Source organism: Homo sapiens, chromosome 16 (genome assembly GCF_000001405.40).
Source record: "Homo sapiens chromosome 16, GRCh38.p14 Primary Assembly".
Taxonomy (NCBI): domain Eukaryota; kingdom Metazoa; phylum Chordata; class Mammalia; order Primates; family Hominidae; genus Homo; species Homo sapiens.
Genome location: NC_000016.10, coordinates 61,023,913 through 61,096,001, shown reverse-complemented (window position 1 = coordinate 61,096,001; position 72,089 = coordinate 61,023,913). Strand labels below are relative to the sequence as shown.

Genomic DNA, 72,089 nt, shown 5'->3' with positions numbered 1-72,089 from the left:
TGTAAATTTGTTTAAGTTCCTTGTAGATTCTGAATATTAGCCCTTTGTCAGAAGGATAGAATTCAAAAATTTTCTCCCATTCTGTAGGTTGCCTGTTCACTCTGATGATAGTTTATTTTGCTGTGCAGAAGCTCTTTGGTTTAATTAGATCCCATTTGTCAATTTCAGCTTTTGTTGCCATTGCTTTTGGTGTTTTAGTCACGAAGTCTTTGCCCATGCCTATGTCCTAATGGTATTGCCTCGGTTTTCTTCTAACTTTTTTATGGTTTTAGGTCTTACATTCAAGTCTTTAATCCATCTTGAGTTAATTTTTGTATAAGGTGTAAGGAAGGGGTCCAGTTTCAGTTTTCTGCATATGGCTAGCCAGTTTTCCCAACACCATTTATTAAAATGGAATCCTTTCCCATTGCTTGTTTTTGTCAGGTTGGTCAAAGAACAGGTGGTTGTAGATGTGTGGCATTATTTCTGAGGCCTCTGTTCTGTTCCATTGGTCTATATATCTGTTTTGGTACCAGTACCATGCTGTTTTCGTTACTGTAGACTTGTAGTATAGTTTGAAGTCAGGTAACATGATGCCTCTAGCTTTGTTCTTTTTGCTTAGGATTGTCTTGGTTATACAGGCTCTTTTTGGTTCCATATTAAAGTTAACGTAATTTTTTCTAATTCTTTGAAGTAAGTCAAAGGTAGCTTGATGGGGATAGCATTGAATCTATAAATTACTTTGGGCAGTATGGCCATTTTCATGATATTGTTTCTTCCTATCCATGAGCATGGAATGTTTTTTCCATTTGTTTGTGTTCTCTCACTTATTTCCTTGAGCAGTGGTTTGTAGTTATTTTTGAAGAGGTTCTTCCCATCTCTTGTGAATTGTTTTCCTAGGTATTTTATTCTCTTTGTAGCAATTGTGAATGGGAGTTCACTCATGATTTTGCTCTCTGTTTGTCTATTATTGGTGTATAGGAATGCTTGTGATTTTTCACACATTGATTTTGTATGCTGAGACTTTGCTGAAGTTGCATAGCAGCTTAAGGAGATTTTTGGCTGGGACGATGGGATTTTCTAAATATACAATCATGTCATCTGCAAACAGAGACAATTTGACTTCCTCTCTTCCTATTTGAATACCTTTATTTCTTTCTCTTGCCTGATTGCCCTGGCCAGAACTTCCAATACTATGTTGAATAGGAGTGGTTGAGAGAGGGCATCCTTGTCTCGTGCCAGTTTTCAAAGGGAATGCTTTCAGCTTTTGCTCATTTAGCACGATGCTGGCTGTGGGTTTGTCATAAATAGCTCTTTTCATTTTGAGATACGTTCCATCAATACCTAGTTTGTTGAGAGTTTTTAGCATGAAGGGGTGTTGAATTGTATCGAAGGTCTTTTCTGCATCTATTGAGATAATCATGTGGTTTTGGTCATTGGTTCTGTTTATGTGGTGAATTTTGTTTATTGATTTGCATGTGTTGAACCAGCGTTGCATCCCAGGGATGAAGCCGACTTGATCATGGTCGATAAGCTTTTTGATATGCTGCTGGATTCAGTTTTCCAGCATTTTATTGAGGATTTTCACACTGATGTTCATCAGAGATATTTGCCTGAAATTTTCTTATTTTGTTGTGTCTCTCCCAGGTTTTCCTATCAGGATGATGCTGGCCTCATAAAATAAGTTAGGGAGGAGTCCCTCTTTTTCTACTGTTTGGAACAGTTTCAGAAGGAATGGTACCAGCTCCTCTTTTTGACCTCTGGTAGAATTCAGCTGTGAATCTGTCTGGTCCTGGGCTTTTTTTGATTGGTAGGCTATTAATTACTGCTTCAATTTCAGAAATTGTTATTGGTCTATTCAGGGATTCGAATTTTTCCTGGGTGAGTCTTCGGAGGATGTATGTGTCCAGGAATTTATCCATTTCTTCTAGATTTTCTAGTTTATTTGCATAGAGGTGTTTATTGTATTCTCTGATGGTAGTTTGTATTTCTGTAAGATCAGTGGTGATATCGCCTTTATTGTGTCTATTTGATTCTTCTCTCTTTTCTTCTTTATTAGTCTGGCTAGTGGTCTATTTATTTTGTTAATCTTTAAAAAAAAAAAGACAGCTCCTAGATTCATCAATTTTTTGAAGTGTTTTTCCTGTCTCTATCTCCTTCAGTTCTGTTCTGATCTTAGTTATTTCTTGTCTTCTGCTAGATTTGAATTTGTTTCCTCTTGTTCTCTAGTTCTTTTAATTATGATGTTAGGGTGTCGATTTTAGATCTTTTCTGCTTTCTCCTGTGGGAATTTAGTGCTATAAATTTCCCTCTAAACACTGCTTTAGTTGTGTCCCAGAGATTCTTGTACATTGTGTATTTGTTCTCATTGGTTTCAAAAAAGTATTTATTTCTGCCTTAATTTCATTGCTTACCCAGTAGTCATTCAGGAGCAAGTTGTTAAGTTTCCATGTAGTTGTGCAGTTTTGAGTGAGTTTCTTAATCCTGAATTCTAATTTGATTGCACTGTGGTCTGAGAGACTGTTTGCTATGATTTCTGTTCTTTTCATTTGCTGAGGAGTGTTTTACTTCCAACTATGTGGTCAATTTTAGAATAATTGTGACGTGGTGCTGAGAAGAATGTATATTCTGTTTATTTGGTGTGGAGAGTTCAGTAGATGTCTATTAGGTTTGCTTGGTCCAGAGCTGAGTTCCAAGTCCTGAATATCCTTGTTAATTTTCTGTCTCATTGATCTGTCTAATATTGACAGTGGGGTGTTAGAGTTTCCCACTATTATTGTGTGGGAGTCTAAGTCTCTTTGTAGGTCTCTGATAAATTGTTGTATGAATCTGGGTGCTACTGTATTGCATGCATATATATTTAGGATAGTTATCTCTTCTTGTTGCATTGATCCCTTTACCATTACGTAATGCCCTTCTTTGTCTTTTTTGATGTTTGTTGCTGTTTTATTGCTTTCCATTTCCTTTCTAAATATTCCTCCATCCCCTTATTTTGAGTCTATGTGTGTCTTTGCAAGTGAGATGGGTTTCCTGAATACAGCACACTGATGGGTCTTGACTCTTTATCCAATTTGCCAGTCTGTGTCTTTTAATTGGGGCATTTAGCCTGTTTACATTTAAGGTTAATATTGTTATGTGTGAATTTAATCCTGTCATTATGATGCTAGCTGGTTATTTTGGCCATTAGTTGATGCAGTTTCTTCATAGTGTCAATGGTCTTCACAATTTTGTATGTTTTGCAGTGGGTGGTACCAGTGCTTCCTTTAGGAGCTCTTGTAAGGCAGGCCTCATGGTGACAAAATCTCTCAGCATTTGCTTGTCTGTAAAGGATTTTATTTCTCCTTCGCTTATGAAGCTTAGTTTGGCTGGATATGAAATTCTGGGTTGAGAATTCTTTTATTTAAGAATGTTGAATATTGGCCCCCACTCTCTTCTGGCTTGCAGGGTTTCTGCAGAGATCCACTGTTAGTCTGAAGGGTTTCCCTTTGTGGGTTCTCCAACCTTTCTCTCTGACTACCCTTGACATTTTTTTTTTCCTTCATTTCAACCTTGGTGTATCTGACGATTATGTGTCTTGGGGTTGCTCTTCTCGAGGAGTATCTTTGTGATGTTCTCTGTATTTCCTGAATTTGAATGTTAGCCCTTCTTGCTAGGTTGCAGAAGCTCTCCTGGATAACATCCTGAAGAGCGTTTTCCAACTTGGTTCCATTCTCCCCATCACTTTCAGGTACACCAATCAAACAGAGGCTTGGTCTCTTCACATAATCCCACATTTCTTGGAGGCTTTGTTCATTCCTTTTCATTCTTTTTTCTCTAATCTTGTCTTCATGCTTTATTTCATTAAGTTGATCTTCAATCTCTGATATCCTTTCTTCCACTTGATTGATTCAGCTTTTGATACTTGTGTATGCTTCATGAAATTCTCGTGCTGTGTTTTTTCAGCTCCTCCGGGTCATTTATGTTCCCGAAACTGGTTATTCTAGTTAGCAATTCCTCTAACCCTTTTTCAAGGTTCTTAGCTTCCTTTCATTGGGTTAGAACATGCGCCTTTATCTCGGAGGAGTTTGTTGCTACCCACCTTCTGAAGCCTACTTCTGTTCAATTCATCAAATTCCTTCTCCATCCAGTTTTGTTCCCTTGCTGGTGAGGAGTTGTGATCCTTTGGAGGAGAAGAGACATTCTGGTTTTTGGAATTTTCAGACTTTTTGCGCTCATTTTTCATCATCTTCGTGGATTTATCTACCTTTGGTCTTTGACGTTGGTGACTTTCGGATGGGGTTTTTGTGTGGACATCCTTTTTGTTGATGTTATTCCTTTCTGTTTGTTAGTTTTCCTTCTAAGAGTCAGGCCCCTCTGCTGCAGGTCTGCTGGAGTTTGCTGGAGGTCCACTCCAGACCCTGTTTGCCTGGGAATCACCAGCGGAGGCTGCAGAACCACAAAGATTGCTGCCTATTCCTTCCTCTGGAAGCTTCGTCTCAGAGGGGCTCCCGCTCCAGATGCCAGCTGGAGCTCGCCTGTATGACGTGTCACCTGCTGGGAGGTTTCTCCCAGTCAGGAGGCGCGGGGGTCAGGGACCCACTTAAGGAGGCAGTCTGTCCCTTAGTAGAGCTACAGCATTGTGCTGGGAGATCCACTGCTCTCTTCAGAGCCAGCAGGCAGGAACATTTAAGTCTGCTGAAGCTGTACCCACAGCCACCCCTTCCCTCAGGTGCTCTGTCCCAGGGAGATGGGAGTTTTATCTATAAGCCCCTGACTGGGGCTGCTGCCTTTCTTTCAGAGATGCCCTGGCCAGAGAAGAGGAATATAGATAGGCAGTCTGGCTACAGTGGCTTTGCTGAGCTGTGGTGGGCTCCACCCAGTTAGAACTTCCCAGTGGCTTTGTTTGCACCGTGAGGGGAAAAGCACCTACTCAAGCCTCAGTAATGGCGGACGCCTCTCCTCCCACCAAGCTCGAGCATCCCATGTCGATTTCAGACTGCTGTGTTGGCAGCGAGAATTTCAAGCCAGTGGGTCTTAGCTTCCTGGGCTCCATGGGGGTGGGATCCACTGAGCTAGACCACTTGGCTTGCTGGCTTCAGCCCCCTTTCCAGGGGAGTGAATGGTTCTGTCTTGCTGGCATTCCAGGCACCACTCTTTATGGAAAAAAAAGTTCCTGTACTTAGCTCCATGTTTGCTGAAACGGCTGCCCAGTATTGTGCTTGAAACCCAAGGCCCTGGTGCTGTAGGCACCTGAGGGAATCTCCTGGTTTGCGGGTTGCAAAGACCATGGGAAAAGCTTAGTGACTGGGCTGGAGCGCACTGTTCCTCAAGGCACAGTCCCTCATGGATTTCCTTGGCTAGGGGAGGGAGTTCCCTGACCCCTTGTACTTCCCAGGTGAGGTGACACCCCACCCTGCTTCTGCTCACCCTCTGTGGGCTCCACCCACTGTCTAACCAGTCCCAATGAGATGAGCCAGGTACCTCAGTTGGAAATGCAGAAATCACCCACCTTCTGCATTGATCTCGCTGGGAGCTGCAGACTAGAGCTGTTCCTATTTGACCATCTTGCCAGCCACCTTCTATGTCGAATTCAGATCTCAAAAGTACTAAAAAGCCAAGAATCTCAAGTTTTTCTTGAGGTTGCAGAGTCACTACACAAAGAAGCCCAGAGCTTCTTTCTCTCACTAAAAAAAAAAAAAAAAAAAAAAAAAAAAAAAAAAAAAAAAAAAAAATTGCTATTTGGGAGTATTCTTCTTTTTGTAATTCCTTTATCTTTATGGTATTTATTCATTCAAATGCTATTTAGCACCTGCTGGGTCCCAGGCATCAAGGCGGAGAGTGAGGATTCAGAGAACACATCTCTTAGGAGCTCTGACTGCAGTAGGTAAAACAACCCTGATACCCTGAATTTCCCTTTACTGATACATATTGACACAAGTTCTGGAAAAATACAGAAGTAAGCAATAAATGGGCTCTTTCTTAACAAACCATTGAAGCATTATCTTGTCATTGGGAATAAAACAGCAGCTGCTTGATTACAAACAGCACCATTTGGTAGACTTCTATGAACATTAAACAAAGAATAACCCATTTGATTTCTTCATATTTCTAAACAAGGTTTGAATTTCTGCCTTAAGCGGTACTTCATGCCAATAAAATAAACTGAGGGTGTCCTTTAATAAAAGGTGCACTGAAACTTTATGATTTCCTACATATCTCTCTTCAGCTTAGGAAAAATAATCACTCATTCTGATAAATTGTGCAGCAACATACATTTATTCATTCAAGAAATATTTTATTCACAAATTTTGCATCAAACATTATAAAATAGAGTAGTAAATATCATATGGCCCCTGATCTTAGAAAGCTTAAAGCCAAATCAAGCCACTTTAAATTGAAGCAAATTAATCTATCCAACATTACCTGATTTGTTCAAGGCTACCCAGCTAATAAATGATGTGTACTGTGACTTAAACTCTTCTCTTCTGATTTCCAAATGAATGCCCTTTTTAACATCCCAAGTGATCTTGTCTAATACTGAAAAAATCACAGTTTGGGAGTCAAATGACACAAAATAGCCTTTCTTTGGGAAACTTGGAAAATGAATGATAATGCTTTTGTGTGTGTGCGTGCGTGTGTGTGTTTCAACAAAAGAATATTTCCAATAGAAGCTCTAGCAATGCAAAATATCATTCTCCGCACAAATTCCTTCAGCATTATTGGGACTTACTCATGTGCATCAAGCAAAGACCACACTAGAATGGAAGCCAAGTGACAGGTGGTGTGCAATTTTTAGAGTCGTTGTCAAATCTAAATTCCCTCTAAATAAAAATGTAAAATTAAATTACAATTAGAACCACCTATTCCCTTACAGAAACTCAGACATATTAACTCTCAGAGGGTGGGTGCAGGGGTAAAGTGATGAAGTAGGAGGCACATTGTGTAGACCTAACTTGATTGATCTGATTATGAATTTTTGTAAGTAATTTATATTTTCCCATTTGATAAACATGACCTAACTTCTTTAGAAGTATTCATTTATTTACAGTATTTTCAAATGTTGGTTATTATCTTCCTTTTCTGGTTCTAAATGAAGATAAAATAACTTATTCTCATCTAGAGTAACTGCTGCTTTCAATCTTCTATATGTGCTGTAGCATAACTATTCAATATTAAGCTTGGCATTTAAAGTATTTAGGATTGACTGAAAGTGTTCAGAAAGGATAAAAGCTTAGTGAACTAATTCAGGAGAAAAATCATATTTATCGGAGCCAATTTCTGTAGCTTGACATTTTATGATTTACTTCTAAGCTGCTAAAATAGCTTAAGAATCCTTTTCCTCCTGGTCTGCCTGATTTTTCTTGTATTCTGCATAATCCTGCCTGAAATTTGTGCAATTAATATCGATGCAGGCATCAAATACACTGACAATGATCACCTAGGAATTATGCCTGATTAGGAAGAGTTTTATACTTAACATGTCTGTTAGCTTCATGATAACTGCACCAGAGAGATGCTGGAAACCAGAGATACTAGTGAATTTCTTGGATACAATCAAATTTATACAGGAGATGGTTCTCCTTCCATGGGACACCTTCCAACTCAGATTTTTATTTTAAAGGTTCTTACCTAAATGACTTTAAAAGAAAAATTCAGAAATGTTTACTATTCGGACTAGAGTTAGAAAAAAAAATGGAATTAAGAGCTTTGACGTGAAAATACTTGAATAATTTACCAGAACTATTTCTTAAAAGGGAATGAAAGCAGGTTTTCCTAAAGGAAAACTGAACCAGCTGGAGTAATTAAGGTAAAATACCACACCCCCAAATTACTTCATCCTCCAGGAGCAACACAACATTTTTTCCCAGCAATAGTGAATGTCAAGTTATCTTATGAATTTTGCAGTTTCTGTTACTCTTTAAAGATTGTACCAAATTCTGTCTAAATGTTCATTTTATATGCTCTGTGAAAAATACACTTTACAAACTAAATAAAGGAGGCAAGATTCTGATCCTCTTAGAACTAACTCTTAGAATGCATTTGTACCTACATTTATTTTCTGAATGATTTCTATGTCTGGTTCATCTTACATTTGTAGAAGTATAGATATATCACCCCAGATTTTATTACTTTCTAAGTTTATATATACAATTAATTCGATGATCTAAGGTGGTTTTATTTATTTTTAACACTACTTCTTTCTTTCTTTTTTTTTTTTTTTTTTTTTTTTTTTGAGACCGAGTCTCGCTCTGTGGCCCAGGCTGGAGTGCAGTGGCGCCATCTCAGCTCACTGCAAGCTCCGACTCCCGGGTTCATGCCATTCTCCTGCGTCAGCCTCCTGAGTAGCTGGGACTACAGGCGCCTGCCACCACGCCCGGCTAATTTTTTTGTATTTTTGGTAGAGACGGGGTTTCACCGTGTTGGCCAGGATGGTCTAGATCTCCTGACCTCGTGATCCGCCCGCCTCGGCTTCCCAAAGTGCTGGGATTACAGGCAGTGTGACAACAACTGTCATTTCTTGAGCTCATATTTTATGCCAGTAATTTTGTTGAAAAAGAATTTGTAATTAAACTTAGTTGCTTCTTGACAGCTACAAGTAAATACTTTCTGTTTTGATAGAGCGAGAAACTGAGGTTCATGAGGAATTTGGTCAATGTCACAAAACCAGTGAATGGCAAAGCTTGAATTCAGAAGCAAATCCAGTAGATTTCCAATTTTCAGACACTGTCTCTTTAAATTAAATCCCGATAGGTCTAAGATAGCAGGTTTTTGTAAAATTGCAATGTGTGTACATTTGGAGCTAGACTGTTCAAGGTTTGCAAACTTCAAATTCAGAATAGTTCCATCTGTAAAACAGGAATCATCACTACCTTAAAAGTTGCTGTGAGTGTTACATGAGGCATAACTGTGAATACACTGTGTTTAGCATGGTGCTTGGCATACTGAAAATTCCTATTAAATGTCAGGCGATAGTGTTTTTAATGGTGGTAAAATAGCATTTTGTTCTTACGGCCAAAATTGGTCTTACTAATTATTTTCTTCTGTATGTCTCTTTCATTTTTCCTGTGACCATAATGTCAAATTGCCAGAAAATTTGCAAGAAAGAGAATAACACAAAGAACAATGCCATGTCTTTCACCCATATTCACCCACCCTCAACATGTTAGCATATTTGTTCATTCTTTAGTAATCCCCCCCCTTAAATAATATTTATTACCAGAAAAATCAAAATCATTACAAATAATGTTCTTACTGGTAATACCAATAGTAACAGCAACCATATCTTATATTTAAGGCATTTTGGTAGGAACACTCCTAAATGTTTTACTTAGATTAATTAGTTATGTCTCCCACAACAGTCTGATAAAGTGAGTATTATCAATATCCCTATTTTGGAAAATAGGGACTTTGCCAAAACTCTTACAAATAGTAAGTGATAGACCCACATTTGAACCAGAGCAATCTGACTTGGGATACCATGACCTCAGCCACAGTAAGACAGTGGGCAGGGAGGATTTAACCCCCGGGCTGCTGCTGCCATTGTATGACTGATTGCCAGCTGCTATTACAAGCACTCTTGAGTTGTTACTAATTGTCCTTGAAATTGATTTTAACGAATACATCCATAAACTGTTCACGATTTTATTTCCTCTAAATTCATAGATCTGAGAGTTACGAAGTTTTTAGACAGGGAAATTTGGTATTTGTAAAGATATCAAACATCCTTCAATTTTGTGTGAATTACACCCCACCTTCCCTATACAATGCAGAGAACCTCAAAATTCTCAAATCTATTGTTTCCTATCATAGGCAAACACTCAAAAGAAATGTATTTATTAACTTAGATGTAATGATAAACTTGAGAAAGAAGATAACTTGTTAAAATTAAGGTTAAGGAATTTCCTTAAAGGAAGAAGTATAACTTATTAAAATTAAGGCTATTTTGCTTTAAAAAAAGAAAGCCACAACTCTTTACGAAAGGAAGTTTTAGAGTTAGCACAATAGATTCATAGACTACAGAAGGGATGAGCCTTAAATATCACATCCCAGGACCATGACTGGCACTTCTTCATTTCACTCTTTCTGGATGTGCCTGGATGTGGCCTCAAAATTATTCGGGCAGCCTTTGGTCACTGGATCAAATTAAGAAATCAAATTAAGAAAATAAAACTAACGAACAACAAAACACTTATTTATATCCCTGATCCAATCTAAATCTTTAATGTTACCACTGAGGTCACTGGTCTGAGGGATGTGAATCTCAGTTAAGTTTTTAATCAGCTAGCTCCTAACTAGTCTCAAGTTGTTTTTGTTTTGTTTTGTTTTGTTTTGTTTTTTTAATAGAAGGCCAGTGTTCTTAACAAACCTGCACATTGTGCACATGTACCCTAGAACTTAAAGTATAATAATAATAATAAAAAAGAATAAATTGAACTTGCTCCTCAGGTGTTGGTTCCTGTCATTTACTAATGAAGACAGATGGTATTCCCACGTAGAGGATGCCTTGGAAACTATCTTTTCCAGGTTTCATTTACAAATGTGGTGTGTTTTTATAGTGTGTTTGAAGCTCAAGGTTACGAACCAAGAGTCATTCTAGTTGACAGATATTCTCTTTTAAGTCTTTTGCTTTTATAATGCTAATGGTCCTTTTTTACATGGGAACATGTAATGCAAGTTTGACTTAATTTGTTTCCATATTTTTGGCATATAGGAGGAGGATGGGATTACAGTCATGCATTTATTTTTAAAAGTTGAAAATACTAATCTTAGAAGTCAAATAACTTCTGGAATAAAGTTGTGTTCTAAATGCTTTAATCTCTTCGAGGGTCTGAAACGTTATTCCTTTAATTGATCTTGACCTGAGCTGAGGTTGTAAATTATGCCCAGTAATTAAGAGACATTTAATAAATAAAATATGTATTCTAGTGTTTCCTTTGGAATAGCAATTCCTAAATATTCTAAGTTGGGTACTAAAAATTGACACCTATTTTCTCCTCTGCTCACATAATAGGATAAAAAAGGAAGTTGAGTAAAGACAGGATTTGACCCGAAGTCCACTGACCACAATTTAAAGAGACTAGGGAAAATACTGTTTTAAGTGCATAATATTCTTCTATCTTAGACAATTTAATAGCTGATGACAATATTGCATGGAAAACTCATCAGCAGAAGTTTCTGGCTACACAAAACATGGATGCTTGTAATTAGCTCTTATCACCTGGTTATATTTTTCCTCTTTATGTAAATTTCAATTACCATTAGAATTAAATTTAGAAATGTCTGCATGAATTTGAGAACACGAACCCAATCTTTTCCAGATATATTATTTACAAAGTGTTCAATGACTCCCTTGGGGCCACTGCAATCAATGAGATCAATAATATGAATTTTAAGCAATCTTTTAATATGTATTTATATATAAATCACAAGTCACTAAGATACTTCAGTATCTTTTAGGTCAATAATCTTCCTTCTTACAAGCCTGAAATATTTTAAAGCAATTCATGTATTTCAACATCTACAGCTATTTCTCTCCAAAATCAATCATAATACCATCACAGATTCTGTTTTCTGTCAACTTTGAGGCACTTTCTATTTTCTCTCTAAAACATTTATTTATAATGTAATTTTCTCAGCATCTATTGATAATGGATGTTTCCTGAGGTTGGCAAAAACCTAACTGGATTCCCATTAGCTTGAGTGGTCAAGGTTTATTCCTGAAATAAGTCTATTCTATTTGTTACAGTAAGCTAGATGGAAGTGCCAAGAATTTATTCACCAGGCACTTGATTATAGAGGGCTTTGGTATGCAATGTGGACTGTTAAAACGTTAATGCATTCAATTATACAGTCTTTTCAGAAGACTTAATAGAAACTTTGGAAACGTATTCTTTGGTTTTCTAGTCTCCAAATGTCATTGGTTTGCTATTGAAAATTAATTTAAATTGAAAATGAATGATGGCTAATTCCATAGTGATGCCAGACCTCAAGCCAAGGGATTTGAGTGAATTAAGTTATGACTAACTAAAAAGAGTATCACTGTTTAAACATGAGACATTCCATCTGGACACCAAATTGAATTGGTTGAGCATCTATAATGAGAACTGAATACTGCTGGGCACAGCAAGGGTGAATATGGAGATTACTAAAATTAATCTTTGCCCATGGGCATCTCATAATCTTTTATTATAGTTTTCAATCGTGGGTGCATGCACTCTAAGAGTTCTGCATAACAATCTGTTTGAGTGCAGAAAGACAATAGAACAAGCCAAAATAGTGTTGCAGACACTCTTAGGACTCTGCTCATCAAGCTCTCCCCAACCCCCAGGCCAGGTACAGCTTAGTGGACAATACCCATACACACTTATTACTTCTTACCTCATTTGCTTGCATCCCTCTGAATGCTTTCTCTGGCCACAGGAGCATGTTTTGTCTGTAAGTCAAGCAAATTACCAGTGTTAGTGAGTTAATGCTTCCAAGACAAACCCAGACCAATGAGGAATCAGAGTTGATGCATGAATAGCCCAGCTTTCAGGAAACTGTTCTGAAGTGCTTTTATGCAGTCTATCAGATGGCAGCCAGCAGGATTAAACCCAGTTATCCATCATATTATACTGCTCATTAATTTAATGCTCTTTTATTGACTTTCCTCTCTTCCTTGTCTTATTTTTCACTTCCTCACCCTGCTTCCTAGGATTACAAAATGAATAAATACTTGCATCCAAATCCTTGTAAGATATCTTATAAACATTACACACACGAATAATAATTATAAGTAATATACATTATATTTACTAAACCCATATATATACAAACATATATAATGCATATATAACAGAAAGAAGTAAGTGTATGCAAATTTTGGTATATGAGAAAAATGTTTACTGAGGGGCTACATCATAATTTTTCCTACTCTTAGTCCAGACTCTGCTATACATCAAAACAGAATGAAAGCATACGTGATTTACAATGGGCTACTTCCCAGGAAGCTTGGGATTTGGATGGGAGAAATGAAGACAGACATTCTATTCCATTCTATTTCCATTATTCTTGTTGCGCCAGATTGATATAATGCACCAAAAATGCCTTCTTTAGGAAGGAGATGTAGTTTGTTGTAGGTGATAGTTATAATTTATAAGTGATATATTGGAAGGAAACTCAGGTATAAGAATGAGTTTCACTGCATAGAACTGAGGAGTGGTCTACAAAGAAGCAAATTGGAGATAAAATAATCGAAAGTCAGAGAGATTTTCAAGATGAGTTTAGTCAATTTAAAGGAATTAACAAGAGGGATAAAAGTGAGTATGAAATTAATTAGAAAGGCATTTGTAGAACTGAGATTAGAGCTGGGAAATCTAGCGGGGAAGAGGCTTGGTAAGAAGCTATCTGAAGCTTCTTCCTAGAGGCTACACATGTTGCTGTTCTTTCTGGAAACAGAGGGAGTTGTTAATGCCACACCTTGAGCCTGATAGGCACCCTTGTAAGGGCCAGAAGCGAAGCACACAGAAAAGCAGTACAGGCTCCGGTGTAGTCTTGTGTGAAAATAAGTTCTAACCCGACTCTCTGGGATGTTCAGGATGTCCAAGGAAAAACCTCTTTGGGGTAGAAAAACAAGCTGAGTTGCAAGTCTACACGTGTCTGTCTTTTAACCATGACACATTCTTTTGTGAGTTAAGTGCAAAGGTTGGAAGATGGACAGGCTTGGATCTGGTCAAGAAAGAAGAACCACGCCAGGCGCGGTGGCTCACGCCTGTAATCTCAGCACTTAGGGAGGCCAAGGCGGGCAGATCACCTGAGGTCAGGACTTTGAGACCAGCCTGGCTAGTGTGGTGAAACCACATCTCTACTGAAAATACAAAAATTAGCTGGGTGTGGTGGCGGTTGCCTGTAATCTCAGCTACTCAGGAGGTTGAGGTAGGAGAATCACTTGAACCCGGGAGGCGGAGGTTACAGAGAGCAGAGATCTCACCACTGCACCCCAGCCTGGGCGACAGAGCAAGACTCTGTGCCAAAAAAAAAAAAAACAACACAGAAGAACCCTAACATCTGTGGTTTCTGGAAACATGGAAACCTAACAGCGAGACAACAGCTAACTTGGAGGTGAGACTAGTTTGTTTATCTATGACTATTATCACTTCTTATAATATGACTTTGATCATGCAGATACATATTTATCAGAAGTGGTAAGAAAAGAGTATTCAGAATGTGAATTCTTTCCATTGAATTTTTTCTTTGATGGGATCTTCTGCTTGATACCAAGAGTTCATATGAAAGGATAAGAAAGGCACATAAGTTGTACTCAGTTAATTTGAAATATTTCTAACATACTTGAAAAACTCTGCAGCATCAATAGGTACACAGGGACCTTGAATCACCACTTGCTCATCTTCACGATTACTCTTTTTGAACTTAGCTAAGTAAATTCTAAGATGGAACTCTGATGGAAAATGTGCACATGTATCAAGGTTGTAATACAGGTTGAACTCTACCACAGGTGGTAATACTGCAACATACTTCTTCAAGGGAGCCTATGAGATGGCCATTGCCAGGCTTTATAATTAGCAATGGCCAGCTGAATGCTCCAAAATTGGGCAATTACTTATTGGCTTTCTGCCTTAGCTTTGGGCTTTAACCCATTTTTCTATGTTATAATGGGCTGAACACAAATAGAACAAACTAATTTTTATAAATGTGATATCTGGAAAATATTAAGTAATATGCATTTATGGTATAAACTTTCCCAGTGATATTTGTATTTTGAAAAAGTCTTCTGAAATGAGGAAATCCTCATTTTCACTTTTGTTAGCTTTTTTCTATGTAGATATATGCCACTCACATATTAAGTGTTAGAATCTGATCTGTCCAGCTCCTTGATCCTAGGCAGACTTATGACTGATTTGATAAACATTATAAAGCAGAAATAATACTACGCCAATTCCAGGTTTAGCCTTTTTAAAATTTTTATTTTTATTGTAAGTTCTGGGGTACATATGCAGGATGTTCACTTTTGTTACTTAGGTAAACCTGTGCCATGGTGGTTTGCTGCACCTATCAACCTATCACCTAGGTATTAATCCCAGCATCCGTCAGCTTTTTTTCCTAATGCTCTCCCTCCCCCTACCCTACCCCTAACAGGCCCCAGTATGTGTTGTTTCCCTCCCTGTGTCCATGTGTTCTCATTGTTCAGCTGTCACTTATAAGTGAGAACATGAGGTGTTTGTTTTTCTGTTCCTGAGTTAGTTTGCTGAGGATAATGGCTTCCAGCTCCCTCCATGTCCCTGCAAAGGACATGATCTCATTCTTTTTATGGCTGCATAGTATTCCATGGTGTATAAGTACCACATTTTCTTAATCCAGTCTATGTTTGATGGGCATTTGGGTTAATTCCAAGTCTTTGCTATTGTGAAGAATGCTGCACTGGACATATGCATGTATGTATCTTTCTTATAGAATGATTTATATTCCTTTGGTATATACCCAGTAATGGGACTGCTGGGTCAAATCGTATTTCTGGTTCTAGATCTCTGAGGAATTGCCACACCATTTTCCATGATGGTTGAACTAATTTACATTCCCACAAACAGTGTAAGCCAACCCAATATAGGAAGTGTGACTACCATGAGATCACCATGTTATGAGAAGCCTAAGTCATAAGGAGAGGCCCTGGAGAATTGCTTCATATGTTGCAAGAAGAAGGTACTAGGAGAAGCACCTGGGCACCAGAAATCCAGCCCCAGTCCAGAACAGACCCCACGTGAATCCAGGTCAGTGCCCCTATTAGGCAGAAAAACTGCTCAATCAATTGTCTCCTAAATTCCCGAGCCATAAAATAGTGAGGCAAACCAAAACAGTTTCTTCAAGCCACTACATTGTGGGGTAGTTTGTTACATAGCAATAGATAACAAAAGTACTCTTTTTCCTGAAATTTTGCTGTTCAGAGTCTAAAGTCACAGAACAAGCCCTCAATAGCTTTTAGGTAAACCAACAACTTATATGATTATGTAAGCCTTAACCATATTAGGCAGAGAAACAGAAATGAATGACCAACATGGTACGTATTTACCGGCAATATGGCTAAGAACAAGGTCTTTGGATTCTGACAGGCCCAGGTTTCAGCCCCAGCTTTGCCTCTCTCTAACTTCATGACTTCGGGTGATTAATTTTACCTCTCCAACTGCCAGTTTTCTTATCTGTTGAATGGAATTGTTACTTGCATTAGTTTCTTGTGGCTGCCCTAACCAATTGATAGAAAGTTGGTAGCTTAAAACGATTGAAATCTATTTTTTTGCAGTTCTGGAGGCCAGAAGTTTAAAACCAAAATCTCAACAGAGCCTCATTCCCTCCAATGGCTCTGGAGGAGAATCCTTCTTGCCTCTTCCAGCTTCTAGTGGCTCTGATGTTAGCTCCTGGTGACTGCAGATGTTCCTTGGATTGCGGCTACAGAACTCCAATTTTGTCCTCTTTCTTCGTATGTCCTTCTTGTCTATGTCTTCTTCCCTTCTGCCTGGGTTGAATCAGTGCAGGGTAATTTCCTCATCTGAAGATCTGTAAGTTCGTTAGCCCTATGAAGACCCTTTTTTCCAAATTAAATAAGGTTCACACTTAATGCCATATAAGGTGATATTCACAGGTTCCAGGGCTTAGAATATGGGTATATTTTGGGGGTCCACCATTCAACCCACTACAATAGTCTAAGCCACCCTACAGGAATATTGTAAAAATCCCATTAAGTGAGGTATACAATGTACCTGGAAACACATGTTAATATTTCTTCCATCAATGTTATCATCAATAGACTTGTACATTACTGTCGATCTACGCAAGAACATGTTCGATACAGAATTCCTCTCAATGAATTAGAGAATAAAGTGTTCAACCTTGACTCATATATCATGGAAATATATCAGACAAAACAAATTAAATCTCAAGCTATGAGAATAGATTTTATGTGTCTGTGTGTGTGTGTGTGTGCGCGTGTGTGTGGATGACATTCAAGGCATATTAGATGTTTAATTTATCCTTCCAAATGTAACTTAAACATGTTAAAAATTGGTGTTTATAATACCTTTGAAAGCAAATACTTAGATAGATACTTTATTAATAATGAAGAAACCTCCATATGTCTGATGAGAATATTTTTCAATGTATTTTTATTCCATTTTCACTTGCAACTTTCATAGAGAAAATAAACACCTTCTTACTCTCGCAATATTCTGAAGAAAATAAACAAGTCTCATACTGACATTGTGTTCTTCATTACAAATGTATAAAAGCTACATTGGCATGTTTACATGTCATGAAAAATATATTTCTATGTTTACCAAAATAAGTTCATAGTTTCGAAAGGCTGCTAAGGTCCAAAACATATTCATGGAAAGTGGTATATTGATAGTTTTTTTAGTGCAAAGAGAAAAAGTTAGTGTTGAGTTTTATTTATACTAGAAGTTAGTACCTAGTGAAAATAATCAAAGTTGTAGGTTAAATAGTCAGCATGGTAATCACACAGTTAGAACAATGAAAAGAACAAAACTATTTAAATTTATCTAAAAATTTTTTAAACTATTTTTAAAAACCGTTGCATTATAGTATGCAAGTGTTATAAAAATAAATCCCTTTTGAAAATTAAAATAATATTCTGTGCTTTTAATACCTACAATGGTATTATGATTTGTTTGACTTAATACGAATAATTTAACTTTGGTAAATAAGTGAGAAATTCATTATTGATCTATTTTATTTTATTTTATTTTATTTTATTTTATTTTATTTTAAGGACACATTACATTCTAAAACACTTAAATATATTGACCATGATTGTGTTAACTTTGATTTGATAATAAGTGTAACATACAAGTTAGCCAATAATTTAGATCACTATACTTCCAATAGTGCAACTTACTTCAAAATACCTATCAATTTTTTAAAAATAATGAAGTAAATTCTTATGTCATTTATTTTTAGACTGGGTGGTTGGTTTTGTAAGACAGAGTTTTAGTAATTTTTTCAGAAGGTTCTAATATCTTGGTTTTCCCATTTGTAAATTGCACTACTTTTGGTTTTAAATACTTCAATAAAGTTAAAAAAAAACTCTTACAATATAAAAAATATTGACTATTACACATTATGTGTAGAAAATAAAAGAAATAGACCAATAAAAGGAAAGAAACAATGATAACCTGTTATTTTTGAGGTCTCATAATTAATATTGATTAGGAAAAGGAAAAATTTGCAGTGTACACAGGAAAGGAAAAAGGGATTTATTTTTATTTTTATGTTTATTTTCTATTCAGCATTGATAGTGATAGAGGAAACTTAGACAAATCCACACCTAGGACTTGGAATTCCTTTCCTTAGGAGGGCAGTTGGAGCAGGAAGAGAATATAAATGGGGGCTATGCTGAGCTGAGTAAGGTCAGTAGATGCTCCCCGTATTTCTTCTTTTAAGTAATCCAGTCACTTGCAGCAGGATCTGCGAATAGGACTTCATGTTCTAACATTCAAGTCTTTATATTTCCAACCTATCACATTTCTACCAAGTAGAGTAATGTGACAAAGGGTCTGACACGTGGATTGGCCAATCATTTTTCTCTTTAAGACATCCTGGCATCTTCAGGTTTTACTTGTTTATCCTGCAAGCATTGAAGTCTTGGCAGAGAACATCATGCTGAATTCAAAGTCTTCAAAAAGAATATAGATAGGGGTCCTAACAGCTGTTAGCAAAACTGCTGGTTCTTCTCAAGCAAATAAGACTCCTTTTGACTCACTTCAAATTGGGCTGATAATGGTGTGAGAAATGCTATTTGCCATCCAAGATATTAAAAAATATCACAGCTTTCTCTCTTATTTTTCTTTCCCTCTGATTTATTCCTATTTCCCCCATTAAGGTATTATTGAAACTATTGTTTGGTTCCAATGAGTCTGCAGTTTATCTCTTTTGACCAAGATTGGTATGAAGACTAATCTGGACACTTAAAGAGGAAATATTCTTTGACTTGGCCAGTGATTGTATTAGAATCACAGAGCCACTAAAAATGTAGATGCATTTATTTGATAAGTACAATGAGCTGAATGTGGAAAGGAAAAGGGGCAGCTAATTACTGGAGCTAATAGCAATAAGCTTGCTTTTGTCTGCCTCTAGGAAGCTTTTCTCTTTCTCGCTATCCTATAATATAACTATTAATTGATTAACTAAAAAATACCAGCTATAACATTTATGTGAAATATCATGTTTTTGATGTCTCAGTAACATTTTAAACAGCTTCAATTTTGAAGTTTATCCCTTACCAACTAAGTTGGGGGGAGATGGGGTTAGAGAAGGGCTTGGGTAACAATTATTTTCTCTCTCTTCCTCTCCCTTAGTTTCATAAAATATGTAATGATGATGTTACTCTGCACAAAGGGATATTTCAGGAGACAAGACGAATTCAGTATTAAGATGAAAGCACAGATAAATACTGGAAAATGAAATACACTGTAGAGAAAAATTTCTGACATGTGGATACAGTTTTAAATTTAGACATAGAAAAGCAATTACAAAGCAACATATCAACAAAAAGCTATAAAAAGTCTATTTCAAAAAAAAGCTGCTGAATGTATTTCCAGAAAATACGACAAATTGACAATGTATTTATTAATATAGAAAAGTTTTACAAATCAGTGAGAAAATATCAAGAATTTAAAAAGTAAAATTGAAAAAGACCTGAATATATCATTTGCAAAGAGGAAATACTAGACAGTTATCAAGTATATGGAGAACATTTTCTATCTCAGTAATAATGAAATAAATGAAAATATTTAAAATAAGTTACAATTTATCCCAATGACTGGAAAATATTATATAAAATATATTCTTGTATATTATATTTTTATTATATATAATATTAACCATTTATATACTGATAAAGATATACATAGGTAACGAATACTGGCAAGTATAACTGATAACTATTATTACTGGCAAGTATAAGAGAAAACCAAGATATATTTCCTAAAGAGTTATTGCCAATGGTCTCATTTCAAAGAATAAAGCCTAAATTTAAACTTCTATGTATTAAATATACTTTTTGCAGTATTATTGATTATGGCAAAAAACTGATAATTTATTTTTTCAACTGCAGAGAAATGATGAAGTAAACCAATAAGTATTATGTTGCTATCAAAATTATATTATAAATACTATATAACAAGAAAGAAAGTTGTAAGTAAATTAAATGATATAAAAATTGATAGCATTACTATTACTAGCATATTTTATCTCTAGTATCTGGATTCAAAGAGTCCTCTGTGTATGTGTGTATATGTATGTGGGTGTTTCAGGCACAAAAGCTTGGAAACCTCCTTGACTTCTTGCTTTTTTCCACAAACCCTGTCTAATCATAAAGACATCTTTTTCACTCTACCTTCAAACTATATCCAGAATTTGGCAACTTGTTTCATCTCCACAGTTACTACCAAGTCATTTACTTTAATCAGCATTTGTGGTGGCGTCTCAGTCCCCATAGGTCCAATCACATCCTACTTCTGCAGACCTCCTTGTTTCTTATCTTTCAATTCTTTACCTTCTAGGCCTCAGACTAACAATACATGCTGTTATCAACCATCCATGAGTGTGTATATATATCTCTGTCTTGGGTTACTTTTCTTTCTTCATAAAATGGATGACCAGGTACACAGTGCAAAACTCGGACATTGAAAGGATTTCTTCACACCAGAGTAGTTAATAACCATCCGTGACTAGGACTGGAGTGTAGGAACACCCATAATTTCTACATACTTTCATCATCTTTATCTAATACATTGATAACTCCCAGCAAGAGACATATGATTCCATAATAGTTGTTATTATGAGATTCTTAGAACTTCTCAGAAGACTAAGATACTGCATCTGGCAGAGTGTTTCCTTTCTCTTGTATCACATCTCAGTTTGCTATAAGTAAAAATATTCACATTTGTACCTCTATAGCATGCCAAATGATGTCAGGACACCACCTCTTATGCAGTCAACATTAACAGCTGCATAGCATGTACTCTACCACCAAAATCTTATTTAAATACATAAAGGAATCTTATAATTCAAGAACTAAAAGGCATGCACCCCAACTGAAAATGGGCAAAGGACTACAAATGGTTAAATATCACATGAAAAGATATTAACTATCATTAGTCACTAGGGAAATGCAAATGAAAACCGCAGTGAGATACCCCTTGACACCTACTAGAAAGGTCTTAATAAAAAAATACAGAAAATAACAGGTGTTGGGGAGGAGGAAAGAGAAATTAGGATCCTTACACATTGCTCATGGGAATGTGAAATGGTGCAGCCACTGTGGAGAACAGTTTGGCGGTTCCTCAGCAAGTTAAACATAGAATGACCTTATGATTCAAAGCCCACACCTAGGCATATACCTAAAAGAATTAAAACCAGGTGTTCAAACAGAAAGTTGTATATGAATGTTCATAAGAACAGTAGTCATAGTAGCTGAAAAGTAGAAACAGCCAAATGTCTATCAATAGATAAATGGGTAAACACAATGTGGTATATCCATACAATGGAATATTACTTAGCCATAAAAAGGAATGACGTACTTATAATATTAAAAAACATTATGTTAAGTCAAAGAAGCCAGACACAAAAAGTCACATATTCTACAATTCAATTTATAGTAAACCCATAGAGACAGAAAACAGATTAGTGCTGTTTCAAGGCTGGAGGGAGGGGAGAATGGGAAATCACTGCTTAATAGATATAGGGCTTCCATCTAGGGTAGTGAAAAAAATTCTAGAACTAGGTAGTGGTGATGGTTGCACAACATTGTGAAGGCAATTAATGCCACTAAACTGTACATTTTGACATGATTAAAATGGTAAGTTTTATGTTACATGTATTTTTCCACAGTAAAAATTTCATTCTAGATTTTGCTTCCTGGGACCAATGTATCATCCATAGTATTACACCATATTACCCAGAAAAGGGACTCTAAGGCACAGATACACCTTCAGAAAGTTTATCAGAGAGAGCTACTGAGAACTGTAGGAGAAATTAATCTGTAATTTGGCTATAAAGGAAGACTTAGCCAATCTTAAAAATAACTGTGGAGGTGGGAGAGCCCTTCGGTATTTCAAAATAAAGAGAAGTGCTCAGATCTTCATACTCAAACTCTACCAAACGCAGGTTGTTCCCAGGGAGAGAGCCTAGCCTTGGGAGAAGCTGCACACTACAGCCAAAAGCAATTTATTGAGAAAGGATTCAACTGTGAAACATCAGCATCCAACGTTATTAGCAGCGGAAAAAAACATGTGTCAGCCCTGAGAAGGAGGGTCTTACTGGTGCACCACTGTATTCACTCTAACACATAAGGCAGAAGTCCTTTTAAAATTCCTATGTCCTAACTTACTGGCATGAAACAAATTTGTGATTAGAATTCTATTCTGACAATTATCTCAATGATCATTCAATGCATGTCCAACATTCACTAGAATCTGTTTGTAAGGAAAATAACTACCTCTCCAAACTATTTTCTTTTTTTGCCATTTCAATAAATCAACTGCTTGAAAGGGTGATGCCTATATTACACTGAGATGATCTGCATGTCATGAATTCTCAGGATAGCCCTGAATAAAAATTACCTTTCCCACGGTCTCTATAACTTCTCTTCAACCTGTGTTTGTGTACCACTATCCAATCAAATCACTAACTAAGAGGACATAATGTCTCCTTGGACATTCTTATTTACTTATGTATCTATTGACTGTTTTTATGCTTTTCCCAGCTTCATGACACTTAAAAAAAAGTTGGCCTCTATGGTTCTCTTAGTATAGTGATCTCAAGCTATTGGAGACAGCTTATAAAGAGTTAAAAATGGTGTAGAACGTAAGTTCCTTTGCAATTCTGAGCCAATGACTGATGGGTGTTAAAAGCTTTCAAAACTCATGGTTTCGTTTAGGACATACTGAGGCGTAACTTACTCTACAGACCTCTCCCATGTGATCAGAGTGAAGCCACTCTCTGTGGGATTGGGAATAGATTGGGGAAAGCAGAAGAGGAAATGGGAGACAAATGAGAAAGGGCTTGATATCAAACCCTAGATCTTCTTTGTTGAATCAATTTCACATGGATCTCATCTCAGGTCCTGTAGCTATAAACCTACCTTAAGACACTAAATGTGGATAATTTACATCATATCTACAACTAATAATCATATCTCAACTTTTGTGACTATTTTAGCACAAATATATCCCTGGGCATGGGAACTCACACCTAAAGTTGTATTTTAAAAAAACCTGAAATCCAATTATAAACCCCCTGCAATTTGGTTAAAAGCAGTTTAATTTACTCAACTGCATAACAATAGGTGGTTTTCCTGATTTTTTTCACAAACACGAAAAGCATTTGATGTGAGTTATGATTGGCTAGATTGCTACATAATAAACAGACTGAAGCAAATTGGGGGTGCGGGTGTAGGAGGGTTTATTTTTTCAACTTAGATTGATGACTTTTATGACTCAAAACAGTCACATGGTTTATTTCTTCAAGTGCTCTAGCCAGGACTTTGATTGTCTGTCTTCCACATTGTTCTCAAGGGCACCTTTACATCAATATTCTGAGGCCAAGGTCCCCAGAGACATTGGCCAGGGGAAAACTGGCTGAATGTGATGGGTGGCTGTTGCCTTCCTCAACTTCAAGAAATAAAGAGTGAAGGTGATTGGACAGTCAATGTGCAGAGTCAAGCATCATCAGTTTATTTTGTTGAAGCCCATACAGTGGAAATTAAACTTCCGGCTGTATAAGGAAAATAAACAGAGACAATGGTATTTTCACTCTCCTAAGCAGTTTATCCAGATCAATATGGGAAAGATTGCTGCTTCACTGTGGCTGACCTGAGCCTTAATTAAGGATTTTGCTCTCTAAGGTTGACATGGCAGCCACCTTCGTGAGTATTAGAGTATTGAGTTTCTCTTTCAAAAATTTGGAGTTAAGACAAGATCAGCATGCAAAACGCAACTGAGGATGATTTTTTAAGAATCCATAAACTAGTTTTTGTTTTTTTCTAAAGTAGATTTAAGATTTCAGTAATAATATCCCTATGGTTTTATTTTGCCTTACAAAGTCCTCATATCCATAGCATAGCAAAGAAGGTCCTTTTAAATCTTGCTCCACCTTTGTTATTTTTTCCTTTTTGCCCACACTGCAAATATATATATATAAATATATATATTTTATATATTTATATATATTTGCATATATTTATAAATATGATATATTTATAAATATATGTAAATATATATTTATATATTATATAAATATATAATATATATAATATATAAATATATAAATATATATTTAAATATAAAATATATATTTATATATAAATATATAAATATATATAAATTATATAAATATATATATGTATATATATGTATGTATATATAAGTCTCCAGCTATCACAAGCAGCTTCTCCTGTATTTCTCACTTTGTGTCTCTGGACATGTTGGCCATTCCTCCTGTGGTACTTTTCCCTGTTTCTCTAACTCTGTCTTCAAACCTAGCTCAAGCATCACTTCCTCCAGGAAGCCTGCCTTCACTTTGCCCTCCTTTCACACTCACTGTGGCGGTTGTCTTCTTTAATTTTAATTTCTTTCTTTATAATATGTTAATATATGTATTACAGCAGTAACATAATATGAAATACTTCATCTCTTGAACTGCATTAAAAATTTATTGAAGAAAGAGATTGTTTTTTTCTTCTTAGGATTCCCATCCCTTAGCAAAATTTCTAAACAATGTATGTGCTAAGTAAATGTTTCTTAATTATTGAATTATTGAATGCATTTGATTATTCAAAATACTTGCCATTTTGAGCTGATACATACTTTAAAATCAAAATGATCATTCCAATGACAAATGATATATGTGATATATGCTGGTGACTTTCTCAAATACATAATATGAAATGAAAATGCTTCAATGGGTGAATCAATTGGCCTGTTTGAGAAATGTACTTCCTGGAAATATATTACTCGGAGCTAGTCTTTTGAAAATAAATGTATAAAATCATTTTCTTTTTACAGAACAGCATTTGTAGGATTAAAGAAAACCAATATTTCTAGAACCCTCTTGTACAGTTTTCATAATTATCAGTACTTGAAATTTTGTCTCAGCCTTTACAAAGATTGCATTAGCATAAAATGTTGTGTTCTTTTGATTTAATATATTCTTTGAAAAGGAAAATATTAACCAGAACTAAGAGTTGGGATAGGAAATTATTACCTGCCAGGTGACAAACAGTACTTTACACTGATGAGAAATATATTTTTTTAAAAATGCAAATTACTGAATTTGAGTTGACACTCAAACCTTTTAGAAAAAATTTGCAAAATTAAAATTTAATATCCACTATTAAAGTAATAGTTATTTAAATTGCAGCAAATTGCAAATTCAAAATTAATGTGTTCTTTTTAAAAATGTTACCTGCATTATTACATTTTGTCAAATCGTGTCTGCACATGATTCAGCACAATTAGGATTCTTTAGACTAGAAAGAGATTATTATGCTTACTGCTTATGATCATTCTTTTGGAATACTGAGCTGAGGCTATAGGTAAAAAAAAAATTTTCGTGATTATAATGTGGCACTTTTGTAAGCTACAATTCTGAAGATCTTTATCCTGAAGATTCTTAGACCCATAATACTTCATAGAAATGATTCTGTTCTTTATTTCTATGCCTTCATATCACTGAATTCCAAATAAAAACCTAACCCAAAGATGCTTATTTTTGAGGATATTAAATTCTCTAAAAATAGACAATAACAAGTTTCTGTACCAGGAATTCTTTTCCAAATGTTTGCCCAAGTTATCACCTCATAGTTCTGCACAAATATACTAAAAATAAGTAGAAATATTTTCATTTAGCAGGAACTTTCACTAAGGCATGAAGCCCTGATTGATCATGATAAATTTCCAGCCCCTTAAGATACCTGTCTTTGTTCTGATGAAGGAATGCTTCCGTGCACCCGTAGAATGAATTTGATTACAGTATTACTTCCTATGCTGAAATCCTTCTGTGGATTGCCATTGAATGGCCTAACTCCTTACTATGGCTTATGGAAGTCTTTGAAATCTAACCCTTCCTCCTGTCCTACCTTCCCTATGCATAATTGTCACTCACTCTGCTCTACATTCTTTTTTCTTCCTGCAGACATACTAAGCCCTTCCTCAGCTCAGGTATTTTGCATACATGAGTATATGTTTCCCTCAATATGTGATAAACTCGCTCCTTCTCAGCCTTCTTATCCCTATGTAAATTTCACCTCCTCAGAGAAACTGCTATGAGTATGTTTTCTGAAAACTCTTCTCAATTAACCCCCAATTTTCTTCATTTCAGCCCTATATTATTTTCTTCATGGGAATGTCTTAATTTATAATTACTGTATTATTAATCTGTTAACATTCGATAAAGTGTCCACCTTCATTAGAATATAAATTCAATAAGTCAGAACTCTATCGATCTTTTTTTTTTTGCATTAAAACCTCAAATTACCTGGCCCTCAATGTATATTTGATGTTTGAATAAATGAGTATATTTTGTTTCTGAATCAACCTTTCTTGCCATGTTATTTATCTACAGATGTTTAACAAACGACTCAAAATTTGATAGTTTAAAACAACAATAAGGATTGATTATTTATTATGATTTCTCTGGTCAGGAATTCGGGAGCTTGGCTAAGTAGTTTTTGCTGTATGGGGTTACAGTCAGATGTCAGCTGGGGCTGGTCACCTGAAGACTTTCCTGGGACTGGATATTCTGCTTCTAAGATGGTTCATTCACAGGACTGGCAAGATTGTTCTGGCTCATGGACAGAATGGCAGCATGTTTTGACAAGGAACTGCTTGAGTGTCCTCATGGCATGATGGCTGCATTCACACAGAGGGAATTATATTTAAGAGACCAGGGCAGAAGCTGCTATGTCTTTCATGACGTATCCTCGGCAGTTATACATCATCATTTCTGTCATGTTATTTGTCACCAGGCCAGTCCTTATCAAATGGGTGAGGACACTATCCAAGAGCATATATACCAGGAAATGAGAATCACTGGAGACCTATTGAACCTGGGTGCCATTCTCCTCTAGTCTCTTCTTCTTTTATCTGAATACTCAACTGCCTTCCTTATCTTTCCAACTCCACCCTTAACATCTGTTCTTTCCTCCTTGAGATAAACAATCCAGATGTATTTTCATACCTTGCATAACATTCTTTATTTTGTCAAGATATCATCAGACCAGAAGTCCATCAATTATCCCCAACATTAGGCATGACCAAAAAAGTCCCAAACTCCTACCTACCTGCTACCTTTTCCTCTTCTCTCTTCTTCTCTCTCTCTCTCTCTCTGTTTCTCTTTCTCATACACACACACAGACCCCCCTAACTGGAGAGTACCTGACTTGTTTTAGACAAACAGTTTTAGAAATAAATTTTACATTTAATTCTAAGGAAGTGAGAAAAATCGTGGGCCAGGATTTCAGAATTCCTCAACAACTTAAAAGAAAGTATTCAGGTGTGCATGGCCATTGATCAACATTTAAGAATTTGTTTTCTTTAAAAAACTGATTCCTTTCCTTCTACCTTTCCTTCATCTCTAGCTATTATTAAACACCCGGTCATAAGCTTCTTAATGGCAAATATTCTTATTTCCCATCAATTTTCTCAAATGGTGAGGCAGCTTATTTTAGCCAAGTGAAAAATTCATTTAAGATTCATGTATGCCGAGTTCTAGACAAAACACTAACCTTTTGGTGTTTGGCCTTAACTTTGTCAAACATAACTTCCTGCCTTAAAAAAAGTTTTAAATGTTAATTAAAAACACTCAAAGAGTCTTAGTCAAAAAATAGTCCTGAACTTAGACCTATTCTCGCCTACAAAATGATGAGTTACAGTAAGAAGCATATGGATTAAATGTCTCCGCAAACTTAATGTGAATTTAAAGATTAGTCAGTATTTGGAAAACATGTCTACATTTTGTTGAATTAGCTAGTAAAAACGTTTGAATGTAATCTAACATAAATTGCAGTCAGTTTTAATTCCTCAGATTAAAATTAGGAGTATGTGCTTATATTATGCTAAAAAGTTTCCAGATTGTTCACTAGGAGTTCAAAAGTTTAATGGGAACCAAAGGAAAGTTATAGTCAGGTGAGACATTTGGTGTTACTGACCATGATTTTAATGTGATTTTTAATCTTCACCACCTCAGTATATGAACACTGAATACCAACAGAAGGTCAGGAATATTAGTTCTTGGGACTGTAGAGATGATTGAAAATGTGGAACATTTGGTCTTCTATGAGAACCTTAATCCATAAATCATTATAATTTTCATTAATTTATAATTTATAATCTGCCTTCATCCAAAAGAGTTTTGAAGTGGCTCACAATAAAATATATATGCAATTGCACTCAATTAAACCAATAGAATTAGTGCAAGAACACCTGTTTTCCTATACTTGCACACAGATTTTTCAAACATTTATTAAACAAATATTGATTGTTATCTTACTTTGTGTACTAAATCCTGCTATGCACTGGAGTTGGGGGGCACTACATAAATAACAAAACTCCTGCCTTTTAAAAGCATATAATTTCCTGGGATAAACAGACAGCAGATATACAAATTATATTTGTACTGCATGTCACTACTTTATATAATAAGATGCCATACATTTTATCTAAATATAGGCGATAATAGAGTTTTAAATAACAATATTCACCCTCGCTGAGAAACAAGAGAAAATAAAACAAATACATTGCCTCAGAGCTCAGTATAATTTGACTCCACACTCATTTTTCATCTGAAGCAAATTATTAGAGTTCTGCAGTGATTGGTACCTCCTCTGTGAATAAATATCATTTTTCCAAAGGATGCTCAAGAGAGATTAGAGATCAATATGGATTCATTTTTGTCTTATAATGGGAAATACTGGCCCTACACAGCTATCACATGCCAAGACAGAATCGAGAGATCACAGACCTTGTCTTTCTATCTATCACCCTTGCTCTTTTATGCACATGTAAACTTCAAGCCTTCCTCATTTTCCTGACAGGTGCACTAAAGACAGTTGAATTATTTACACTGTTCCTAATGTAAAATAGTATGCATTTAGCAACTGAGCCAAAATCTTTTTGTAAAGAAACCTGGCTTTAAAATACCAGAGCAGTACAAGGTTAGTGAATCTCAGCAGAGGTGTAAGAATTAATCTCACTGAAGGTATTACTGCTAGCATATGTAGAAGAGGGATAAGAAATGAATTCACAACAGTTCACTCTTCCATGACTATCTTAAATTTCTTCTTTGCATAGCTACCTCCCATTCTTGCTTTCCTTCTCCTTCCTTTTAAACCATTGCTTTGTTCTTTTTTCTTTCATGGCTGCAATTAGCGTAGCAGAAATGGTAACTCCTATAAGTCACTGGCCTGACTCTACAACATCTACCAAGCACCATGTTAGCGAGTGTCCCACAGGAGACTTCATTTTTAACCTGACTCAAACCTCCGCCCTCAACTAACCCCTTCTCTTGATTCTCCCCACTCCACCTAGATTAGCTTTGTCTTAAAATTGATGCAGAAGGTACTTTTTAAAATGATTTTAAGAATACAAACCTGATTCCTTTAGAAGACAACAAATGGCTGTTTTTCCTATCCATGGGTAACTGTCTTTTTTGTTTCTTTCAGTCTAAAAGCTCTCATATTCTTATACCACTGCCATATTACAACAGACAATATCATGGAATTTTGGAGGAAAAAAAGTTCTTAGAGATGTAAGTGGAGGGAAACTGAGGAAAATATCAGATCACTTATAATTTTCTTCGCACGCAAAGAAAATAAAGCCACTTTGAATGCAATTCAAGTTTTGAATAAGGATATTTAAAAGTTCCCCATTCTGATTTAGGCTATAGTTGTGGTTTTCATAAACTACTCTTCATTAAAAAGCTAGTCTGACTCCATCTGATATTATGTCAGCAAAGGATGATCTTCTTCAGATTTACTCATTTCTTGTTTTGTATTTTAATGATGCTCAAGCCATTTTACAGTTCTAAACAAGCAAAAGGTCATGTTTAAATTACAATGTATTTGTACTTGTTATAAAGAAACAAAGCCTAGAGTCTGCTCTAGGATCATGTTTATGTCATGCTATAGATTTTTACATCAGGATTTTGGATTTTTGTGTTGTTCTTACTATTTTAGTTTTGTTTGTTTGTTTATTTGTTTATTTATTATTTGGAGACAGAGTTTTGCTCTTGTTGCCCAGGCTGGAGTGCCATGGCACAATCTCGGCTCATCACAACCTCCACCTCCCGGATTCAAGTGATTCTCCTGCCTCAGGCCCCTGAGTAGCTGGGATTATAGACATGCACCACCATGCTCAGCTAATTTTGTATTTTTAGTAGAGATGGGGTTTCTCCATGTTGGTCAGGCTAGTCTCAAACTCGAACTCCCAACCTCAGGTGATCCACCTGCCTCCGCCTCCCAAAGTGCTGGGATTATAGGAGTGAGCCACCATGACCGGCTGATTTTTTTATTTTCTTACTTGACTGGGCATTTTCCCATAATTACAAACACTTCAAAACTAAAATTATTGTAGAAAATTGTAGTTACTATTTTTTTCACATAAAAATATGCGATTTTCCTTGAAATTCCCAACAAGTTTTCCTAAAACCATTCTAGATGTGCAAATAATTATTTTTCTTTTCTTTTTTTTTTTTTTTTTTTTTTTTTACTTTAAGTTCTGGGATACACATGCGGAACATGCAGGTTTGTTACATAGGTATACATGTGCCGTGGTGCTTTGCTGCACCCATCAACTCATCATCTAGGTTTTAAGCCTCATATGCATTAGGTATTTGTCCTAATGCTCTCCCTCGCCTTGCTCCCCACCCCCTACAGGCCCCGGTGTGTGATGCTCTCCTCCCTGTGTCCATGTGTTCTCATTGTTCAACTCCCACTTATGAGTGAGAACATACGGTGTTTGGTTTTCTGTTCCTGTGTCAGTTCGCTGAGAATGATGGTTTCCAGCTTCATCCATGTCCCCGCAGAGGACACGAACTCTTTCTTTTTATGGCTGCACAGTATTCCATGATGTATATGAGCCACATTTTCTTTATCCAGTCCATCATTATGGGCATTTGGGTTGAACAACTGTTTATTAATGAACACTACTACTACCAATTCACAAAGGGAAAAACAATTTTAAAAAATCTTAGTGTTCCATATGTAATGTAAATATTTTTTGATACATATATTTCAGAGAAGTTGTCAAAAGTTGCCTATTTACTCTTGTATATTGCTACCCACATATAATGCGAGGAAGCTGATTTGTAAGTTCTTTGAAGGCAGGGACCAAATCTCCCTTCCTTCTCTGAGTGTGCTTAATAGGGGCAAGAACATATTGTCCATTTATACGCCCTCACTGCAGGAGCCAATGAATCTTGAAGTTCTTAATATAGACAATATAGTTTATTTGGATATGAATTCAATTTTATTGAGACAAGGGAGCTGCCTTCATTTCCCTGTGATCACATGGATTTTAATTTTAAGATGCCAGGGAATATCTCCCTTTCGCATTCTTGCTTGACAAGAAGTGATAGAAAACTACAGGACCAATATAATTATTACAAGCCAACTCCAGGCTTTCCTCCCTTGATTCCCAGCTTGTTCCCATTTCATGCTCATTTCCGCTTGGTGTTCAGTGACTGGCTACATAACCTACTCACTGTCCTTCAGCCTGACTTAGATTTGTTGCTTGCACTTTGCCATCTTGGTTCTAACCACACTTTCCTTGAGGCCTTTGAACTCTAATTAAATCTTTCATATTTCTGTTCCAGACTAACTTGGTAGAATATTTCATTCCATTTTTCTTCATTGGCTCCAATTGCTGTCTCTAGATTACAAATATATTTTAACCACTGGTGAAAGCAGAGATACTTGTAGGAAATCACTTAATGTTTTCCACACATCCTTGACAACTCACAGAACTCTCTCTGGTAGATCTCTATTTATTTTTTAAATAAAACTTAATATATATTTTGTTCAGACAAAAAATTTTGTCATACTTAATTTATACAGCTTAAACTTTCCTAATGACATTGTTGACTGTTGCCGGTGAAGTTGCTAGCAAACCATCATGCCCTCTTAGTCTTTTTTTTTTTTTTTTTTTTTTTTTTTTTGGCTGAGACAGTGTCTCACTCTATCACCCAGGCTGGAGTGCAGTGTCATGATCATGGCTCAGTGCAGGCCCAACCTTTGGGGCTCAACAGATCCTCCTGACTTAGCCTCCCAAGTAGCTGAGACTACAGGCATGTGCCATCATGCCTGGCAAATTTTTATATTTTTTATAGAGACCAGGGTTTTGCTATGTTGCCCAGGCTGGCCTCAAATTTCTGGGCTCAAGTGATCTGCCCACTTTGGACTCCCAAAGTGCTGGGATTATATGCTGGAGCCACCATGCCCAGTCTGTACCCCTAGTCTTAAGGATGAAAAGAATTCTATCAGGTTCTCTTATCCTTCTTCCAAAACTCTTACTTCCTCACTATAGTGAAAACAATACCATATATGTACATATCTATACATCTAGTCCAGGAACAAGTGATTATAACGGTAACCTTTTACAATTAAAATCTGACACATAGAGGAAAATTCCATTATGAGAAGGCAGCACAACACTCCAAAATCAGGTTAGGTCTCTATTTAAATGGGCCTGTCTCAAATGCATCTTGATCACTGAATAACGTTAGATACTGTATCAACTGATCTTCTGAACTTTGGTTCATCAGCAAACCAAAAAAAAAAAATTCGTACCTACTCTCCAAGGTTTCTGTGAATAACAAATGACATAACAGTATAAATCACAGAAAAATGAGTCTATCTTCTGGTCAGTGCTTAATATATATGTTAGTATTTATAACCATAAATCAGAGTGATAATAGCAGCTAAGACTCAGAAATCTGTATGGGTCAGACACTTGTAAATGTTTTAATTCATGCAGTAATCCTATATGGCAGATACCGTTTCTTGCAGGAGAAACCTGGGGCACTGACAGGTTAGACAATTTGCACAACCAATGTAACATTGTGAAAAAGGACAGAAGCAGGATTCAAAGTTAGACAGTCTGGCTCCAGAGCCCTTTGCTTATTACTATGTCTCAGCACCTCTCCTCATGCTTGGAAAGTTAGCAAACATGGGCAATGGGTAACTCCAAAGACAAGTGTTTGTAACAGGTTCTGAAACTTGGCAGCATCACGTGGAAACACCAAATCTTGCTGAATTACAATTCTTCTAACAGTTTTAGCAGTTGCAAGCCAGCAGTGATGCTTATCATTGAAGCATTGGCTTTTATGTGCACTGTACTCTGTCACACAGAATTAAATGAGATAGACTAGCTCCCATCTCAGAACAATTAAGTCAATTGAGTGTAAAGGCCACCCCCACCCCCACCCTGATACTGGGTATGTAAACAATATTGATTTTAAGTTTATAGATTGAATAAACTGGAAGCCATTTGAAATTTGTAGAAAATAATTAACCATAAGATGATTCAATCAAAAGTTTATTGAAAGTAACTAAAGTAATGGAAACTATTGATCATTACAAGGATTGATCAAATAATCAAAATAAATTTCATTTAATCGGGATTTAATTGGACAATACTGAAACTGAATAAAAGTCAATGGAAATGGATAGGATGGTGTCTGAGCATATATTTGTATTAAAAGTCTTCGTTTAAAAACAAAAACTGTTATTTCATGAGATACTCACGTCTTTCCAGATGCTTTTGCGCACGTTTCCTTTAAATTTGTATATAAGAAGAAAAGGGAGGCTTTAAACTGATATTAAGTTTTGATCAGATTCAGTAGATTCAAAGTATTTTAAGAGTTGAATTTCTATAGTACTTTGAAAAATACTCTGAACGATTCAGTTATAAAAATTTCTCTTGAATGTATTACAACCCCTTAGAAGGCAAAATTCTAAAAGTGGGACATATAATATTTTCATCTACTTCTCATTTCCTTTTTTATTCCATCATTTTTTTCCCCACAAGAGATACAATTTTACTTTAAGAATTCTAGATTTTTTCTTATCCTGTGAAATCTAAATCTCTCCCTATAGGCTTAATTAAATTAACAGATATTTGATCAAAGTAAAGGAGCATAAGATAATAATTAAATCGGATAGAGTCAGTAGCCTTATGGATTTAAAAGGGTGTAGGCTAAGATATTTCGCAGATCTTTTTTTGTATCTTAGGGTTGTTAAAAACTAGCTATGTGGCATTGGGCAGTTTACATTTTATATGCCCTTATTTATCATCTAAAATAAAGGTTTGCCTTCTCTCCAGGTCAATAGTGAAGATTTGCCTAAACACTGTGTGAAATCTAACCCAATGTCTTGCACATAAGGGGATACTTCTTGAATATTACTCCCCACTTTCTCTTCTGGAGATTTGAATAGAACCAAGTTTGACTATTTCTCTTTCTTCCAGAATGCCACTTAAATATCTATTCAAGTAAAAAGGGCATTAGGAATGCTTTATGATCATGTATGCCCTCCTGAAAAAAAAAAGCTAGGATTTTACCCTGGCTTGAATTTTGGGTGGACAATAATTCACAGTGTGCAGCAATTCTTGGAAGAAATGACATACATAGTGATGTAATGGCATGAGTATTGGTAGCAAACTGGTCCTATGATGTGAACTTTGGCTTTCACATTGTTTTCTTTTTATTTTAATTTTAAAACTTTTTTGTAGAGACAGTCTTGCTTTATTGCCCAGGTTTGTCTCAAACTCCTGTCCTCAAGCGATCCTCCCACCCAGGCTCCCAAAATGCTGAGATTCCAGGTGTGAGCCACTGAATCTGGCCAGATTACTTTCTTTTTATTAGCTTTTATCTTCGTATGAATTCCACTGAAAGCAAAGCCTAAGATAGGATTTGGGTTCAGATAATTTTTGGTTTTATTTTGTTTGTTTTTTGTTTGTTTTGTTTTTTGTTTGTTAGTTTTAGATGCAATTGTGGAAACTCAGAGTGAAGGAGCAGAGAGAGCCAGACAAGGACCAAGGCTACAAAAGTGTGTGTTTGAAGCTGGCAGCTGCTTGGAACAACTGGATGTATTCCTTCTGGGTATCCTCTGAAGAACTGCAGAGAAGCATTCAACATTTTCTTCAGATTTTCCGTCAAGGTCTGGTTAAATTTAAAGCCTGGACTCCATTGGTTGAAGAATACTGCTGGGGAGTTAAATTTCCTATACATCCAGGCTTTGCCTGATTGAGAACGGAAACAATTTCCATGGCTTCAAAGAAAGATCTAAGGCAGCAAAGCTGAGACCTGACAGGTGCTTAGGTAACATGTCATCAACGTGAACAGAGGACTGTCCACTTCAGCAGCATCAGATAACATCAGAGATTTATGACTTTTGACATGATAATGAGAATATTTTATGAAGTTAAATTGACAGCTTTGCTTGAAAAAGCAAGAGGTATGACAGTATCATGCTTAAATTAATATAATAATAGAAATGAGAATGGTGATAATAATTATAGCTAATACTTATTATGCACCTACTATGTGCCAGGTACTAGTTTAAGCCCTTGATCTGTGTTTTCTACCTAATCTTTACAAACGAATTTATTTCCCAACCTCAAAATCTGAATTTTCCAGTCTTCCCTATCTTAGTAACTATCTGCTCCTATCTGCAGTGGTCTGGACAAAAAAATCTTGGTTTCACCTTCAACTCATCCCATACCCTAGGTGGGTAAGTGATGTTGGCCCTACGTTTCAATTATATTTTGAGACTGACCATTTCTCATCTCCCTCACCATTACCACCTTGGCTCAAGCAACCATCAGTTGCAACCTGGTCTTCCTGGCTTATCAGTGCCATTCCTAATCCATTAAAGCCTATTCTCTCCAAAACAGCCACAGCCACAGTGACTAACTGAAATCTCAAGTGACATCATGTTTTTCTTCAGTTCAATACTGTCCCTTAGCTCCTCATCTTTTTCAGAGTAAAAGATTTTGATCCTTGAAATCACTTAAAAGACCCTCCATTAACTTTTAATGTCACCTGCAACTCTATCTTTCTCCATCTGTTCTAGAGGCTCCAGATTCTATGCTCTTTTCAAATACACTAAATGCATTCCAGTTTCAGAGGCTTTGCTGTGGATGTTGTCACCTATAATGCCCTTCTAGTCTGGTCTGCTCACAGCCTGATCCCTAACTTTAATCACTTATCCTCTCAAATGCCTCCTTCACAGACAGGACAGCCTGTATAAATACAGCCTATATAAAATGTAAACATTCATCCATTTCTACATTCTGTTAAGACAGTAAACCCCTACTCATATCTATGCTCTTATAGCCTTTTAAATAATGCATACTAGCTTCTGAACATTATATATGATCTTTTTTTCTTAGTTTATTGATTATATAATTCATGCTTTGAACATGCGCTGTGGAGAACCAGGACTTTGCCTTTTTGATCATTGCTGTGTCTGCAGACCTTAAAATAAAGTCCTTCACAGAGTAGGCACTTTATTCACTTTATTTGAATGAGCAAATCACCATTTTATGAGGTAGGCACTATTATTCTCAAAATTTACAAATGTGGATAATGAGACACAAATAGATAAGTATTGTGCTTTGCTTAGCCAAGGCCATATACCTGGTAAGTGGAGAGATGGGTTCGCATATAACTAGAGGTCAAGTTCTTAAACTGAATGCTAATTTTGCCCCCTTCAGATATAGCATGCACTCTCCAATTTGCCATAGCCCCCAACCAGCACACTGTATTCTTTCATGTTATCTGCTTGACCCTTGTTGAATTTAGGTTTGTAATTTCAAGCTGAAATAATAGAAGACACAAGGAAACTGTGAGAGATGAAAGACAGACTAGATTAGGACAGGAGAGAGAGAGAGAGAGAGCAAAAAAGAGAGGAAAGGTCAACCAGTTGTTTTAGAGGAAATGTAGCTCAAAGCTCTAAAATATCTATGTGTAAATGTGTATCTGTTGCTACCATTAGTAGTATTTTCAGAGTTTGGAAAAGACACTACACCTTCATATCCACATGCCCACAGACTTATACACAGAACTATTTCTTTCCCAGTGAAGCTTTACTTACTGTAGAAGACAACCACTGCATTCTTACTGGACAGAGGGTTTTGCATTTCTCAACTAGATCACAAATTCTTTCTAAATTGATGCATGACATCCTAAAGGCTGCTTAAATTCCTTTAAATTTTATTACTTGATTGAAACTTTCTCATGAGACATTTTAGCTTTCATTGCCCTCTGCCTATGAGATCATTGTTATCTTATATCTGATAGCTTGCAAAGGAGTCTAAATCTTTAGTAGGTTTTATAAGTGAAATATCTTACTTGACACTCATTATGATGTAAAACTATTTACAAATATCATCAAACCACAAATAAACTACTCTCAATTAATATATAGTTTCTAGGAGGAGGTTTTATAATTATGTAATTATATATATATGTAATATATATATTACATATATACATAATTTGGGAGCCAATTCTGTAGAATTTAAGTCATATTGGTTTATTGTGAATGAAATGCAGAGCAGTTTGTTATTTTTCTAATCAATCTCAGTATGATAGATTTCTACTAAGCCTTTGCTGTACTGTGTGGTTGCCTGGAGCCTTGCGTGTGTCATCATCACAACTTTTTTCTCTTTTTCATCTTGACTTAAGATAGTTGTAGGGTATCTGTGAGGACAAATATATAAGATGGCTTTTGTTGTTCAAGTGTTCTCCATTCTCTGGTATATGCTACTAGAGTAGAAAGAAAACTAATTACATTCATCTAGGACTGTGCTTTATAATCATATATTCAAAACTGGAAAAAAAGCTTCCTAATTCATCTATGTTTCAATTTGTGCAACATTACAGAATTAATGTGCAACATTATTATTTGAAAGTATACATCTAGCTCCTAACAGTGTGAAAGTTGAAAGTAAAGGAGAAAACAAGGCACAACAACAAATATTATAGTTAGATGTATATTTTTGAATAATAAGTTCAGTTCTGTCTGTATGTCCTCTTTATAAAATGGTTAGGTTGATGCTGCATAGAAACCATGCATTGTATTTAAACTTAGACATTTCCTACAATTTACTGTCATTGGAATCAACTTCATGAATTGAAAGACTGACATTCTATGAAGGGAGAAAATGGTTTGCTTGATTTGCCTGTGTCTTGCTCACGAACATGCTCCAGTGCTTATCAACATGTTTTGAATATGATTGGAACTCAATAAATATGTATAAAGTAAATTAATGAGTAGAGGTATGGATGTTGCCAGTGAGTACCTTGGCAGATACCTGCTTTCTATGATAGTAGAAGCCTACCCAGGGCCATCACTACTTATGAATAACCCAAATTCTAACACTAGTTGTGGTTGGTATGTGGAATAAAATTTAGACTTGAACTCTTAAAAAAAACAAGGTCTACTAATATTACCATTAGCAAAAATATAGGACTCTTCATGATATTAAAATAGTCAGCTTATAAATTTCTGTTTATATCTTAAAGCTGTAGGTGTGCTAGCTAAGTCTCCTATAACATAAATGCTCTCCCTCCTCTATATATTTCCACAATTTGAAGAAACAGCATAACTTATCTACTAGTCCAGATGCTTACCAGGACCACAGATTTTTATGATCTGTGCTAGGTACTAAGTACACTCCATATGCTACTTTGTTAAATTTCAGTTATTAAAAGGAAACCCAAATCTATAATTGTAACATAACCATTATCATTCATCAAAAAATCTAACTTAATATAGCGAAGTAAAATATATTCTTTGGAGAAAATTTCAATGATAATGTGAAAAATACCAATCTCCCAATATATCATACATAAACTCTGTCACATTGACGCATACACACCACCACCACCACCACCACCACCACCACCACCTTCGATAATCATTGTAAACATGAGTTTTCCCTCTCCAGTTTTTTTTTTTTTTTTTTTTTTTTGGTATTTAACCTGACTATGCAACCTTCGTTCTTTTGGCTACGGTAGTGAAAGCTGTATACCAAAGAGGGTAAGAGTATTTTTTTTCATAGGATTTTTATGATAATTAAATTAGCAAACTCACATAATACATTTAGCAGAGAGCACCAAAAAAATCAGATGTTGAATACATTTTAAATATGATCATGATCATTTATTATTATATAGACTTTTTATACAGAGACTGGATATTTTTTATTCATCAAATTTTTTACCAAAAATACACTGTGAAGATTTTTTTCTATCTCTTTAAATATCTCTTTAAACCTATCTCTTTAAATATCCAAAATATCATTTCAATGTTTGCTTAGTATTATGTTATATGAACAGATAATTTTAATCAAATCTTTCTTGATGGGTATTTATATTGTTTCCAAACTTTATCTGTCACAATTATTGCTGTGATTAATAATCTTAGAAATGTATGTTCATAATTTTTTAGAACATTTTGGAACTGATACATAGAGCCAATTGCAAAGAAAAATGTTGCTATTTACTACTCACCAAAAGTATAGAAACATTCTCTTCCCACCATGTACTATAATATGACACCATTTTGTTTTAAGGTGTTCAATAATTGAGTATAGTATCTTGTTTACAGAATTCATCTTTCAAAAATTTTCAGGGAGTCTTTAACGTAATCTGGGAACTTTTGTGCCTAGATGCATACAAGACAAGAGACAATGAGAGGGAGTAAGGTAATGAGGTTTACTCAGCTTCACCCTTTTGTGTGATTACAGTCTTTGTAGAAATTATGACATTAATGGCAGTAGTAGAACAGTGGTGATGCCTGATGCTGATGGTACAAGTAATAGTAGTAGGTCATATGAGCTACTATTAACTCCATTCTCAGCGTGTGTTAAGATCTTAACATCTATTACCTTATTTAATGCCCATGTAATACTTTGTGCTGGGCACTATTTTTATACCAATTAAAAGAATCTAAATTGATTCCAAAAGAAACTTATTTATCTAATTTAGGCAGTTTGACCAAGCTTTTCATATAATAAAGAGTTCTATAGATTGAGAAGCTATCTGCAGTGGAGCCGCCACCAAAATGCAGATTTTCGTGAAAACCCTTACGGGGAAGACCATCACCCTCGAGGTTGAACCCTCGGATACGATAGAAAATGTAAAGGCCAAGATCCAGGGTAAGGAAGGAATTCCTCCTGATCAGCAGAGACTGATCTTTGCTGGCAAGCAGCTGGAAGATGGACGTACTTTGTCTGACTACAATATTCAAAAGGAGTCTACTCTTCATCTTGTGTTGAGACTTCTGGTGGTGCTAAGAAAAGGAAGAAGAAGTCTTACACCACTCCCAAGAAGAATAAGCACAAGAGAAAGAAGGTTAAGCTGGCTGTCCTGAAATACTATAAGGTGGATGAGAATGGCAAAATTAGTCGCCTTCGTCGAGAGTGCCCTTCTGATGAATGTGGTGCTGGGGTGTTTATGGCAAGCCACTTTGACAGACATTATTGTGGCAAATGTTGTCTGACTTACTGCTTCAACAAACCAGAAGACAAGTAACTGTATGAGTTAATAAAAGACATGAACTAAAAAAAAAAAAAAAAAAGAAGAAGAAGCTATCAACCTCATAATTTATATGAAAATCATAGGTTTCCTAATTGTTTTTAATTAATATTTTTGTTATTTTGATATATAGAAGTGTTTTTTTATTTTATTTTTCTTATATATTTATTTATTTATTTTTTGAGATGGAGTTTCAATCTTGTTGCCTAGGCTGGAATGCAATGGCGTGGTCTCAGCTCATTGCAACCTCCACCTCCCAGGTTCAGGTGATTCTTCTGCCTCAGCCTCCCGAGCAGCTGGGATTACAAGTGTCCACCACCATGCCCGGCTAATTGTTTGTATTTTCAGTAGAGACAAGTTTTCACCATGTTGGCCAGGCTGTTCTTGAACTCCTGACCTCAGGTAATCCACCTGCCTCGGCCTCCCAAAGTACTGGGATTACAGGTTTTCTTTTTTCAAATACAAAGTGTCAGTGTCATTCTGTATTAAACAGAATGTGTTCCCTCTCTAGTAAATCCTTTCAGGAACTTTTTTTGTCTGTTACTTTACCTTTAGATTTTTTAACACTCCTGATTTTTTTCAGGGTGTAGGACAGGGAGTGGTTACTTTCTGTAGGCAATAAAGACCTTTACATTTTTGTCTTTATTTCTCAGTGGTCTACCTTATTCTATGCTTTCCTCTGCAATCCATTGAAACTGTCTTTAGATTAATCTTTACAAGATACTTCTCAAGAACTTACAGCACTCCCTTTTTACTTCTGCTTGATTAGGGGAATTGATCACAATTCAATTTTCATTTTCTGATTCTTGCTTATATTTCTCTTTGGAGTATATGCTGCTGGTGTTCACCACATGTCCTCAGAGACCATCACTCAATGCTCACTCAATGGCTTCCAGATGCAAGCACTGCTGATGGCTTTTCTTTTTCTTTCTTGTGTTTTTTTTTTTTTTTTCTTAGTCTTGCTCTGTTGCCCAGGCTGGAGTGCAATGGCACAATCTTGACTCACTGCAACCTCCACCTCGTGGGTTCAAGTGATTCTCCTGCCTCAGCCTCCTGAGTAGCTGGGATTACAGACGCCCACTACCATGCCTGGCTATTTCTTGTATTTTTCCTCTCCAGTTTTGTATTTTTAGGGGAAATGGGGTTTCACCATGTTAGCCAGGCTGGTCTCGAACTCCTGACCTCAGGTGATCCACCCGCCTTAGCCAGGAGTGAGCCACTGAACCCGGCCACTGGTAGCTTTGTCAAAACAGACTTCTGACTGTCAGTAGTTGATCAGCCCATGTTCTTGGCAAGTGGGAAGTGCAAAGGAGAAGCCCTTAGCCAAGGACAGATGAGAGCTGGTGAATAAATAACCCAGGCCCCATCTTCTGAATGAGATAATAGTTTATCTAGGGAGCCCTACGGTACAAAAGCAATAACCTGTAAACTATGCCACCCTTTATGGATTTTACTACCTTGTCTCATTTCTCCAGTCTCCCATAGTTGCCTCCTGGAACCCATCTTAACAAATTGTTTGCACCCAAATCTTTGTTTGAAAGCCTGTTTCTAGGATAACCTAACCCCGGAGAACCCCTCTTCTGGGCATGGTCTTTATCTTCTCTACTGCATTGGACATAACATATAATCCTCCTGAGAGTCTCCTGGTTCCATTTCACCAGGAGCTCGACTGATTGCTCTCCCTGGGAGTGACTCAGGCTATCGAGAAGGGGTCCTCTCCTTTTGCCACTTCTTTGCAGAAAAGCTGACTAGTCACGCATTCCTAAGTGTCTACTTTTCCTGTCACTTCAGTATTTGGGTGAAATATCACGTCGTGAAGCCCGGGATCTGTTATCTCAAGTAGTTACTGGAGCCAGATGATGCACCTTAAATTGCAGGGAGTGAACTTCCTTTGGGATGAATTTAGATAAATAAGAAATAGGAGATGGGGAAGATTCAGACACATAAATGTGTTGGGATCACTTATAATCAAAATAATTTTACAAAGGCTGGTGATGATGTTTCTCAGAGATTGACACCCTTTCCCTTGAGTTACTTATGAATCAAACAAGATAAAATGATTCTTGTACCTATTATATGCCTACCGCAATATGAAGCATTGAATGGATTACAAAAGTACTCCGAGTCAGGGGGCTGGATATTTGTTGTAGCTGACATTGACCTAACCTAGGAAACACATTATCAAAGTGAATAAGCTCTCCAAAGAGTACTTCTTACTGTTATTATTTTAACAGGGATTAAAATTCTTAAAGAAAACTAAATAAGTAAATAAATAAAGGGAAGTTGTTAAATTGTCCACAGACTGCTTGTATTACTTCTGTTAATACTTTGGTTGTTATGTTACATAGTTCCAGGAATTTTTCAATGTATATGCATATAATGATGTCTTATATAATTTCACATCTGCTTTTTTCTCACTTGACATTCTTTTCTAACATAATTAAATAATCTTTGACAATGTAACACTTACAGCCTACATATTATTCCTTCTATTGTATATGTATTAATTTTTTAAGCTAATCATGTATTGTTAAACATTTAAGATGTTCCTGATTTTTTATTAATAGAAAAAACAACACTGTGATAAATACCCTTGTGAAACACATAGATTTACACAGCTATAATTAGTTTTTCAGAGGAGTTGATCATTTTTTTTGAGAGTTAACTGTGACAGTCATTTTTAATCTTGAATTATAAAAGCAATATACCATGATAATGATGTTAAGAACATAGCAATCATTCTAACAGAGATGTTACTAATTTTGGACCTTATCAATCTTATCTTCTTAGACCCTGTAACTGCTTTTTCACATGGTTATGATTTTAAGGTAAACTATTTATAAACTCATTTAAAAAAATTCTTTAAACATATGGTTCTGGTGTTGCAGAACCGTATGTTTAAATATAGTTTAATATAAACTATATGCTTAAATACAGTTTAATATAAACTATATGCTTAAATACAGTTTAATATAAACTATGTTTAAATACTGTTTAATATAAACTATATGTTTATATACAGTTTAATATAAACTATGTTTAAATACAGTTCAATATAAACTATATGTTTAAATACAGTTTAATATAAACTATATGTTTAAATACAGTTTAATATAAACTATATGTTTAAATATAGTTTAATATAATCAAGATATACTTGATTGCCACTATTTTTAATGTATACATCACCTTCAGTCAAGTGTTTGGGCCATGATTGATAACTATTCCTCTGTTGTAAGATATTTATTTAGATGTATTCTAACATTTCATTATTATAAATAACCACAAAATGTGTATAAAACTTCCTCGAATGCTTGTTGTTCGGTGTTAATCATTGTTTGCATTTTTGTTAAAAGTCAGTCATCATGAAAAATCCAAGCTGTTCAAGGAGTAAGAGAGAATAGCCTTATAAGTGCCTATTCTTTAGATGTAGAATCAGTTTTTGTTGGCATGCTACTCAAATTCCCTCTAAAGACAGGTGACAGTGGCACTGTATTCCATCAACATGACCTGATCAGGTTGATTTCACTTTATATTGGATATTGAACTAACATTGTTTAGGAAAATCATTTGTCCTTCTCAGTAGGGCAAGACATAGACCAGTGGATGCCTTTATTTTTTATCCTGTACCATACAATAGCATATCTCTGCTCAGTTGTGGGCTCAGAACTATTTGCTATGTGCACAAGGATAGCCAATAAAGCAACCACAGTCTGTTATCATTTATCTTGATTTGAAAGAGAGATGCTATTTCTAGGATGGACCTGAAATGTCACATTTGCTGTACTCTTTGTACCATAAAGTCAAACCTTTGCCAAACTGCTTATTATGTAACAGAAAAGTTAACTAAAGGTTATTGACCACTTGCTTTCCTTCATGTTGTTAGACAAGTCATGTAAAATAAGCATAACACCAACCCTGTGAGAAATGTGAAATAAACCTCTTTTTACTGAAGATGAAGTTCTGTCTCTGAAATTTAAACTGCCAGCTACAAAGCTAGTAAGTGCAGAATTAGAATTCAAATTCATCTTAATTCACTTGATAAATATTTAGTCCAAATGTTCTGAAAAAAAGTTCTGAATACTCTAAATTACAAGCAATGAATCTAAAATTTTCTGAACACTGCAAACATCATTGGGGATACAATCAACACTTTTGTATCTTTCTTTATGATTTTATGCCGTACATATCTCCACTCCATTGTTGTTTACTTCAAAGTGCTCGATAAAAATTTCTCTGTAATTTTTTTCCAAGTCAAATCCAGTATAATGACTGAAGAGAACTGAAACTGCCTCAAATGACACCAGGTAGTGTTTACTGAGTGTGGATATGAAACACGCACTGTGTAGCTGCTGTACAAAGAACAGCACACATAATCGATTGATTACTTAATTGACAAAGGCAATTTGGTCCCCGTCTCTGCCAGTACCCAGCCCCTGAACCAACACTGCCCACTGGAGCGACACTAGACACAGATAACGGCAGACCCTCCCTGCTCCTTACACTGAGCAGTCACATCTGTCTGTGTGAACACGCACAGAAAGCAAATATAGTCCTCTGTCCACCAGCGACCTACTCTGAAGCTGACACTACCACCAGCACAGCCATGCCCACAGTAACCAGTAGAGACCCACTGCCCCCCGGAGCTGTGCTGCCTCTGCTGCTGCAAACACCTGCACCGAGGCCAGTACCCTGCCACCCACTGGCACTGTGCCGTAGCTGATGAGTGTGCACCCTGCTGTACTGCCGCCGGTGCTGCTGCTGGCATGTATGAACAAGGATGGATTCCACTAACACCGCCCTATGAAATGCTTCGGCTGGCAAAATCCACTGGAGTGCCGGGACCAGAGGTCTGGGAGCCCCTCGGCCCTTCTAGTGCAGCAGGTTCCTAATTTCAAGGAGCCAGAGAACAAAGTCCACTGATATCAGTTCCCCAGAGATAGAGCATGCAGTCCAGGAGTCCTGAGCTGAGCCTGGACCCCCTTTAATCCTCCAGAAATGAAGCCAGTTGACTGAACCCACCTATACCACAATCAAACCCTCAAGGTTAGCAAATAGGGTGAACAACAACACCAAAAAAAAAAAAAAAATCCAAATGACAGCAACATGAAAGACTGAAGGAACACCAGCCCCAAAATTTGAGAAAGAACCAGGACAAGAACTCTGACAACCCAAAAAAGCGAGAGTGCCTTCTTTCCTCCGAACAACTACACCAGTTCTCCAGCAAGGGTTCTGAACCCAGCTGAGAAGGCTGAAATGACAGAAATAGAATTCAGAATATGGATAGGAATGAAGATCATTGACATGCAGGAATATGTTAAAACCCTATCCAAGGAAGCTAAGACTCACAATAAAATGATACAGGAGCTGACAGACAAAATAGTCAGTATAGGAAAGAATGTAACCAACCTGAAAGACCTGAAAAACACACTATAAGAATTTGTTAGTGCAATCGCCAGTATCAATAGCAAATAGTCAAATAGACCAACCTGGGAAAATAACCTTAGAGCTTGAAGACTGGCTTTCTGAAATAAGACAGTCAGACAATAATAGATTAAAAAGAATGAAAAGGAATGAACAAACCCTTCAAGAAATATGGGATTATGCAGAGACCAAGGGTGTGACTCACTGATGTTCCTGAAAGAGACTGGGAGAATGAAAGCAACTTGGAAAACATATTTCAGGGTATCATTCATGAACACTTATCCAACCTAGCTAAAGAGGCCAACATTCAAATTTAGGAAATGTGGAGAACCCCAATAAGATACTTCACAAGAAGATCATCAGATTCTCCAAGGTCAAAATGAAAAAAATATGTTAAGGGAAGCTAGAGAGAAAAGTCAGGTCATCTACAAATGAAAGCCCGTCAGACTACCAGCAGACCTCTCAACAGAAACCGTACAAGCCAGAAGAGACTGGGGACCAACATTTGACATTCTTGAAGAAATTTCAGCCAAAAATTTCCTATCTTAAAGACTACATATTGAGTACAGTGTACACTGCTTGGGTGATGGGTACACCAAATTCTCAGAAATCACCACTAAAGAACTTATCCATGCAACCAAGCACCACCTTTTCCTCCAAAAACCTATTGAAATTAAAAAAAAAAAACAGGAAAAAAGTTATATCTGGCTAAACTAAGCTTCATAAACAAAGGAGAAATAAAATCCTTTTCAGATAAACAAATGCCAAGGGAATTTGTTACCACCAGACCTACCTTACAAAACCTCATGAAGAAATTGCTAAATGTGGAAAGGAAAGACTATCATCAGCCACTACAAAAACACACTTAAGTACGCAAACCAGTTACACTATAAAGCAACCACACAAATAAGTCTCCATAATAACGAGCTAACATCATGATGATGGGATCAAATCCACACCTATCCATACTAACCTTGAGTGTAAATGGGCTAAATGCCCCAATTAAAAGGCACAGAGTGGCAAGATGGATAAAGAAGCAAGACCCAATGATACACTGTCTTCAAGAGACCAATCTTGCATGCAGTGGCACACATAGGCTCAAAGTCAAGGGATGGATAAAAATCTATCAGGCAAATGGAAAACAAAAATGCAGAAGCTGCAATTATAATTTCAGACAAAATAGACTTTAAACCAACAAAGATAAATTAAGACAAAGAATATAATTACACAATGGTAAAGAGATTAATTAAACAAGAAGACCTAACTATTCTAAATATATATGCACCCAACACAGAAGCATCCAGATTCATAAAGCATATTCACAGAGAGCTTCAAGAGACTTAGTCTCTGACACAATAATAGTTGGAAGCTTCAAAATCCCACTGACAGTATGAGACAGATCATTGAGGCAGAAACTTAACAAAGATATTTAGTACCTGAACTCAGCACTGGATCAAATGAACTGAATGGACATCTACAGAACTCTCCACCCCCCCAAAATAGAAGGAACATTCTTCTCATTGCCACATGGCACATATTCTAAAATCTACCGCATGATCAGACATAAAACAATGCTCAGTAAATGCAAAAGAACTGAAATTATAACAACCACTCTTTTGGACCACAGTGCAATAAAATTAGAAATTAAGTCAAAGAAAATCGCTCAAAACTATACAATTAAATGGAAATTGAATAACCTGCTCCTGAATGACTTTTTGGTAAATAATGAAATTAATGAAGAAATCAAGAAGTTCTTTGAAACTAATGAGAAAAAAGACAAAACATGCCAGAATCTCTGGAACACAGCTAAGATAGTGTTAAGAGGCAAATTTATAGAATTAAATGCCCACATCCAAAAGTTAGAATGAGCTCAACTTAAAACCTAAGATCACAACTGAAATAACTAGAGAACCAAGAGCAAACCAATCCCAAGTTAGAAAAGAAAACAAATAAACAAAAAAAAAAAACCCAAAAACAAAAACAACAACAACAACAACAACAAAAAACAAGGAATAACCAAAATCAGTTCAGGCCCAGTGGCTCATGCCTGCAGTCCCAGCACTTTGGCCAACATGGTGAAACCACATCTCCACCAGAAAATACAAAAATTAGCTGTATGTTGTGGTCCACACCTGTAGTCCCAGCTACTTGGGAGGCTGAGGCATGAGAATTGCTTGAACCTGGGAGGTGGAGGTTGGATTAGCTGAAATCTTGCCACTGCACTCCAGCCTAGGCAACAGATTCTGTATCACAAAAAAAAAAAAAAAAGAAAGAAAAGAAAGAAAGAACCAAAATTAGAGTTGAACTAAAGGAGATTGAGACACAAAAAACCCATTCAAATGATCAACAAATCCAGGAGTTAGTTTTCTGAAAAAAATATTGAAATAGGTAGACCACTAGCTAGATTAATAAGAAGAAAAGAGAAAAGATCCAAATAAACACAATTAGAAATGACAGAGAGGTTTGTTTTTAAAGATCTAAGATTTGAAAATCTTATTGTAATTAATAAAAGATAACATTTACTTTCTATGCTAAATTGCATTTTAGCATCTATTGCTTTATATATAAAGGACAAAATGAAGGTCAGTTCACTTCAAAGACTGCAGTATATTATTTTGAGTGACCCACAGAAATACAAACAACCATTAGGGAATATTATGAACAACCTTATGTACAAAAACAAGAAAATCTAGAAGAAATGGATAAATTCCTGGACACATACACACTCCCAAGACTGAATCAGGAATACATTGAATTCCTGAATAGACCAATAATGAGCTCCGAAATTGAAACAGTAATAAATACCCTATCAATCATAAAAAAGCGCAGGACCAGACGGATTCACAGCCAAATTCTACCAGACATACAACAAAGAGCTGACAGCATTCCTGCTAAAATCATTCCAAAAAAATTGAGGAGGAGGGACTCCTTCCTAATTCATTCTATGATGCCAGCATCATCCTGATACCCAAACCTGGTGGAGACACAAAAACAATAAAACTTCAGGCCAATATTCTTGATGAACATCAATGCAATAATCCTCAACAAAATACTGGCAAACTAAATCCAGCAGCGCATAGAAAAGCTTATTCACCATAATCAAGAAGGCTTTATTTCTGGGATACAAGGTTGGTTCAACATATGCAAATTAATAAATGTGATTAATTACATAAACATAACTAAAGGAAAAAAACCCACATGATTATCTCAATAGATGCAAAAATGGCTTCCTGTAAAATCAATACTCCTTCATGTTAAAAACTCCAATAGGTGGAGGTTGCAGAGAGCCGAGATCACACCATTGCACTCCACCTTGGGCGACAGAACAAGACTCTCTCAAAAACAAAAAATAGCTCCCAATAAAATGGTATTGAATTAAAATACTTCAAAATAATTTTCCGGTTTCTGCAAGTCCTTCTCTGAATATTAACAAAGATAAATATCTTTTAAATTTTGATATGGCATAAAAAAGAGTGTACAACCTATTGGGAGAGGAAGTGACAGTGGTTCTGAATTTGAGGGATGAAGAAGTTTGAACTGGACCTGAACAAACCCTCTTAGTGTCACTGGACCCTGGGGAGCAAATTCTGCTTTGTAACTTACATAATTGAACTCAGACGTTTGTTGAAAGCCAGAATGTGAGAGATGAATTTAAAAATGAGAGTATGTGATTTCTTTCATAGAAAGTCAGAGCAAATTGGTCAAAGCTGCAGGCCAGCAAAGAAACATGATCAAAATGGATCGGATTATCTTAAATCATAGAATCCCAGGAAACATTAGGGAAAGGGCAGTGTTCCTGGAATTAATAGAAAATACCTGAGGTGCAGCATATGTAATCTGTCAATTATTTTTAAAGTGGTTTGAGGAAAGATCACGTGATAATAGTTGCTATCATTAGCTTCAGAGGCTACACGTTTTCAAATGACTCTTAATTTGTTCCAAATATTTCTAGAACTTCTCTCTGAGATGGTTTTCATTACTTTTTACTTCAAATTTGTAGGTCCCAGCTCGATCATTCATCAGTTCTACAGACACATCACAGCATGGATAGTCTTTGTTTCCAAAAGTCATGTCTTCCTCAGGGAACTAAAACTGTTTCTCCCAAAACACTCAAAGTAGTATACTGCTGTCTCTAGAGTTGGCCTACATTTTGTCCTTTACACATAAAGCAATAGATGTTAAAATACAATCTAGCATAGAAAATAAAAGTTATCTTTTATTAATCAGAATAAAATTTTCAAATATTGGATGTTTAAAAATAAGCCTCTTGAAAATAGGGATGAATAATACAATTTGAATGTGTATTATGTGTCACTCACACACTGTGCCACAACATTCACATAGATCATCATTTTTTCTTCTTAATTTTCCTATCCTTATCTAGCAAAATTATGTTATTTCACATAACATAATTACCTCCAGGTTAAATAGGTAAAACAAGTTAAATAAAGTCACATAACAATGGGTAACACATGATTAAGTCCTTCTGTTCTGCTGTAAATACTATTTTCCCTTCAATGTAGTACTTTGCCCTACAGACAATTATCATGTATATCTGATGAATATTTAATATTTGTTCAGGACTTCATTTTTCCTTAACACTATGGTAATAGTATGAGACAGAGATGTTAAAATCTCTACATTTAGTCTTAACTTTATTGAAATAGCCTTTTAGTCTATAGCTATGTTAAATTTATTTCAAAAACTACCAAAAAGAAAGATGTATAAGTTCTTAAAAAGAATATTGTGCCTGCTAGTTCTCTCATGATATTTCAAAATATGAAAAATCTAGTGTAGAAGATAAATAGCAACCTAGAAAATATCTCTTAATTCCAAACATTAAAAATATTCGAATTAGTATTTATCCAGTAGAAGCTATTTTTCTGGAACTATTTCATGGTTTATCAGTAAGGAGGCAAACCATGTGTGAATTTCACAGTATATATGAATCCCCTGAGATTGATCCCTATGCTTTGTGCATGTGTGCACATGTGCACTCATGCATTTGTGCACCTGCATTCATGCACCTGAAATGAAATGAGACAAATGCTAAAGAAAGCTGTCTTTCATCTTCACAAAATGCCCAAGAGATAGAATTTTAAATTTATCTGACAGTTTTCAGACCTTAGTTGTGCTGAGGTATACAGAGAATGGCAAAATTTGCGAACCAAATTTCTCTTTTTGAGCATAGAATGAGAAAGAATGAAGAGAATACTAAGAAAATAAATGAAGGGAGGTCAGAGAGAGAGAGAGAGAGAGAGAGAGAGATTAGAACCTGGAGGATTATGGTATTCTTTCGGTGTTCAGTGCATTTTAATATGCTATCATTTCAAGAGAATTTACCACACATATCTACATTGACCTTCAAATGTAGTCAAATTCACATTTTGTTGTTGTTGTTACCATGAGCTATTAGATTTCAGCAACTGGTAAAAGATGCATTATAATTCAGATTATAGGTTATCTCTGGGGACGTTCTCATAAGAGCCTGTGGAACACCTCATAGAAGGTACAATTAATTTAGTCCATCCTTCATATTTATCAAACAAGTATGCTGAAAGCCAGTGATTTGTCTATGGGCACATAATGTTTGCATGTTCTGTGACCCAGATTCACATTTGGCACTAACTCCTGGTTCAGTTCCGCTAATATCACAGTTCCTTTTCAATGCTCCATTGCAGATAATCAATATAAAAGCCTTGCTTTGCCAATGACACAGATGTAATTCAGTAGAGTCATAAAAGCATAATAGAGTGTTTTAGTCAGATTGGTGATGAGGCTTTTTCTTAAATTGAGGCTAGTCAATTGTCGCTCTTACACTGATTAAACTAGTCCTTTATTCTAATCATGCCCAGGATGAACCAAACAAGATTACCCTCTATATAAATGTATCAATGCTCTGTATTAACGTATCCTTGAGATGTCAAAAAGTAAATAGATAGATATATATAAAAAGTATTCAAATATGAATGTCAGATCTATGAATTGTAAGTCAGTCTCTGTTTCTATGTTTGGTCTTTATCCTTGTTCATATTCAGAGAAAGACTTACAGAGACCAGAAAATTTCAAAGATGTGGAACAATGCTTATGGAGCATTCTTAAAACTCAACACAACTCTTTGAAGAAAAATATTATATAAAAGCAATCTGCAGAAGTGTGTGTTATCAGGTCAAACTTATAGGAATGACTCTGCATTCTTATTGATATGCTTAAGTTTCATTAAATATGTTAAATAAATTTTGAAGAATTCAAACTGGAGTGAAAAACACATCTGTCTCATATGTTCTGTAATAAAAAATAAAGCCTGACAGAATACAGGAGAAGTTACATCACCTTAATTGACTGCATTTGTCAAGCATACATTTTGCTTACTATTTACAGGGTATTATAAATACAAGACACTTTTGGAGTCCCTAGAATTTCAAGAGACCAGCAGATTAATAAATATTGCAATAACTTGCAACTGCTGCAAAGGCATGTGTGCCTGTTACCATATACTTTTGTCAATCTGTGGTAGGGGGTCGTGTACAGGGGAAATGCACTCACTTTGGGTGGGTCACAGGAGGCTTAATGTTACCTCTATTAATCTAAGTCTTCAAACATATGTAATATTATTCCATTAGACACTTCAAGAAAGGTCCCTCTGGTAAAAGAGAACAACCTTTGCAAATATGTTCAGGGTTTACATGTTCAGGGAATTGTTAATAGTTTGATATTCCTAGAGGAGGATAAATGTCTATGAGAAGGCAAAAGAGATTAAACCGTTAAAGTAGACAAGTTGGAGGCAGTTGACAACCTATTATGCTATTTTGGGAGCTTTGCTATTTTTCTGCTGTAGAGTTTTAAGTTGAGGAATTCAGGCTCAGATTGTCTTGCATACATTCCTAGGAACTTTCACCATATCCCAGCTGCATCTAATCTCTTCATCTTATATTTTTAAAGTCACTCTATGAGCAAATAAGTTGGGCACAAATTGTGCTCATTTGTCTTGAAAGAGCATGTAACATTCATGCCAAAAGCCATGTAGCATCCCCTTCTCTGCCCACTTCAGCACTCTTACAGTGGACAGCTCTATACTCTCAGCCCAGGTTCCCGCTTGATAGAGGCTTTTCTGCTTTTGTTTTCTCAGAAGCTGTGAAAGCCAGCTGCTGGAGGTAGTTCGCACATAATGGGAATAGGAGCCCAAGGATATGTACTGTCATCTTCCTATCCCTTGGAAGGATTTCAACATGCATTCTATACACCTACTTTGGAAAGACTCTGATTGGATTGAGATCCGAAAGACTAGTGTAGTAACCAACAGTAATCAGTTCAATAACTCACTCTTTATTAAGTTTCTTTCTGACCCTGTCTCACTATCCCATTTCCCTTACCTGGCATTCTCAGAATTATCTCAAAATAAACTATCTACATTCCAAGTACGTGTCTCAGGTTCTGCTTTCAGGGAAACCAAAACAGAGAAAAACAGAAGCCCTCTGAGGATAGGAGCCATATTTCATGGCCAAGTATGATGAGTAATAGCTTTGTAGTGAAATACAGCAGGGATTAAATGCATGTTTGCTTATTAAGTAGGCTGCAGGGTCAGAATTAGGAACAAATAATATTATTTTCAAATCATAAAGAAAATGTTTTTACACCCCAAAAGGTATTTGTACATAAGTTAACAGTCTCTTCCTGCTATTGAGGAGTTAGTTTGTACTTCTGCCTTTAATTTAACATGCTAGGCACAGAAAATTATTAGGTATCTAAAGCATGTTCAAATCCAAATCCTTCGCTGGGTAAAATATTGTTTTTGTTTTAAAATGTTTTTTGAAGGTACTAATGATGAGGCCTCTATTAGTGATGAAATTATCCTATTTCAATTGGCTAAACAAGTAGATATTCTCCAAATTTGATTAAGCTTTTTTTTTTCAAAAATGAAGAGCCTAAGACGTGGTAGACTGGTAGGCGTTGTGAATGACACTATAGACGAAAATATACCTTATAATAGTATCAAAATTCAATGTAATCTTTATAGATTTTGAATTCATTGAGAAATCTATTAGGCTTCTCTAGAGGGACAGAGTGAATGAAATATATATACATATATTCTGAAAAAGATGTGTTTTTATAAGTATATATATAGAGGGGAGTTTATTAAGTATTAACGTGCATGATCACAAGGTCCCACAATAGTCCCTCAGCAGGCTGAGGAGCAAGGAGAGCCAGTCTGAGTTCCAAAACTGAAGAACTTGGAGTCTGATGTTCAAGGGCAGGAAGCATCCGGTGGGGAGAAAGATGTAGGCTGGGAGGCTAGACCAATCTCTCTTTTCACATTTTTCTGCCTGCTTATATTCTAGCTACGAGGGCAGCTGACTAGATTGTACCCACCCAGATTAAGGGTGGGTCTGACTTTCCCAGCCCACTGACTCAAATGTTAATCTCTTTCGGCAACACCACCACAGATACACCCAGGATCAATACTTTGTATCCTTCAATCCAATCAAGTTGACACTCAGCATTAACAATCACAAGAATAATGACAGCAATATTGACATTGGAAACATTGTTTTTCTGACAAGAAATCTTTCATCTCTATCTTCAGTCAAAACTAACATGATAATAGCTACAAAAAAGAAAAAATAAGTTTTTCTATTTCCTTCTAATGATACAGTAATAACGATGGGATTTGCATTAACAAATAAGGAATAAAGCACCATTATTTCCTTTCACCTAATTAATAGGGTATTTTGTTAGTTTATTTTGAAAAAAAATAATATGCAAGTGGATTATTTATATTTACATACTGAGAAGGAAGTTGAAACTAAGAAAAAAGAGTTTCTTAAAATCAAAGTATATCTTAGTTGGAAATGCAGATAAAGCGGGCTGTACAAATAGTTCAGCACATGATAGGAATATATATATATATATATATATGTATATATATATATATATATAGAGAGAGAGAGAGAGAGACAGACAGACAGAGAGAGAGACAGAGACAGAGACAGAGAGAGACAGAGTCTTGCTCTGTCGCCCAGGCTGGAGTGCAGTGGCATGATTTGGCTCACTGCAAACTCCATCTCCCAGGTTCAAGAGATTCTCCTCCCTCAGTCTCCCGAATAGCTGGGATTACAAACATGCACCACTATGCCTAGCTAATTTTGTATTTTTAGTAGAGATGGGTTTTGGCCATGTTGGTGAGGCTGGTCTTGAACTCCTGACCTCAGGTGATCCACCTGCCTCGGCCTCCCAAAGTGCTGGGATTACAGGCGTGAGCCACTGCGCCTGGCCAGGATTATATTTTTCAAGATAAAATGTACATGTATAAGACTGCTGAAACCTTCAAGTTCTGAAAAGTTAAGATTTGTAATAGAAAGGCCTGTAATTAATCTCTGTTGTCATAGCAACCCATTGTGCAACCATAGGTAGTGAAAATAAATGTAGCATTTGCATGTATTCCTAATGGCATGTGATAATTCTAAATATTCACATACATATATGCATGTAAATATACATATGCATTTGTATATATCCATATAAGTGTACTTATGCAAATACTTAATACCTCTCTGTGTGTATAAGTGTAATGTTTATTTTCTCTGAAAATTTTCCCGACCTCCAGGTAGACCTGATCAGGATTGCTCTGCTGCTTCCAATCATCCTTTGTTTTCAGCAGTAGAACACCAGGCATCATATTGTGTTAAGGTAGGTTGTTTACATATTTGTCTTTCATTTCTATATCATAAGCTCTTTAAGAACAGACACTGTGCCTTAATATTTTGGTGCAGTGACAAAATTTAATTAGGCTATACAATTGGAAAAAACACAGATATTGCATGATACTGAAAGCTTAGAACCATTTTTCATTAGTCCAAATCATCTGTTTTTCTTGCAGCACTGGATTATTATTATTATTTTGATTGTTATTCTTATTATTAACACCATAATATTTCAACTAGTACTATTGCTATTGCTGCTGCCACCAAGACCTACTACTAGATTTGGGGCTGGATTATAAAATGTATATATTTTGAAACAATTTAGTATTTTTAAAATTTTGATTTGAACATATAACAGGAACTCTTAACAATGTTGTACAGCAGATCTCTCAAACCTAATCATCTTGTGTAAAGGAAATTTTATACCCATTAAACAACAACTCCCTGTTAGATTCTCATAAGCAAAGTGAGGGGCTCATACTGTGAGAGGCACTTGGGGATTAGATCTGACTACAGAAACTATGGATTGAAATATTTCGTTCATTCCTTACTCTAGGATCCATGTTCTCTGAAAGCAAACAATAAGTTATACTGCATTATTAACTTTATTTTGTTGTCTTTATATACAGGGAGGTTTAATGTTGTTGTTTTAACACATGTACTATATATATATATATACACACACACACACATACATATATATTACAAATAGAAAATTCTATCAAATTCTATCATGTTACTAATAACAAAATTAATAAACATGATCAATGTAGCATGTGAAGATGTGAAGCTTGGTTACTTATTAACATTTGTTCTGATGTAAGATGGTCTGATTTTAAATTTTATGATACGTTGTTTATTGATAAAGAACCAGAGTGATGTCAACAATTTGTGTTCTTAATTCCAAGAAACAGTTATAGGATTATATTTTACTCATCCATTCCAATAGTTATTGAGGACCTTCTATGTCCATTCTAGGAGCAAAATAGTGAATAAAATAAGGCTGAGTGCCAGCTTTTGGAAACTATGGTCTGGTGGGTGAGAATGACAACCATAAATGTATGATTATATACTGAGATAAGTTTTATGAAGGAAAAAGAAACAGTGCTATATTACTTTATTTTTATAAATTTCAGCAGTAGCAAACAGATCCCAGGGAGTGGACAGGTAATTTAAAAGAGTGAAAGAGCCAGAAAGAATGTTCAGAGATACAATGGGGAAAGTAGGATGACAAATAGTCACTGAGCTATAGCCTCAGTGTCAAGAGGACAATGGTAGAACTTTGGCAAATAGAAGGTGAAAGCCATTCCTCTCAGCTCCAGTCTACTTTCACCTTACAAGAATACCAGCCTAGTGATGCTGAATCTCATGATTTCTTGAGAAGAAATTGAAAATTGTGACATTTTCTGCCTTTTAATGAATGAGAATCCTTTATTATTTTTAATCACAGTGTGACCTGAATTTTGTGACCCTAAGAACGAAAGTCTTCGCTGGCCTGCAGATCTTTCACTCTGTGGCCTCAACAATAGATCCAAGGAAATATTAAAGTAGAGCAGGGAGAAAGTGGAGTGGCTGTGACTTTTACACATTGAAGAGCTCTTTTCTCTAAGAATTACATCTTACATCTCCATAGTTGTAGAAGCATGGACTTGAGATGGGTGTGGAAGAGCACTGGTACTGCCTAAGTGCCTGAGCAGGTTGGACACTGGACACAATGACTTTAGAGAGCTTTGGTCCTTATGACCAGCCTGGCATAGAAGGATTAGAGTCAACAAGAAGTCTACACATCTTATAGCAGAGAACTTGGGAAAGGATCAAGTGTGGTGACTGACTGGGTTTCCTGATACCATATAAGGTAGGTAGAAAAAGACACAAAGTTGCTACTATTATGTTTCTTGTCAATTTTGGCAAATGGGCACTTATAGTTAAATTTCAATTTATTCCAATGAATAAGGAGATGTTGCATCAAAGGTCCTGAAACAATTACTGCCAATAACACAAATTTGAGATTATTGATACTCACAAAAAGCATATCATAGGGGTCATATATAGTCCCAATTTTATAGATGTGTAAAATTAGCTTAGAGGGTTTAATTACTGTCCAGTGTCACAAGGTCAATAAGTATCAGTTAGACTTAAATTTGAGTCCTAGATCTTATAATAATCAAGGTAGCTGCATAGCTTTGGTCTGAAATACGGGTGTTAGACTGCATAGATAGTTGATCAACATTTACTTTGGATTGAGTAATTGTTAAGACCCATATCCACCATGTAGTAGCTTGTTCATCCTTGGGTAATGCAGTCTATGGTCTCTAGATCTCAATATTGTCAAGTCTAAAACTGGTATAATATCAAAGTTCTTTGAAGAACATTTAAAAACATATTTTATTCTGCAAAGCATTAGAGAAATATTAGCTATTTTTATCATTAGTGATGCTAACAACAGTTACAAAATATAAAGGTTTTAAATGAAAACAGTACATTTGTTGGCAATGAATAAAGTATCAGAAGGCTATTTATATTGTAGATACCTTTCAGTGGCCCTGTTATGGCTAGTAGGGTGCACTCACAACAGTTCAGGAAGCTAAGTACTATTACTATTAGTATTGTATGTGTGAGGAAAAGAAAAGCCTCAGATAGTTTAGTTTCCTACACTGGCTCCATAATGATTTGCATCTAGTGAGTGTATAACCAGAAATTTAAACAGGAGTCTAATTTATTGCAAAGCTCACACTTCCATCCTATGCTAGTGGCCTCTTTTCCTTAACTTTTCCCATGATGGTAGCTCTAAATATATCCTTAGACCCCTGAGCTCTGGTGCAGTGTTTTTATAGTGTAGGGGAAAGCAGTAAATATAACTAAAGGCTCCTAGGTTCCTTTTACACTAACTTCACTCTACACTTCAAGGTGCTAGTTCTACAGCTGCCCTCTATAACAGGTTAAATCCAATACATATAAAGAAGAGTGTAGCCTAAACATTAACAAAACTGAGTATCTTGGAAATGAAATAAAAACTTCCTCTGTTAATTTTCATCCTATGTTCAGCAATGTCAGCATGCTTTATAACACAAATGTTCTCAGAATCAGCATTTTTACTGTAGTCAATATTTGAGACAGTGACATTAATTATTTCAATATCTTTACAATAGAGCAATGATGATAATTATCTAATATCATGGTTTTAAGATATCATTTATATTTTGTTATATTTATTGGAAACAATGGGTATACTTTGATGACAAGAGGGAAAAACTTTTATCTCTACCCTAAACAGGGTGAGGGAGATATATACAAAGTATTTCCTAACCTGGAACAAACTATGTGATTAAACATGAGGTCATACCTATGTAAAGGCAGTTTTTTGTTGCTGTTTTAGTTTAGTTTTGTTTTTGCTAAATTTCTCATCCCACTGTAGCATCTAGGCCTTCATTCCTTGATTTGCATTTGTATGATCGAGATTAAATTCAGCAGATGGTTTTGCTAATACTAAAGCAAAACAAAAAGTCACTTATTTTTTTTGCTCCCAACTTATTTTTCATTTGACTGGAATAATATTATATGACAGAATTTTACATTGTGGCAAACAGGTCATCTTGGGGTGAATCTTTGCTTTGATAGTTAGTACTTCCTTTCAATTTGATCCCATTCACAATTCTCTTTCAGCCACTTTTATCTGCTTTACCAACCTGATGTTATTCGTCTATTCACTGTAACTGAGAATTGCAAGAATATCTTACTAGGAAATTGTCACCCATGCCTTGGTTCATCACATCAGAATAAGCTGATAAATGAACTATCTTGTCTACATAACATATATGCATGCAAATTAGAAAGAAATACTAACAGCATAAAGATTGTCTCAAAAACCTCCCATTTATATGGTGATGATGAGTTATTAAGTTCTTATTGATTAAGGAAACTTCAAAAATATCTTTTCCATATTTATTCATTCATTTGTTCCTTAAACATTATTGAGTGCCTTCTATTTAATATTCTCCCACATGCTGCCAAAAATTGTGTGGTCTGAATTTCTTTAACTGTCCAATAGAGAAAAGCATTAAAAGGATACTTTGAACCTCTATATAGGCACATGTACTGATAATGGAACAAAGAATCTTCAAATTCACCGTTGAGCTAAACATGAAAACCAAATATTTAATTTCCAACCTCCCATTTAAGTGTCCTAAAAAATACATACTGTATTTAATATCATTTTAGCAGCAAAATATGAAATAAAAGACATATTTTATTTATATAATGACCCTCTCCAAATAGCTTCTTCTAAAAATTCACACATTTTCAAGACTTCCTGTCATAGATACATTTTCCAGATAAAAACCTTATTTTTATATCTCATACCTAAAAGTTATAGTACTATAAGTAACTTGGAAGACTTTTGAATATTAAAATTAATAGCATAATGAATGCTAACATGAAATAGTTACAATTCTGAAAGCCTAAAGAAGAAAATGCCTTCAAGAATTATTTTTTCTTACATATGATGCAGTGAAAAGTACTTAAGATTTAGGGCCAGAAAAAGCTAAAAAGTAATCCTGTCCTTGTTCCTGCTACTTAGGAGTGGTACAACTTTGGACAGGTTCCTTAATTTCTCTCAGCTTTGGTTCCCTCATTTCTTTTGTATTTTTCCTTACTTTATCAAGTCTATAATAAATTACCCCCATTTAAAGTGCACTCATTTGATGTAATCCGACAGTTCTACATGGCAATAAGACCTCCACTAAAATCATGCAGAGCATTTTCATCACTAACAAAGGTTACTCATGCCCCCTGGTAATCTATGCCTTTTTATTTCTCTGTAACAGCCATTCATCTACACTTTGTCATCATAGATTGGTTCACATTTCCTATGAATGAGATCTGTTGTGCCTGAGTTCTTTCACTCATATTGAGTGTGTGACAGTAGTTCTGATTTTCTATTTTTTCCTTGTAATGGCTGAGTAGTATTCCATTGTATGGATATACTTTATTTTGTTTATCCATTTACCTGTTGATGGATGATTTTGTTCTCCCCACTCACCCCAGGTTCTGGCTATGATGAATAAAGTTGCCATAGAAATAAATACACATACAAGTTTTCGTTTGAATGTGTTTTTCTTTCACTTGGGTAAATAACTGAGATGGGAAGATCTGGTGGCCTATACTTAATATTTTCAATTATCTTTCAGAGTTTTAAGCATTACTATAAATAATGAATGGAAATGATCTCATATGGTGCCTGACATTCTTTAGAATCTGGTCATATCAGAGGTGTAATTCTCGTAATGAGTGTTCTTTAAAAAAATTCTCAAAAATTTCAGACCAAATATGCTGTCATAGAGCAAGTCACCATATTGAATAGCTTTCAGCAATGAATCAGTTTTTTCCTTCAAAACTTTATGATCTGGGTGACATGTGCTTCGAAGTCTGTGTCTTCTACATTTTCTGGGTAAATGCCTTTATTTTAATTCTGGTTCAAAAGACTTCCTCGTGAATAATCGTGTTCGGATTCTTCTGTAACATTATGTCACTCCCATTATGAGTTAAAATGACTCTCTGGCTGGAGCAGCTGTGATCAGTTCTGGATTATCTATGCTGAACTCGTCTGTTGCTCTTCAAAAATTAGAATTCAGGCTAGTACAATATAGTGTTATTCATACCTATCCAAAAAGGTATTTTATTAGGTAAAGGTGTTGCCTTGCTCCCACAGGCAGTAATGCCAACCTCTGATTTTCTTTTGTAAGAGGATCAGGATAAAATTAATCAGTTTTGTTAAAATCAAAAGAGAAAAAAATCACTTACCTTTCTCTGTTATCTTTGTTCATTTTATTCAAAGAGAATAAAAATGATAATCAGGGAGGATTGCCTATCAAGACAATTGTGACCACCTCTCAGATACACTTTTAGTTTAATGGTTGGTGTCAGCTTTTAATTTTTCTAAGGCAAATAAAGATATTAATACCTTTTATTTCAGCCATACGTGGTCACTTTTAGCTCATAGTTAGTACCAATATATCTAAAGCTGTATTTATTCCCCTATCAATCGTAGGTTTTAGAATCTGATATGTGGCAAAATGGGAGATGGGGCATCCATGTGGGTGAAGATGGAATTATTGCTACCGAGTACCTATCAATTAAATTCAATCTGGGCCGGGTGCAGTGGCTCACACTTGTAATCCTAGCACTTTGGGAGGCTAAGGCGGGTGGATCACCTGAAGTCAGGGGTTTGAGATCAGCCTAGCCAACATGTCAAAACCCTGTCTATACTAAAAATACAAAAATTAGCTGGGCATGGTGGTGCATGCCTGTAGTCCCAGCTACTCGGGAGGCTGAGACAGGAGAATCGCTTGAACCCAGGAGGTGGAGGTTGCAGTGAGCCAAGATTGCACCACTGCACACTCCAGCCTGGGTGACAGAGTGAGACCCTGTCTCAAAAAAAAAAAAAGGAAAAAGAAAAGAAATTCAACCTGATTAGTTGGCACACAGTTTCTAGTAAACAAAAATGTCTAAGTTCACACCCAGAATCCTCGCCATCTACAGCATTCTTAGAGCCAAGCGTCTCCTACATTCTGACGTCCTTTCAAAAGTCACCACCTCCCCACTGAACTCTTCCTTCTCCATTCTAAATTAGCCCTATCACCAGCTGCTCTCACAACACTGTTTTATTTTTTTCAGAGACTTTATAACCTTCTAACATTATTTGTTCATTCATTTAGTGTCTCTATCCTCTAAGAGAACACAGGCCTTGTTTGTAGCTGTTGTTTTAAAATGCATCCAGGATTTCATTTTTATTCAGTATGGTAAGACCAACAGATCAGGAGAGAATAGCCACTGAAAACACAGTTCGTTAGTCAGCGTTCCCAAGAGAAGAAGACCTGCCAAGCTGCACAGGGCTACACAAGGAAGCACCAGGGTCGGGTCAGAAGGTAGAAGGAGCAAGAAGTGTGGGAAAAAGGTTTTACTGTGGTTTTCTTAGGAAGAAATGGGCCAAGCGGGGTAAGCTGCTGAGCAGATTCAGGGTTAGACAGTTTGAATAATTTAGGCAGGCTCTATGCTGTAAGGGTGCTCTCTACCTGTCTATTGTCTAATGCTGGGGTAATCCAGGGCAGGAGGATAGTGTTCTAGACTGCAGGAGCCTGAATAAAGGAAGCAGGCTGGGCTAAGGTCTCAGAATTTTCTGGTTTGCATATCAAAGATGAGTTTACAGGTAAGTTGTTTGTTATCTCTAGAAATTAGCTAATCCCGAAGGGCACCGTCCATTTGTTTCATGAGACCTCTGGATGTCAAAGAATTATAAAATATAGAAAATAAAAATCATGATTAATACAGGCATATTCTTACTGCTTAGAATAGTCCCTGGAAAATATCAATAAATATTTGTTGAATGAATTAATTCACAATATTGTCAAAATCCATATATTTAATATAATCATTTATATTATTTTAGCAATTTATTTTAAATTTCACCAAAAGGGCACCATAAATCTCCATTTTTTTGAAAGATTCCTAAGAAAGGGAAGGTAAGGATTAGTGCCTTTTATAGCTATTTGGGTCTTGTCTAATATACCATTATCTTTTTAACTTTTATTTTAAGTTCAGGGGTACAGGTGCAGGTTTGTTATATAGGTAAGCTTGTGTCATGGGAATTTGTTGTACAGATTATTTCATTATCCAGGTATTAAGCTTAGTACCCATTAGTTATTTCTCCCGATCCTCTTTCTTCTCCCACCCTCCACCCTCCAGTAGGCCCCAGTGTGTGTTGTCCCCTCCATGTGTCCATGTGTTCTCATCATTTAGCTCCCACTTATAAGTGAGTATACCATGTTTTTAAAAAGGCTGCTTTCTCTGCATTGCTTTAGAAACACAAAACAAAATATATTTCTCTACATATGTTAATTTCTAATCATATGGAATAAATTGAAGTCATATGTGGATTCTAGGTAATTGATAAAAGAGGTTCTGTGGGTTTCCCACTTCCTTAGACCTCTCCCAGGCCTCCAAAATGTGTCCCTTTTACAGAAACATATTAAGAGTTCCCTTGGACAATAGTAGACTAGTATATTTCAGACCAATCTTTCCACTGTGAAAGTCTAGACAAAATATATCTTTAATTAACTTGAAGATATAAGAGAACTACCAAGGCAACGAGAATTTGTAGGGAAAATTTGTAGGGAATTTTCTTCCAGAAAAAGAGCAGAACAAGAAAGGTTAAACTGATGTATATCACCACACTTCCTCTCCAGGCAATTGCTAATTGTAAAGGTGGCAGGTAAGAAGCTTTAAGGTTAAGCAAAACTTTTGCTAGACTCAATACAGCCATGGAACAATGATAAGAGATTAGAGACCAAAAATAAGAAAAAGTTTTTACATTTTTTGTTGCCCATAGAAGCTTTATATATTAACTATGATCTTAATCACTAAAACTATGATTTAATCAAGGTTCTAGAATAACTTGTGTCCTGAAGCCTAGATACGTGCCAGAAGAAAAATGAAAACATATTGGAAGAAAATAGTATACAGAGATTCAACTTATCTCTACATTTTAAATAAACAGTCTCAATTCCTCAAACAAGAATAACCAGCCAGGGAGGGGCCAAGATGGTGGACTAGAAACAGTTGCGGTCAGAGGCCCTCACCAAGGACACAAACAGCGAGTGAATCCTGCTGGTGAATCCAGCGAGTGAATCCCACCTGGTAGCCACAAGGGGAATGGGGATCTCCTACCCCAAGCCAAGGGAGGCGGTGAGCGATTGTGCTACCCCTACCTGGAAAGTCACGCTTTATCCACAGATCTGTGCAACCTGTGGATAAGGAGATTCCCTCAGGAGCCCACGCCACCAGGGCGTTGAGTCCCAAGCACAGTGCTGTGCAGAATCTCAGTGGACACTCAGCTGGAGACTGCCTAAGACTACCAAATTCCTGAGGAGAGGGGCAGCTGCCATCCCTTTGGCTACCTACTGCCTCAGACAACTGAACTTTCGGAGGAAGGGGTGGCCACCATCACTGGCTGCCATCACTGCAGTTCCAGTCTGCTGTTTTCCTCTTCTGGTGCCGGAGAAAACTGGGTGGTTTGGACCCAGGAGGAATTCCTCACAGTGCAGCACAGAGACTGTGGCAGATAGTGGCCAGACTCCCTCTTTAGGCTGGACCTGGCCCCATCCCTCCTCACTGGGTGGGGCTTCCCTGCAGGAATTTCACCAACTCCAGCCAGGGGTTTATGGACAGAACTCTGTTCTCCCTGGGATGAAACCCCTGGGGGAAGGGATGGCCACGATCTCTGTGGGTCAGTGGACTTAGTCTTTTCCCCTGCTGGCTCTGAGGAATCCCAGCAGTCCAGGTGAATGTGATTCCCCTCAGCGCAATGCACCCCCTCCACCAAGAGGCAGCCAGAGTGCTTCATTAAGCTGGTCCCTGATCCCGTGCTTCCTGACTGGATAAAACCCCCAAACGCGGGTCACCAGCCACATTATACAGGAGCGTTCCCACTGGCATCAGGTCAGTGCTCCTCTGGGATGGAGCTCCCAGAGGAAGGAGCAGGCAGCCATCTTTGCTGTTTTGCAGCGTCCAGTAGTGATGCCTCCAGGGGTGGGAGGGACTCAGGAAAACAGGGTCTGGAGTGGACGCGCAACAAACTGCAGCAGCCCTAAGGAAGAGGAGCCTGACTGTTAAAAGAAAAAACAAACAAAAATAAAGCAACAACAGCATCAAAAAAAGTTCCCACAAAAAACCCATCCAAAGGTCAGTAGCCTCAAAGATTGAAGGTAGATAAACTCTTCATTCAGAAATTGTGGTACATATACACCATGGAATACTATGCAGCCATAAAAAAGAATGAGATCATGTCCTTTGCAGGGACATGGGTGGAGATGGAAGCCATTATCCTCAGCAAACTAATGCAGGAATAGGAAACCAAACACCCCATGTTTTCACTTAGAAGTGAGAGCTGAACAATGAGAATACATGGAGGGGAACACAGGGAGGGGAACAACATACACTGGGGCCTACAGGTGGGATGGGGAAAGGGAGAATATCAGGAAAAATGGCTAATGCATGCTGAATTTAATACCTAGGTGATGAGTTGATAGGCATAGCAAACCACCATGGCACATGATTACCTATGTAACAAACCTGCACATCCTGCACATGTAACTTGGAACTTTAAATTAAATTAAAATGATCACCTGACATATTCAAATATATTACCACATTCTGGAGAAAAAATAGGCAATAAGAATGAAATCACAGTTGATCAAGATAATAAAATTAAAATACTTTTAATGAATATATTCAAAAATTTTTAAACAGTGAAAAATCCTAAAAATTTAAAAATCCAAAATAAATGTCCATGAAACAAAAATTAAGATGACTTAAATAAATAATTTGAAAACACATAAGTAATCCTGCAGAAAAAATTAGTCATATTTAAAAATGCCAGAACAAGACCAAACTCAATCATAAAATGAGAATGAATAGTGGAAAATTTGGGAAAGGGCATAAGAGATAGTAGTTAATAGTTTTCCAAACCTGATAAAAGATATTCACATTTATATTCAAGTACTGTTACTAATTCTAAGTCATCTGAATGCACTCCAATATTATAGCATCTTTAGGAAAATAAAAGACAACGGGAAAATCATAAGGGTAACCTTCAAAGAACAACAGTAAAATGGATTTTTTCTTCTCATCCAAGATAAAGGGAATTAGACAGCAATGTAGTTAATATCTTCAAATGTCTAACAAACTGATATTGATTTATAAAACAAAAAATATAGGTAGTTGTGTACATATATGTGCACATGATGTTTGTATATATAAAGTATATAAGTATACATGTACTTCTCTGTATAAAGTACCTCTCTGTGTAAAGTAATATTGTATTGTATATAAAATACATAATATGGTACTTTAAACAACACTGTTAAAGAGAAGAGGAAATAATGAAGAAGGCCATAAGAAGGACTTTAGTGATGCTAATATTTTGTATTTTTTGCCTAAATGGCTATGTCAGATTTGTGATAATCCTCTAACATCTACACTTCTCACTTTTACAATTTTCTACAGATATATTTAAATAAAAGTGTTATTTTAAAAATAGTGCATCAAGGCTGGATGTGGTGGCTCATGCCTGTAATCCCAGCACTTTGGGAAGCCGAAGAGGGCAGATGGCTTGAGCTCAGCAGTTCAAGAACAGCCTGAGCAACATGATGAAACCCCATCTCTACAAAAACAAACAACAAACAAAATCTATATCTATACATAGAGATACAAATTGATAGAGATAGATAGATATAGATATAGATATAATTAAACAGGCATGGTGGCATGCACCTGTAGTCCCAACTACACAGGAGGTTGAGGTGGGAGGATTGCTTGAGCCCAGGAGGTTGAAGTTGCAGTGAGCCAAGGTCATGCCACTGCACTCCAGCCTGGGCAACACAGTGAGACCCCACCTCAAAAAAACAAGTATATTACAACTGTCATCTTCTTTTTCCAATCTTTGTGTTCCTCCCTTCCCACAAGGCTAGATTTGATATGACTTTTACTCATTTATATCAATCTTATGCATGCCAAACTTTTTATTAGTAAAATATAACATTTTAATACATATAAATGTAAATGCATGTACCATATTGTATAAAAATGTGTCACAGAGAATTTGGAGGCTCTAGGAAGACTCAGAGGAAAAAAGCCAAGGCAAGCTTCAAGATAAATTTTAGGATTAAAAAGGGGAGCTACAAGAAGTAGCGGATGGAGATGGCAGTAGAAAGATGACAAGAAAAAATGGAAACCCAGTAATATTTATGTGTGTGTGTGTGTGTGTGTGTGTGTGTGTGTGTGTGTGTGTATTTCTTAATGGAGAAGGTTTTGCATTTAATCTTTGAAACTTAAACAGCCTTCACTGGGCTTTTAACTTGAAGCCACATGAAGAGACATCTATAGTAATGTTCTGAAGGTGGGAATTAGAATTGTCCCACCATTCTCCCAGGGAACTCACACAACCTGAGCTCAGTAAAGAAATCAAGGGTATGGCTGAAGCTTTCAAAACATCTTTATTTGAGATATCCTTCATCAGCAATTTATCTGAAAGGTTGACTCATTTCATGTATCCAAAAGCTTTGTGCCCTGAATAAAGCAAGAAAGAGGAGTTGCGAGGCCTTCTGACATTGCACACCAAGTTAGCGTCTTCAGAATTTGTTTAAAGTTTTTCATATATATATATATATATATATATATATATATATATATATATATATATATATATTCAAACAAATATTGAAGAAATAATTACCACTTGTAGTTTTAAAATAAATATCACCAGTTAACAGAAAAACTAAATTAAAGAGATTTTTTCACAAAAGTATTAAGGGCATGGAATTTGTACACAGGCAGAATTTTTTCCCTGCATCTCTATTGGTAAATACCTGACACTGACTGTCCTGATCCTGTCAGTATTCTGCCTAGCTGTGTTCAGATCTCTTCACTGGTTTTGTGGTCCTCTCCTCTAGCTTATAGGTGCTTTTGCTTCTGACGGCTGTGTCTGGCTATTCAGAGGGTTTCCTTGGAATGACTGGAGGCAATTTGTCATCCTCATCCACAAAGGTAGATGTGTCTGAAACTTTGCATATCACAAAGCATCCCAGTGAGGGGTTGCTCTTAGCCAATGACTGGTTGACACAAAAGTGTTATTGACACCCAGCTCCCTTTCTTCCAGTTGGGATAATTCTGAGATGCAATTTATCCTTCAGAGCTTCCCTGAAGGATCTGGCTGCGACTGGGATTGCCTGAATTGAATCTCTTCTTGACTTTATTCCTTTCCCTGTCCTGTTTTACCTATTTACTTACTGGTTTTTCTAGGGAGCAATTTTTTTTTTTTTTTGAGTCAGAGTTTTGCTCTTGTTTTCAGGCTGGAGTGCAATGGCGTGATCTCAGCTCACTGCAACCTCTGCCTCCCGGATTCAAGCTATTCTCCTGCCTCAGCCTCCCGAGTAGCTAGGATTACAGGCATGTGCCACCACACCCAGCAAATTTTTGTATTTTTAGTAGAGACGGGGCTTCTCCATGTTGGTCAGGCTGGTCTCGAACTCCCGACCTCAGGCGATCCGCCAGTCTCAGGCTCCCAGAGTGTTGGGATTACAGTCGTAAGCCACTGCACCCAGCCAGGGGCATTTTCTTAACACGTCCTTTGAACACTAATTCTCATCTCAGTGTCTTCTTCTAGGAAACCCTACCTAAGACCTATTGAAAGGGTATTCAGTAAAAAGAAAAATGCAATTTTTTCCAAGTAGCAATTTTGATGTAAGAAATAAAGTGTTGTTTTTTTTAAGTCTTTTCCCTTTTCCTTCACTATCTCCATTTTTAGGGTTTGAGTTTGGGATATTACTGTCAAATGAGTCAGAAGAGAGCATAATATGAGTTTATTGGGGCAGATATCATTTCAAAAAGAAAAAATATATAAGAGTAAACCATATAAGTCTATGTAATAAAAACTGAATATATATATATATAATAAAATGTTATATAAAATACTTGTAAAAATAAAATTAGGGGTAGCTGCAGGATGCACATTGAGCAGCAAAAGTAAATTGCAAAACAAAGGCTAACCACAACACTGGTTTTCTATATGAATAAAAACAAATAAATTACATCTCTGAACCTAAGTACCCTATTGGCATGTATCTCCTTTTCAGCCCCACATCAAAGAAGCTTCTAGATTTCTGATGATAAAAACCTGATTCAAATCAACTCAAAGAAAATCGTATTCATTGACACATAAACAATTTTAAACATAGTTGAATCCAGGGTCACCTGTTGCAAAATCCAGCATCTCTTTCTACGTACTTCTTTTTTGAATTGGTTTCTGACATGGACTTAAGTTATTTCTGTCAGGACACTACCCCTTTTCCCTTTATCTGGAAAGGGCACCATTTTTAGAATCAGGAAATTACCACCATCCATGTGGTTTGAGTGAGGTTGAACTCAAACTCCAGAATCAAGAGTGGACACCTAATCTGAATATGGTGAATCTATATGTTATTTCAAGCCTTCACCCACAGTGATTGGTTCTGGAATAAAAATGTTTTCTAAGGCAGAGCTATGAGATTCAATTTTGAGGCCCAACTTGAAAATGCTAGGAAGATATATGTTCTTTCTTTGAGGGATGCTGAGAAAATGGGATAAAAAGTGTAAAACTGATGACAGTGATTTTGCCACCAAGGAGAAAGGGAGAGTTGCTTGACAATAGATCCAGCACAAAGAAAAGCAGAGTTAAGAGATGAACAGTACAAAATTGTGTTCCTATATCATGTTCTGATCCACTTGCAAGCATTATCTCTATATGTTTGAAATAGTACCAGTTGTATCACTTGCAACTGGTATAAATTCATTCTGCAGATATTGTGTTCTGCTGGCAGGTTTTGACTTATCTAGTTCTTGGAGTTTGAAATTCCTGAAATAAAGACCTCTTTCACAGTATCTCTGTAATAAATGTGATGGAACACCATGAGTGGTCCATTATATGCCTATCTCTGACACAATCATTGTTGACAGGGCATAAAATATTCTAATTCATCAATAAGTAAATGACAAAAATTGAAACAAGGCAATGAAACAAGGACCATTTGGACAGAGATAATATATGAGTGAAAGAACGTTGGAAAGGAATGAGGTAGGGGTGATATCCCAAAGAAAAAATGATGATTTTTGTACCAGCCCAAAGAGGCAAGAATGCTTGTTAGAAATAATGATAAACGTCTTATCATTCTGAACTCAAAATTTATGTAAAATATTGATAAGAATGCTTACTCTTCCTAACCCCTATACTATTTTGAGAGTAAAATGAAAGTAAAATTTAGTAGACAATTGCAGTTGGCAAAAATTTTTAATGGGATTAATAATTGAGGGCTTAGTTGTAGGTTAATTCTCTATATTTACTTTCATAGTCATGGCATTTTTTTCTATATACCTCTCACAATTACTAAATAGGTTATTAAGTCATAGTACAAAACAACATCTGTTCTGGGATGTTGGCAAAAGAACACATGATTTTCTTTACATACCCTTCTATAAGCAATTTGTGTCATTATTTTCTACTGGAAATTATTGCTTATAAAGTCATATGGCCAGTCTTTTATCTGAGATATATAACATATAAATACATAACACATAATAGGTAAATATATATACACACATATATGCAAATATACATTTAAAATCAGTATTAGCATTTTTGTCTATAGTTGTTGAGGGTTATTTATTAACATATACAATTTGGGGGCATTAATTACACAGAGATCCCTTTGAAATATTATGCTTTGTTTTCCTTGCCCCTAGCACACTGTAGACATTCCATAAATATTTGTGGAATGTCAAATGAATGAAACCTGGAATTCCTATGACCATAGCTTTCAGTAAAAGATATGGTCAATTTGCATAGGCCATTTTTTCCAGAAAGTTAGGTGACGGTCTCAACTGAACTCTTTATTTCTAAGTGCAAAATATCTCTAAAGGAGATTCAGTACCCATTTAGAAATGCATAACCACCTCTTTTGAACTCTGTCACTTGAAATTGCTTCACTCTTCTCAACACTTACAGTCCTTCTCCAATCTCATTTTAAATTCAGTGACAGAGAAATAAAATAGGGTTTAACATTCTTGCAGAGCTAAGCTTTTGTGTCCACTGTAAGGCTCTGATTTCTTTTTTCCTTTCTTCCTTCTTTTCTTTCTTATTTTATTTTATTTGGTTTGGTTTTTTTTCTTCATTTTGTTTTGTTTTCAGCAACACTAGGCTTTTATCCATTGCATGCATGCACAAGCTTTTGCTGCCTTTCAATCAAGCATATTAATTAGCCATGAGCCTTTGGATGAGGATACAAGGAAACAATGGCACTGCACTGTAATCTCAGCACAAAAGATGCAGAAGCTGATTGTGCTGTCATGGGTCTAATCCCCGTCTTCCCCACAAGTGCTTAAGTGGTATTAAGGAAAGAACTGTGACTACCATTTTCTCGACTTCCAGTGTGACCTATTCATTTCCTCTGTCATGGCATTTACTGTGGTTAATATGATTGGCATAGTTACATGTCTGTTTCTCCACTATCCTATGAGGTCCTCCAGAAATGTTAGTCACCACATTATCCAGCAAACCATAGGAACTTAATAAGTGGTGTTTCAAGCCACACAATATTATGTATAATAAAAATCTTAGACAAAGCATGTGCATGCCACACAAAACTGCTGAAAACTGTGAAAAGAGTTAATTTGAAACAGCTTCCAAGATTTGACTCTGATTAAGAGTGTCACCCATCTATGAGAATTTGTTCCCCCTCAGTATCTCTAATTTTTAAGAGCTAGCAGAGGAAAAAAATGCAATTCAGTATTGGGGGTTAAGACAGTTTCTTTGTTGTTTAA

General features: G+C 36.1%; 1 pseudogene, besides 1 other annotated feature; it reads left to right on the top strand.

Annotated features, from left to right (window-relative positions):
* Positions 40,071 to 40,587, top strand: RPS27AP16 (RPS27A pseudogene 16; annotated as a pseudogene).
* Positions 70,281 to 72,089: part of an enhancer, noted in NCBI's record as "VISTA enhancer hs1383", that runs on past the window's edge. NCBI's record gives its function as "enhancer in: forebrain[11/11]" and the evidence as "EXISTENCE:transgenic organism evidence [ECO:0001131][PMID:17130149]".